Below are 71418 nucleotides of genomic sequence, written 5' to 3'. Positions count from 1 at the left end.
TACCCTAACCCACTCAGGGGAGTTTACATGAAATCTTGTCCATGAGAGTCCTGGTTCTGCTGAAGAAGAAAAGGTGGAGAATAAATGTGGTTATAGCAAATATTGACAGCTCATTAGAAATGTCCAAATGCTGTTTTTGTCATTGATACTGTATTTCCATTTTGGTCTGTTTGTTTCAGTAAATCTCTGCATGTATTTCTTGTTTTCCTACCAAAAATATAAATAAATAGAGGTGGCTCAAGACCTTTACAGAGTACTGCACTGAGACATTACAGAGAAAGCAAAGCAAAGTTTTTACCTCTGATGAAAAGTTTCCCACTCGGTAGGAAATGTATACAAATGAGGCTGCTGCATAAGAGATGGACACCACAGTCAGGTGGGCAGAACATGTTCTGAGCGCCTTCAGCCTCTGAGCAACAACCATCCTGGATATGGAAAAACCAATCAAGATGTAGGAGGAGAGTATGAAGACACCTGTGGTCACCAGCGACACCATTGCAAATAAGAGAGACACAATGTTATCCAAAGAGGTGTCACTGCACACAAGCCGCCTTACAGAAGATGGGTCGCACCAGGCATGTTTCACCACATTTGGGCCACAGTAAGGCCTCTCAAAGGCAATCACAGTAACAGGAAGAGTGCAAATTGCACCGAATCCCCAGGCTCCTGCAACAAGTAGCAGTCGGACAGGCCTGGTCATGATGCTGTTGTATTGCAGAGGGTTGCAGATCGCCACGTAGCGATCGTATGCCATGACTGTGAGAATGGCACGGCCTGTAACAGATAACTGAATGAAGAAGTACATCTGGAGTAAGCAGCCCAGGACAGAGATGGTTAAGATATCTGTCAGTAAGCCAGATAGCATGTTGGGGATGGTGGTTGTGGTGTAGACCATGTCCACAAAGGAGAGGTTGCAGAGGAAGAAGTACAGTGGAGAGTTGAGCTTTGGATCCGTCAGTGCCTGCAGCAGGAAAGACATAGATGGTAATCGTCACATCCTCACCTCATCCTCAACTCTTTATTAGACTACGACAATATTGATTAAACTGTTCTCTGTACCACATAGATGATGATGCTGTTTCCTCCCAGGACCATGATGTAAATCAGCAACAGGATGGAAAAAAGTATTATCTTTTTCTCATCGAGGCTTGTGAGGCCCTGGATGATAAAGAACGTGACACCACCGAGTCCCAAGGTCTCATTAACAGAACTAGATCTGTGATTGGTTGACAAAGTTGGGAAATCTGAAGGAAAAAAAGAGCTCATCAGTGTTCATCAGAGGGGTCCAAGTCCAAAAAGGTGCATTGTTTGTGCTGCTGATATGATGTATATATGATGCCAGCTGTGATGCACCTACTGGCCAGTAAAGTTCCACTAAGCATTTTTTCTATTGTCCTCAAGTTTTTTGAAAGACGTGCCATGCTTATATGATAGCAACATGCCAATTATAAAGTAACAATGCCCCAAATCACACTGTGTTTTATTCTGTTTTTCTGTGGGACCATTAACAGGGTGATCATCATGTTGAATTTATAAGACTTAAAACTATGGTGTAAGACCAAATCTCATCAAGTATGTATAAAGCTCATAAAATAACTTAATGTTAAGGTTGTTTCCTACAGACTTCAAAACTAGATTTTTCATCCAGAGGAGTGGTCTTCTGCTGACGTGGTAAAAAAAAAAAATGAAAGTGTCAGGCACTTCTGCTTTGGCTTTCCTTTTCAGAATCAGAAACTATGACCATCTTTTACACGGATATTTATATATTAAATTTATATTTAGGCAGACAATATGTTAAAAAGCCACTTTTTTTTCTCTTGGCATAACATTAAATCTAGAAGATGGACCCACCACAGTATAGTTTGTACTACTAGTATGTCTGTGACAGACATGAGAGATTGCCATTCCCACATTACATAAATTTTTAGTCCCACTAACCTCTGGCAGGAAGCTGCAGTCCATCAGTACCAGTTTTTTCCCCATGCAGCTGGACTATTTCACAAACTTAATAAAGCATAAAAGCCCCGAACCTCAAAATCTCTCTTTTTCTTAGTGGAGAGAGTGATATGTTATGTGTGATATTGGTATAAATATTAGGTTTTTCATAGCTAAATATTCATATTTTTTTTTATTTTTAAGCGACTGTTTGTAACATGATAGCAAGACAAATTTCTTTTTTATGCAAAAAGAAACAATAATTGTAATTCTGATTCTGTTTACTGCTGAGATGCTTTAAAATCATTCACAGTGAAGTTTTTCAGACTGGCCAAAATGTTCAAAATTCATCTACTCATATAAAAAACATGTTTCCAAAAATAAAGAAACAAGGTTCAAGCCATTTTCAGCGATGATCCCAATACTTGCCCAAGGAATTTGTCCTTGCCTTCTTCAGAGGCAAACAAAAAGTACTTTTTAGTCCTTCGATCTGGATTACCAAGATTTCTTATCTTATGAATACAGCTATGGTTAGATGATGACTTAAACCTAGGAGAGTTTGAGCCATGTTTAGCAAAAGCATTATCATTGTGGTCTTAATTACATTTTACACAGTACTTCAAAATCAGTATACTCACAGACATTATATTATTCAGTACACAACTGCACCAGGACATTAGGCGAAGGGGCCCTCTGCGTTTCTTGGTGTTTCTCTGTGTCATCCCCACCTCTCATGCCATGTGTTCCCGTGCCTTTTGTCTCCTCGTGGTTTCAGGTATCACAGTGTTTAGCGTTTTGTTTTTCAGTTTGAGTTTGCATGACGTTGGTTTTCCCATTCTAGGTTTTGGTAGCTCCCCAATCATTATTTCCTGTTTTTGTCACTGTGCAGACACTGTAAATAAAACGCTCACTCGAATCACAGCCTTCGCCTGCATTTAGGTCCTTCCTTCACAAACACCACACGACTGTTGTAGCAGCCGTGACGAGTAGGAAATAGTCAAAAATGAATTATCATAAATTTGTAAGTAATGCATTTTGGCAGGGAATGCATTTTGTGTCAAAAGCACATATTTTTGCAGAAAAAGCAGGGAGGTTTTACCACCAGCTGTGACAAGGTTTATAATTTTACTGAGATCACTTTTTCAAAACCTAACCAAGAGGTTTCAAATGACGAACCTTAATCAAATGACATACATGCAATTTAATGGATAAAAAAAATCATACAAGTGATTTGTGGAAAACTGACATGTAACTCAAAGTTCAACATCTGCCATGAAAACAAATACACTCTTTGTTAATTGTTAATCTAGAATTTATCTAACTTTTTTAATAAACAAATAGAGTGGACTGAAGAAAAATTGTGCTCAAGGACACAACATACTGTTGTGAAATGTGGGCCAGCAACGGGAATCAGTAGATTAGTAGTCATGAGTATATCATGAACTGCTATGAGATCAGGCTGGGTTTTTTGTGAGAACGTCAAGATTTGTGGTATTTTGAGCTGTATTAAAATGATTCCTGTAAAAATAAGTTACTTGTGATCACAATGACAAGCATACCTAAACAATCACTTAACCTCCTTGAAAGTAACCACCATTTCTATTGTAAAAATCTAATTTAATCTAAAATCTAATGGTATCAGAATTATTAAATAACTTAAGCTAACAACTTACTCAAAATTGAGTCACATGAACTCCTTATAGCAAAGTAAATGAGTACCACCTATTTTAAAGTTAAATTTACTTTAAGAACCCTAAATTTTAAAATAAATGAACCCAAATAAACATCAGTGTGACTGGACTAAAACTTCAGTATGACTGTACCAAAAACCAAATTGTACTTTTGCTGTATTACTGTACCCCATAAGCAGGTACTATAACTTCAAATAATACTGTAGGTTTGGTTAAAACAATAGATTTAATCAAATAATGACATTAGTTAAAAGAAACACCACAAACACTAATAATGCAGTTGTTATATATATTTTTGAGTTGTCTGTTATTTGATCTCTTGGATTCCAACTATGGTTGTTATTTAAAGAAAAAGAAAATGTGTTATTAACATTGTGGTTAGGGTCCAGAACTGTAAAAGCACCAACAGCAATAACAGAATCAGTTTTAAATAATTTTTACCAAAAAAACCCCCAAAAACACTTCATCACCTTTAACAAGTGTTTCTGTTTTATATAAATGGCAGATTATGAAGTTTTGACTGGACATCAGTAGTTAGTTGGTGGAAAAGTAAAGACAGTAAAGTAAAGGTACAGACCTCTGGGACTTTGGAGTGGAATATCGAATGTCCACAGCTCCATCTCTTCTCACCAGACAGACGGATGAACCTCCCAACAGGTGACCAGGTAAGAAAAAATTAGCTCGATAAACGACAATGACAAGTGAAGAAAAATTTGATGTGTGCATGAAAACATTAAAAGGCTGCAGAACACAAATGAAACCCCTCCAGATTTAAAGGTTGCTTTACAAAATATGTGAGAAGGTATCACTGGCTTGTCTAAGCAGGACTGAAGTCCTCTGCTCCACATTCTGCCTTTTCTAGAAAAAACAACTATCTAATGAGTGACCAGAAAACTTTAATTAGGCTGAGTTACATCAGAGCATCAGAATTAAAAATGTAACACACAAGAACACAAAGAATACCAAAGGGACTTGTTTTAGGTACCTTTGTGGGTTTAAATGCAAAAAGCACAGAAACATAATTATCCCTGTAGCCATGGTAACAAAAACCTGCTTCAAAACACTTGCTTAACCTTCTCATTATACAAACTGTTGCTTTAAGTGTGTGTGTGTTTATTCTCAATTTGTAGGGCAATGACTTTTTACATTTTTTCTTCACCTCAGCTCAAGGCTGAAATGGCCCCCTGTACTAGATTGCCAGAGCAATCAAAGCTGACCAAAAGTCTAATTCCATGGGTTCAACGACCTCCAGAGCTGCTCTAGTTGGCCTGCCAGTGTCTGTCCCACAGGCTAAACAAGGCTGTTAAGACTCCCCACCTGAGATTACCAACATGACAGGCATTAACAACCTTACAGCCACAGCTCTGTCCACACTAACACCCCACCCCCCACCCCAAAAAAAACAAACAACAAAAACAAAACAAACAAACAAAAAAACAAATATTTAAATGAACAAAAAAGGGAACAACTCCCTTTTAACATGAAGAAACCTCTGGCAGAACCAGGCTCAGGGAGGGAACCCATCCGTCCATTCTTCTCTGCTTATCTCGGAGGCTAGAGGGGCTCGAGCCTTTCCCAGCTGTCATAGGGTGAGAGGACTATGGCAGAGGTGGGACAGACAGCTATATGCACTAACATTCACAGTTCATACTTATTGGCAATTTAGAATCATCAAGTAACCTCACATGTCTTTGGACTGTGGGAGGAAGTCAGAGTACCTGGAGAGAACCCACGCAAACACAATTATGCTAACACCACACAGAAAGGCCCTGGCCAGTTAGTGGATCTTAGGACTTAGGACATTCTTGCAGCGAGGAAACAGTGCTTGCCACCGAGCTGTCGTTCTATACTTAAAAAAAAAAAGTAGGAAAGCTATGGTTACAAGGTTTGATTTAAAAAATTTCTTTACACTTTTGTTAACAACAACAATGTTGATATTTGTAAATTAAAATATTTACATTTATTTATTTATTTGAGTCCAAGCAACTAACCATTTTTGCTGGATTATTTCACATCATTTTAACAGGAATTAATTTAGCAACTGTTAAGTTGTTGAATTTCATACAAATCGTAAATGATTTGATTACATATACCATAGAAACATCAAATTATTTTGTTCAAATTATAAGTAAGACTCATGTAAATGCAATAACCAGCCAATTTCACTTTTTTGAGTGCAGTAGCTTCAAAAAGTTACAAATGCCGCCTCTGCCAAATGCTTTCAGTCACCCTGACGATACGTTATGCTAGACCTGTAAATCTAGGCTATGCTAGGCTGGCATCTTATCTTAATGACCTTGTAGTACCATATCACTTCACTCTCACACTGCAGGCCAACTTGTTGTAAAGAGTATTTAAAAGTAGAATGGGAGGCACAGCCTTCAGTTTTCAGGCCCCTCTTCTGTGGAACCAGCTTCCAGTTTGGATTCGGGAGACAGACACAATCTCTACTTTCAAGATTAGGCTTAGAGGTTTGGGGTCTTCACAAACCCCTGTTCTCTGCTGGCCATCGGGGCGGGGGGGCTGGGAGGTGTTGGCCGTCCGATTGGGATCTGGGATGTGGGGCCTCCCTGCTGCTGCGGAGCCTGGGGCGGTCCGCTTGCCTCTACCCCGTGGGAAAGGGTAACATCTCCTCGGCCTAGTTGCCGCTTCCCCCTCCAGGGGTGAGGGTACCTGGACCCGGGGTATAGAGTTTGTTTGGGGAGTGTGATTGTGTGTACAGTGTCCATGTATGTCTATCCCTACGTTGAGTGAGTGCTGAGTGTAAAGTGTAAAGTGTAAAAGTAAGTGTAAAGTGAGCTTGTTAGTCCCCATAGGGAAATAGTTCCTCTGCATTTAACCCATTCACCCAGTGAAGCAGTGGGCAGCCACCAGTGCAGCGCCCGGGGAGCAGTGTGAAGGGACGGTACCTTGCTCAGGGGTACCTCAGGGTAGCCGTTCAGTGGAGTCGAACCCCCGACCTTCCGATCATGGGGCCACCACTCTACCTACTGAGCTATCCCTGCCCCCAGTGTTTGCATATGTGTGCATGAGGGTGGGAATGCATGTGTGTGTCTGTGTGTGCCTGTTTGTCTGTGTCTATATGTCAGGTCGGGTCTTAGACTCCACCTCTCTGGGAACTCCCAGGCCCTCCAAGGCCTATCTCCCCTCACCACACTCCCTGCCGGTGACTGATGCCCTCAGGGGTCGGTGCATTGGTGGTTCTTGGTGTCCGGGGCTGGGCGCTCAGGTATGTACCGGCTCACTCCCGGTGGCTACTTGGCGCCTGTTGCTCGGTCAGGCCTCCTCCGGGGTGCAGGGGGCCCTCGGGCCTCCGGCCTCTGGGCCTGCGGCTCGGTTCACTCTGGCACAGCTGGCTGCCGGCAGAGCCGGCGGGCACGCCAGTGCAGCCCCCTCTGGCTTCTGCTCGGTGGCTACTGGGTGACGCCTCGTCTGGGGATCCTCAGCCAGGAGGGTGGCCAGGAGGGTGGCACGGATGCCCCTCCGGTGGTCCTCCTTGGGCTCTTGCACTCTGGGGCCTCTGGATGTCTGGGGCCTGGATCTCCTCCATGCCTGCTTCATGCCCTGGGGGACGGGGCTATGGCTCGCTACATCCTCTTGCAGATCATTACATGTGGAAACCATTTGAATACAAGCGTGCTGATCCACACAGGTGTGCACACGGGTGTTCACTGCTCGTAGACTTAAATTACACCTTTCTTGGCTGCTACTTCAAAGCACATTGTGCGCTGTCTGTCCTGCGTGCTGCACAACAACATTGAATATTTAGTATTTACTGCTGTTTACACTTAGCTAGATTAATGCGATGGTGTTGTGTTTAGTATGTTGCTTTGTTTTTTTTTTGCTTGTTTTCTCTTCTTCTTCTCTCAACAGGTGATCCAGGAGATTTTTTTTTCCTTTCTCACTGTCCCTCTCCCCTTCTGTTTTTCTTTTCCTTCCTCTTTCTTTCTCCCTTTCCTATCCCTCACTCATGTCTGTCCCGTCTGTAACATCTGAAAATAAAATATAATAAATAATAAAAACAAAGGTCGATCAAATGGACCAATACGGCAACGCCACGATGATCCATTTGGCAAAATAAATCCATTGGGTCTCCTTGTTGGTCTTCAGACAACAATTCTGATGGCTAAAGAACCAAATGTATGGAAGCCCGTTTCCGCCACTAAATAAAAACAAAACAGCTAGTATCCATAACTCGAAATTTCGAGTTATTTTCTCAAAATTTCGACTTAATAACTCAAAATTTAAAGTTACTTTTCTCAGTTAGCTCTGCCAATCAAAAATATATGTGAATGAGGTCGCTTTCTTGTTACCCGGAAGCATATGGTGCAGAGGAACGCGCACTCAAAAACGGATCGCAACAAATTGGCGCTTTCGTGAGTACGTTTGCTGATAGTAACACCGTGTGATTCAGCTAATAACACAGGGATTTCATCATTTGTGAAGCCAGGCTGAAAACACTCAGCAATCTGTGCATTCACGACTGGATGTAATACCGGTAGCTTAGCTGTAGCATTTGTAGCTGAGGGCTTCCGGGTAACGAGGAAATGACGTCATTCATGTAGATTACTGATTGGCAGCGCTAACTCGAAATTTTGAGTTACTTTTCTCAAAATTTTGAGTTAATAAATCGAAATTTCGAGAAAATAACTCGGAATTTTGAGTTATGGATCCTTTTTTTTTTTTTAGTGGCGGAAACGGGCTTCCATACAAATGGGACAGGCCAAAAAGACTGAACCCTTTGGCTACTAAATTTGGGTTATTGATGTCTGGATTAAGAAATCTGGGTTAATTGGTTGTAAGTGGGTCATTGTTGGGAAATGCTAAATGTTAAAGTGGGAAAAGCAAAATGAAAATAAAAAGAAAACGGGGTTTCAAATGGGAAGTTCATAATAATTAAAAGTTTTTGTCTGGGTGATGTGGAAGAAAGCTCGAGGAGTTGAAGAGATTTAACATGATAACTAAAATTATTTCATTTCTTAACACAGGTTTGCAAGCCCGGAGCAAGTTTACTTGAGAGGAGAATTGCTGAGGTTTTCTGAGAAATAATATGACTAACCTTTTTCTTTTAATTTCCTAGATGTGGTGAAGCAATTTCATTCTGTTTGACACATAAAATGTGTCAAAGGGGGAATTTTAGGTTTAATTTGAAAGAATGGATTGCATGATCAGGGTATGACTTTTTAGTGTGCTTGATAACTTAGCTACGGTAAAACTTACGCATAAATCATTGTTTTCATGTTTAAGCTTAAATGATTAAAAATAAAATGAATCCCATTTAGAAGATAAAATGCTTGTGTTCATGAGAAGCTGAGTACCACACTGAAGGGGAAACTGTGGGACAGCAAGCTGAATGAAACATGCTTCTGTGAAAGAAGGGAAGATGCTTAAGATTGAAAATGTTTGATTTCTTTTTGATTTCTTCTACTAAAATAAGCGGTTATAATTATTTTCATACACACATGACAATAATGAAGGACTTAGAGTGCAGAGCGGTAAATGCAAACACGCTTACACACATTATAATAATTAGACTAATCCTGTAGATCAGAGAGTCTCAAACATGATATTCTGAGCCAACTTTAAATAGCTAAAAGAACAAGGAATGAATAAATTAGCTTATTGAGGCTTCGCAGAGCAGTGTTTGCCTTTTCTGTCCTTTACAGAAGGAGCAGATTCCAGAACCACAGCAAAAGCACGAAGGGGTTGGCGAGAATCCAGGAAGCACCAGACCGAACGGATCTGGCTAACAAAGGGGGACACAGTGATCTAAAAGAAGCATAGATCCCAGAGAATCGCCCGTCCCAGAAGATTAGTTGTTTAAATTGTAAAGAAGGTCGAAAGCTCGTTAGACAGAGGTTATGGTGTGAGCACAAAAGTAATCAAAAGTTATGGGAGGATTAGCTTTAGTAATAGTTTGCATGATTTTTATGTTATGTCAATTGACCAAACACAGTGCTCATGCCTGATATAGTCTAGCCGTTAAAGGGGGAGTTTAGAGAACTAAAAGTTGTGTGCTGAGAAACTAGGAGTGCTTTGTAAAGAGGAAACGGGTTAACTCTAAAGAGACTGTTCCCATAGATTTACAAAAGTAATCTAGGACCTTTTACTAGGAAAAAGCTAATTATATCTGTTTGGATTTTACAGTGAGCAGTGAGGGAAGTCAGAAGCGGGATTAAACTATGATGCGGGGTGAAAATGGGGACAGCTCACAGCCAGGCGTAGACACGAGGTGCTGTCTTAGTGCTTGACTTATTTGTTAGATTTTTTGTTGTGGATAGAAGTAATTATGCCACAATATTACATGAACATTGAAGAACACAATTGGAAGAATGCATGACATTTATGTTGGGGTAATGGAAAGGGTTTATTTTGTCTATTATGGTTTCTCTCGCTACAGTTTAGCAATTATTGTAAGTTGTTGTTGCTGTGTGCCGTGTATTAGCGTGTTGGCAGTGCGTCTCATCAACAAGGCAGCGGACCCAGGGTCAGAAGGCCAGGGGCCATGATCCCGCTGAGGCAAAATGAGGAGGAAGATACCCTGGACAGGTTAATGAGGGAGTCAGTTAATTAGGTTAACTCATAAACTTATATGAGTTAAGTCTCTCTCTGTACTCAGAGACCAGTTTATACCATCAAAAATCAGTTTTCTGTATTATTTGCTTGCTTATTATGCACCAGTCTACCGGTGTATAAAAATGACCTCCGACAAGAAAGCCTAATTTCCGCTGTTCAATACTGAAGAAGTTTCAGCTTTTACAAATTCTGCCAAAATGCAAAATGCTTATCTCTGTCTCTAAAAATAAGTTTGTAACTCTGCTTTACTTTAGCAGCATCAGGTAATGTTTATCTGTTGATTCATGGTTTTCTTCTGTTTTTGTTCTACTGCAGAATATTTTTAAGGTGGTTATCTGCTATAAAAGAACAGGGCAGAAAAATCTCCTTCATGTTTTATCCTCAGTTAATTTGACACAAAGGCATCTGCTGTTATGCTTTCACCTCTGATGAAGTCTCACAAGTGTCAGCTTTGTTTTCATAGATAGATATAAAAATATGGATTTGTACTGATAAATGAAGATAATTATAATCTTTCTGACTGTCTGAGTCAAAATGGGATCAAATCGAATCAAATCACCAGGTTGGGGCCTTGATAACCCTCTTGTCATGTTTACGCTGTGTTGCATAAAAACACAGTAGTCCAAATCCAAGAAGTTCAGGGGACTGACCTGGAGGTCAGCAGCACTGGTGTTCAACACACAGTTCAGGAGGCAAACCAAGGAGCCAACGGCTGTGACAGAGATGGAGCAGTTCTGGGGACTGACCTCATGAAAAGCGGCAGCGGCAACACAATTCAGGAGGCCGCTCATGGAAGCGAAGATCCTTGGTCAACAGATCTAGAGGGCAATGGTGGTGATGAAGGCTTTGGAACCAGAAGAGGGAGATGAAGGAATCAAAGGGCTTTGGTAGGCTTGGATGGTAACTGTCGTCGGTGCGGCTTGGTGGATGGATGTAGACGTGCAGGTTGCGCTGGAAGTGGATGTAACTGAACGCTCTTGGGTGGCTTGGCAGATGGCCGGTGTGCAGTACCAGACAAGGCAGGACAAGATGAGGCAGGCCAGATGCCGTGTAGCAGTTGCAGGTGGTTGAGCAGGTAGTTGCGGGATGGACTCTGCAGAGCGTCTGACGGGAACAGGTGGCTGAGCCTCCAGCAGGAACAGACGGTTGTGTGGGAGCTCTCCCGAGTCTCCAGCAGAGACAGACAGCCTGGAGTGACCCTGACCTCAGTTCTGACAACATCCAAAATGGAATTATCATCTTCCACAATGCAGGGAGACTTACATCTTTATATCTTTATTCTTTTTCTGGCAGTCTGTTGCAGATTTTCTGCGGTGCTTGGGATCACTACTGTGTTTGGGACCCAGTTTGATCCAAGCTTGAGCTGTGGTAAAGATCGCCTCACATTTGACTCTAGAAATGTTTGGTATACAGAAAAGTTCATGATGAACTCGCCAATCACAAGGTGCCCGGGTCCTGTTGTTAGGAGGTGGTGGGTAGGTGTATAGTTGTTTTTGGGTTTTGTTTCCCTTTTTGCCATAGGTAGGCGAGGCGGGGCTTGATGGCATTCCGGCACACCTGCGGCGCATTGGACGTCATCAGTGAGCGCTTTTATGGAGCTGAGTCACGGACGTCTGGTGTTGGAGTATTGTCGCTGTCACAAGTGGTAATGTGTTGGTGCCAGCTGAATCTGTTGATCCCACGCTATTGAGCTGCATGTTTTTTAGGATCCATCTTCTGCCTGCTTCTCCTTTGTTCTAGCCTGTCCCGCTGCCTGCTCGCCTGCCTAGTTTTCTTTGTGTTGGCTTCTTTGGATCCGTGACGGAGAGTTACTTCATACCAGTCTGTGACCACCGCTACAGCTGTAGTTCTGTGTTTCAAGTAAGCTCTCCAACTCTCCCCGTCCACTTTAGTTTAACTCTCGGCTATTGACGTTACTCGGTAAACTTTGTTTGTCCCTCGTTTTCAGGTAGCTCCGGTGCATCATCTGCCCACCCGCATACCTCGGCTCCGTCTCATCTCTTCAGCTCTGCTCTCCTTGCACATTTTTACCTGTCACTGTATATAGCCCCTTCCCTTGTAAATATTTCCCCATCATTGTATATAAATCTGCATCACTACTATCTTGTGCCCGTATGTGTTTCTGCCACTAAATCCATCCGTGTAAGTTCTAACACCTGTGGCTGCAAAGCAAGTGCAAACGATTGATCATCCCTCCACTACCATGCTGACAGTTGGTGTGAGGCATTTGTGCTGATATGTAGGATTTGGTTTTACTTAAACAAGGCAAATAAATCCAATTCGCTATGTGTACTAAATACAAAAAATATTTATACTATGTGAAAAAGTATTCACAGTAAATTGTAAAGAAACGACTTTTCCCCCCTAGATAATTTTATACACTTACACTGTATTCCCAGTAAAAAAATATGTGAAATACAAGGAAGGAAAAAAGCCGCAACTACAGGATGGGCCATTTATATGGATACACCGTAATAACATGGGAATGGTTGGTGATATTAGTTACGTTGAAACCAAGCACACCATTGTTTTTCTTGTGACATTACCAATAAGTTTGATGTGTCACATGGCCCTCTTCCCATTTAAAAATCAAAAGTTGTATCCAAGATGGCCGACTTCTAAATGGCCACCATGGTCACCGCCCATCTTGAGGAGTTTGCCCCCTCACATATACTAATGTGCCACAAACAGGACTTTAATATCACCAACCATTCCCATGTTATTACGCTGTATCCATATAAATGGCCCACCCTTTACTGTTGTGTTTGGTAAGAAAACATACTATCACCAGGCTCAAAACTCTATTATAAATTGCATTGAAAATGTGGACTGTCATGGCTTTAATTGGAGAAGCAGATTTTTGTATGTCAGCCACTCATATAACAGAAGCCTTCATTATTAACAAACAGTGCTAAAAGGCTATCATTGAAAATGATAAAGACAACAGGAAACATGTAAAAGCAGGTGGAGGCTGTAGCTTAGGTCAAATTTTTACAAGTCATCTTATTCTCATCTGTACTTTTAATATCAGTAATGTATTGTAATAACACCATGTCAGTGACACTGGGTTTTTGTTACACACTTTAATACTCTCTAGGTCTAGGTTTGCTCAATGTTACTTTCTTTTTTTTTTCCAATAAATTAACTAAATATTTGACAAAAATCATGTTGAAAAAAAAGGAACCACAAGGGTTTGCCTTTGAAAATAGTGTTGCATTTCTACAGTGCTGGTAATAAATTATTCTTAATTATCTTGTGTCATCCTGCACGATTAATAATGCATGTGCAAATAAAACTTATTTTAATGGCCCAGTTTTCTTCTGTAGTAACTTTGCAAATAATTTTTGCATCTCTTTGGACTGTACACCATAAATAATGGGGTTGAGGCTTCCAGGGATGATGTGAAACAAAATGGAACAAAGTTTTCTGTAATCTGAGTACTGTGGAAAGCGATGCAACATAATGACAATCATTCCGCTCAACAGCATAATCAAGTAAACAACCAGGTGGGTGCTGCAGGTCTTCAATGCTTTACTGTTCAAAGACTTGTTCTTACTGGTTAGACAGACAATTGTTATACTAGCATATGTGAGAACAATGCTGCCTATAGAACCTGTAAACAGGACCACAGTGAAGGTGAGCCCATAGACATTATTAATGAACACATTTTCACAGGAAAGCTTAAAAAGAGAGGCATTGTCACAGTAAGGGTTTGTAATCAAAGTCCTGCATCGACTCAGTCGTACAGTCAGTCCAAGCAGAATCCCGACCAAAACAAAGGCCACTCCCCAGGCAAAAACCGTCAGCTTGATCACCATTTTGTTGGTCATTATGGAAGCATATCGCAGAGGATTACAAATGGCCACATATCTGTCAAAGGCCATAATCATGAGCACAGTGTGACTCGTGGTACCAAACATATGTGTGGTAAAAGCTTGCACCACACATTCATAATAACTGATAAAGCGTTCAAATGGAGGCTTCAATATGTCTATCAACAATCGAGGTACCATGATAGAGTTTCCAAGAATATCATTAAAAGGCAGGTTGCAAAAAAGCATATACATAGGCTGGTGAAGGTTCTTGTCCATGAAAACTAAAACAACAATCCCTCCATTTGCTACTATTATAAACAGGTAGAAGAACAGCAGGAGAAGAAACAAAGCATATGTGGACTCTACTGAAATATTCAACCCTTCCAGCTGGAGTGTGAGGATGTTGTAGGTGTAGTTCTCCATCATCATGAAAGAACAAAATGGTAAGTAAGCCAATCAAGTTTGTGGTAGGAAAAACGTGTTTTGATTTCAGTTTTAAATGAGAGGTATCTACTCTGTCTTTTGTCTATTGTCTGCGCTTTCTTGTTCCTGGTAGTTCACAACTGGCAATGCCTACACAGAATGCGCTCTGCTGCAGTGTTATATGGGCATCATCTCAACCATGCAAACACTTAGCTTAAGCAATGTATGATGTCATACAATGAAGACAACAACAACTGTCAACAATCTGGGGAATAAAATTTGTGGGCAATGAAGTAATGTTTGTCTGCTCAAGCTTCACTTCCCACTGGTAGCACTTAGGCTACGTTCACACTGCAGGCAAAAGCGCATCAAATCCATTTTTTTTACCCTCTGTGACACATATCCCATCATGGTGTGACAGTGTGAACGGCACAAATCCGATATTTTCAAATCTGACCTGGGTCACTTTCGTATGTGGTGCTGAATCGATACATATCTGTTTTAGAAAGCGACTGCTGTTTGATGGTCACATCGCATTAAATCCGTCTTTTACGTCACTGACAGAAGACAGACGCCAATTATCAGCGCCGGAGAAGACATCGCGAACGCTTCCTGTCCATCCAGTGTAGATGTCAGTGAAACTGTTGGGAAGACAACGTTGGAGAAACGTGAACATTTTATTTGTTCTGTATAATCTGCAGATTCTGACATATGATATATAATATGTCACTTTAAACTGTTCAAATAACCCTGAAAATTGTCTTTAATATAATGGCAAAACCTTCTTTAACTTAACTTTTGATACAATTTTTTTTTATCTCTTTGGATTGCATACCATAAATGATGGGATTGAGGCTTCCAGGGATGATGTGATACAGGACAGCCACAATTTTTCTGCTCCCTGAGTACTCAGGAAAGCGATGCAGAGTGATTATGGACATACCACTGAACAAAAAAATCAGATATACAACCAGGTGAGTGCTGCAGGTCTTCAAGGCTTTATTGTTCAAGGACTTGTTCTTAGTGGTTAGACACACCACAGTAATCTTAGTATAGGTAAGAACCATGCTACCGATAGAACCTGTGAACAAAAGCACAGTGAAAGTGAGGCCATAGACATTGTTAATGAACACATCCTCACAGGACAGGTTAAACAGTGCAGCATTGTCACAATAGGGGCTTTTGATCAGAGTTCTGCATCGGCCCGGTCTCAAGGTCAGACCGAGCAGAATCCCAACCAAAACAAAGGCCACCCCCCAGGCAGAAACTGTCAGCTTCATCAACATCTTATTTGTCATTACTGCAGCATAACGCAGAGGATTACAGATGGCTACATATCTGTCAAAGGCCATTATCATAAGCACTGTGTGAGCTGTGGTACTAAACATTTGTGTGGTGAAAGCTTGGACCACACATTCATAATAACTGATGAGGCGCTCAGACGGAGGCCTCAACATGTCTACAAGCAAACGAGGGATCATGATAGAGTTTCCAAATAAATCATTAATGGACAGATTACAAAAAAGGATATACATGGGCTGGTGAAGACTCTTGTCAACAAAAACCAAAACAGCAATGCCCACATTTGCAACAATTAGAAACAAGTAGGAGAAAAAAGAAAAAGAAACATAGCATATGTGGCTTCCTGTGGGACATTTAAACCCTCCAGCTGTATTGTGAAGATGTTGTTTGTATTTTGCATGGACCTGAAAGAACAAGACAATTTCAAAGGCATTTCAAAAGCAATCCAGTCACTATCTAAAACATTAAATAAAGCTTTCACGCATGACATTCCCACATCTGTAAACAAGAGCTTATATCACAAAAAAAGACAGAGATCAGATACTTGTTAGTCCTGACAATCCTCAACTCCTGAAGTTGAAGTGTTGGACTGATGTACATATAGTTCTCCATCTTGTCTGAAGTAAAAGCAGAAGGAGGGAAAAAGATTAACTAAAATTGAAATGTAATAAATTAAACATCAAATATTAGCAGTGAGGCAAACTTTTTTCAAAAGTCACACATTGTAAAATATTAATCTAGTATCCACCAGCAAAAGGAGGACAAACACTATGATAAATATTTGTTCAAGGGAGAAAAATAAACTGAAAAGGACCCACAGAATAATGTTTTCTGAATGATCATACAAGATAATTTGTTATCATCTGAAGGCAAGAAGCAAACTGTTAATGATCACCTGAAATGCATCAGTTCATGTGCTTCTTGTTTCTCTGCACAGCTTTATCTTGTGCAGTGGTTGGACATGGGTGTCCACTGGGAAACTTTAATCCACCTCAGGATTAATGGTAAATAGTCATCAACACTCTATAAAAAAAATTAGGGGGAGAAAGCATATTTCATATACTTTGTATTGAAAAAACAAGATGGTGCCAGTGTGCACAGCAGGCCGTCCTCGTCTCTGTTTCCGATCTTTCTTTTTTGATTGTTGTGTATTATTCATCCTTCTTTTGGTAATATTCCTCTCTGATGTCAATGCCCATGCTGGAATTTAAGAGATGCTACTTTGCTTCATATATACCCGTCCACTGGTGCACTGCCTCTACCTTCCCTGCCTAAGAGGCACTATAGAAAGCGAAGCAAACTGTTAGGATGCCTGGGTCGTTGACCCAGGACTTTTGAGTTTATTATATTATTTGATTTATTAATACTTTATTTATCCAGGTAAAAAAAAATCTCATTGAGATTAAAAATCTTATTTCCAAGAGAGACCTGGCATCATGGCAACAAAAGTCACATACCACATAGGTATATAACATTTAAAACAAATACAATATCCCATACCAACATGTGTAAAATATACAATAACAGATCAAATTAAGAGTACATTAAAAACAATCACACTGAGTAAAAGAGCTGTTCTCTTGTTCCTTTAAGACAGACTTAAACTCTCCCAAGGTAACCAATTCTGATAATTTCAGTTCCTTCTGCAGATTATTCCAGGAAGCAGGGGCAGCGTATTTAAAAGCCCTTTTCCCCAATTCTGTTCTGATTTTTGGGACAATCAATTGTATGATTTTGTTCGAATGAAGGCTGTATTGGTTGTGGTTTTTACACATATAAACACATAAATAAGATGGAATCAGCCCAAGGAGAGATTTATAGATAAAGATCAACCAATGGGAGAGTCTGCGAATATGCAAAGATGGACATTTAGCAGCAGCATACAAAGAACAATGATGTACATGATTTCCATAGCCAGTAATAAAATGTAAAGCACAATGGTACACAGTATCCAACCTCTTTAGGTAGTGGGCAGGTGCATTCATAAAAAGCAGGTCACCATAATCCAATAAAATAAAACAATTCCCCAACAGCTCGTATCAGAACAAATGACCAGACCAGACATCCTCCAGCTTCTGTCACCTGAGGGGCACCAGACAGGGATGCCCACTCTCCCCTTCACTTTTTGCAATTTTTATCGAACCTCTAGCAGCAGCATTTAGACAGGCTACAACAATTAAGGGCATAAAATGTAAGAGCATAGAACATAAAATCAGTCTCTATGCGGATGATGTGTTGCTTTTTCTGCAAAACACACAAACCAACCTCTCTGAGGTAATTACTCTAATAAACTGGTTTTCAAGAGTTTCAGATTATTCAATTAACTGGCCAAAATCTACAGTTCTCCCCATTAACTGCTCCTTCCATAATTCTTCCTCTGCCCCACTGCAATCCGGAAATATTAAATATTTAGGTATTAATGTTTCTCCTAAGCTTTCAGACTTAACTAAATTAAATCACATCCCACTTCTAAAGAAAGTAGAAGGCGATCTGACTAGATGGAAATCTTTACCCATATCACTCATGGGAAGGGTCGCCACTATAAAAAGGATGATCTTGCCAAAAATAAATTACTTATTTTTGATGATCCCTAACAAACCATCACAAGATTGGTTCAGATCTCTGGATTCATATATTTCCAAATTCCTTTGGAAAGATAAACCCCCGCGTATCAGCTTAAAAACGCTACAAAGAACCAAGGATAGAGGAGGATTAGATCTGCCTAATTTTCACCAATACTTATTAGCCAACAGGCTTCAGATCATCTCAGAATGGTCAAAACATACCTTCTTAGATGAGCCCTGGCTAGATGTTGAACAGGCACTATGCAAGGATCTAGAGATTTCAGACCTACCATCTTTTAGCTCAAACATCAAAAGACATGAATGCTTTAAAAGTATCAACATCAGCTTCTCTCTGACAGCATGGTGGGAGTTTCTAAAAATAACGGAGTCTTCATTAATCCCATGCAAACGTACACCTATCTGGAATAACCCTGACATATTACAAAACAATAATATGATTAATTTCCCAGAATGGAGTTGTAAAGGAATTAAATACTTAGAACATATATTAGAGGGAACAGAATTTATTCCATTTGACAGACTAGTTGCACAATATGGGATCAACAAGAAAAGATTTTTAGAATATCAACAAATTAAATCCATAGTAAAAAAGAAATTTAACCTCAGTCAAGTTGAATTACAAACACCACCAAGTACGGCACATTTCCTTACTCTTAAATCCCCCAAATTATTATCTAAAATATACAGAACACTTTCTAAATTAGATGAATCAATATCCCTTCCTATTGCAAAGTGGGAAGCAGATTTATCAGTCAGCTTAGACCAAAACTTCTGGTCTCAGGTATGCTTAAAAACCTTTAAATTGATTAAAAATCCCAGTCTGCAATTAATACAATACAAAATACTACATAGAGTGCACTATACAGGTCATCGGATGTTCAAGATGGGCTTTACATCTTCCAACAACTGCTCACACTGTCAAGGCAATACACCAGACAATTACATCCACGCTCTTTGGTTCTGTCCACCAGTGCAAAAGTTTTGGCGCGAGATATGTGAAGACTTATCAAAGTGTCTGAAATGTAACATTCCAACTTCCCCCTTAGTGTGTTTACTGGGCAGCTTAGATAATGTCACTTCAGAAAAGAAAATAGCCCATATGGTTTTCACTGCCCTATGCATAGCCAAGAAAACAGTCCTCATGAACTGGAAAAATAAAAATAATCTTAATTCTAACCAATATAGAAATTATCTATTAGATTACATTAGTCTTGATACAGCCTCTGCCACCACATCAGATCAATTGCTCTGGGCTCCTTTGATCAGCTCCATCACCTAGTGGGGGTGGGGGGTCATAGTTTGGTCCCGCCTTCACTGTTGTGACTGGTGTGGGGGTAGGGACAGGCTTAGGGCGTCGGGGGGTTCCCCGGAGGCATCTTCCTTGGGGGCTCAACCCGGGGTAGCGGTCATGTCCGGTTGGGGGCTCTTTTGGCTCTCGGGTGACTGTTTCCTCGTGGCTGCGTGCAGCGGGGCTAGGGGAGGGTCTGTGCTGACGGACGTGGGTTACTGACCTGGTAGCCTGTCTGCCCCTGGGTGGGTCCGGGATGGGCGTGAGGTTCTGGGGGTGCTCCGTCTCTGGGCTGGGGCCCTGGCCGGGCCTCGGGGGCTTGGGTCCTGGTTTGTGTGTTGCCGGGGTTGTGGGCGGGTGGGTGCATGGGGGCCCATCCCTGGCGCAGGGTGCCGCAGGTGCGTCGAGCCGCCTGGGGGGCTCTTCAACTGGTGGGGGAGATTGTCACATCTTGCAGGAGCTTTCCTCTCTTCAGGAACTCTCTCTGCAGGAGGGGGAGATACAGGAGAGGTGGAGGAAGATCTCAGCCTGGGCGTCTATTGTCTCATGTAGTCTGGAAGATGAATGGATGGTGGGGTGGGTGCAGTTTTCTCTGTGGTGGGGTTGGGTGGACTGTCCCGGGCTCTGTGGGGCCGGGGGGCACTGCTGCACTGGTCCCCGGTCTGGATGGGCCTGGGCCCCCTTTCCCTGGCGGGTCGCGGAGTATGGGAGTGCCTACTGCGGTCAGCGGGGGAGCTGGCCCCAGGGAGGGGTCACCTGCCCCTCCCTTCCTTCCCTCCCCATCTCCAGCTGCCTCCCTCTTCCCGCTCCACCACAACCACCCACACATGCAGGGCCTTGGAGTAGGGGTATGTCACCAGGGTGCAGAGGAGGCTAACCCCCCCCCCCCCCCCCCTCTGTCCCCTTCTGGCTGCCTCTGCCTCAATTTTATCCCACAACTTAGACATTCACATTACTCACACTCTCATTACACATACATATAGGATCTTGGGGGTGGGCACGATACACGGAGTCCAAATTACCATCAGGGTGTACACTTCACCCCTGGCGTCGTTGCCCACCTCTCAATTTTGAATACACGTGGACATTGAGGGCTAACAGGAGGGACTATGCGCTTACCTGCTGCTCTCTGGCAGGTAGCTCCATGCCCTCCTGGGTTTTAATTGCACCTTAGAACACACATGCATCAACACTACAATGAGCGGGTGGAGGGAGGTTTGGAGTCTTCTCTCACCCCCGTTCTCTGTGGCCTGCTGGAGCGGGGGGGCTAGGAGGAGTTGGCCGTCCGACTGCGGTCTGGAGTGTGGGGCCTCCCTGCTGCTGCGGAGTCGGGGCGGTCTGCCTCTCCCCACCGCAGGGAAAAGGGTAACACCACCTGGGTCTGGGTGCAGTTCCCCCCTCCAGGGGCAAGGGTACCTAGACCCGGTTCGTAGAGTACGCTTGGGGAGTGTGATCGTGTGTATAGCGTCTCTTTATGTCTGTCTCCATGTTGGTTGAGTGTGGAGTAAGTGCATATGAGAGCATGAGGGTGGGAATGGATGTTTGTGTCTGTGTGTGCCTGTATGTCTGTGTCTATATGTCAGGTTGGGTATCAGACGCCACCTCTCTGGGGACATCTCAGGCCCTCCAAGGTTTGGAGGCCTATCTCCACCCACCACTTCCCCTGCCAGTGGCGGACTCCCTCAGGTGTCAGTGCATTGGTGGTTCTTTGTGTCTGGGGGTGGGCGTCCGGGTACACACCGGCTCACTCCTTGGCGGCCGCTTATCGGGGCCTGGAGCCTGGGGCTCGCTCGGGCCACTTCGGAGGTGGGGTGCCCCCGGCCTCTCGGCCTGGGGCTCGGTCACTCAGGCACAGCTGGCTGCCGGCGGAGCTCACGGGCGCGTCACTGCAACTCCCCCTGGCTTCTGCTCCGCGGCTGCTGAGTGAGCGCTCATCTGGGACTCTCCTCAGCTCTTACTGCCCCTCTGTTGGTCTTCCTTGGTCTCTTGTGTTCTGGGGACCTCTGGATGTCTGGAGTTTTGATCTCCTCCATACCTGCTTCATACCCTGGAGGACGGGGCTGTGGCTCCCCACACTCCCTAGCAGATCGTTACATGGAGAAACCTTTGGAATGCAAGCATGCTGATCCACACAGGTATGCACACAGGTGTACACACGGGTATTCACAGACGCGGACTACACCTTTCTTGGCTGCTGCCTCAAAAAACATTGTGTGCTGTCTATCTTGCGTGCTGCACAATATCGTTTATTATTTAGTATCTACTGATATCTACTGCTAGCTATTTTATTGTGATGGTGCCGTTTTTTTTATTATGTTGCTCTTTGTTATTTGCTTTCTCTTCTGTTTTTTTTCTCCATACAGGTGACCCAGGTGTTTTTTGTTTTTTTTTCCTTTCTTCCCCCCCTTCTCACCGTCTCTTCTCCCCTTTGGTTTTCTTTCTCTCCCTCTCTTTCTTTCATTCTTTCTCCCTGTCCTATCCCCCAGTCATGTCTGTCCCGTTTGTAGCAACTGAAAATAAAATAAATTCATAATTATAATAAAGGTCAATCAAATGGACCAATATGGCAAGGCCATGATGATCCACTTGGTAAAATAAATCCGCTTGGCATGTTTCTTGGCCTTAAGACAACAATTCTGATGGCTAAAGATCCAAACGGGACACAAAAAAAAAAAAATCCAATAAAGGTAAAAAGGTTGCACGAATCAAATGTTTTCTCACTTGGAGGGAGAAACAGGATTGGTTTCTAAAAAAGTAACCTAGTTTTAGTTTTAACTTCGACACAAGCCTTTGAATGTGAGTCTTAAATGACAAATTCTGATCTATAATGATCCCTAGATACTTGTAAGATGTGACCATTTCAATTTCAGATCCTTGAATTGTTTTAATCTTAGGAGACATAGCTAACAACTCTTTGCCATTTGAGAATAACATTAACTTGGATTTCTCTGGATTTAGCACCAACTTAAGTTGAGTTAAATGGGACTGAACGACATCAAAGGCAGACTGCAGAAATTGCAGGGTTTGTGCTACTGAAGGGGATGAACAATAGATAATTGTATCATCTGCATAAAGATGAAATGCTGCATTTGACAAATTGTCACAAAGGTTGTTTATGTAAAGAGAAAATAGCAATGGTCCTAATACGGAGCCCTGCGGAACTCCTTTGGATACTGGGAGAAAAGAGGAAGAAGACCCAGCAGCACGGACACACTGTTTTCTTGCTGACAAGTAATTTGAAAACCAACTTACATCATTTACAGATAGACCAATATTGTTTAGTCTATTTAATAAAATAGCATGGTCAACTGTATCAAAAGCCTTTGACAAGTCAAGAAAAAGAGCAGCACAGTCTTTTTTGCAGTCCATTGAATCAACAATGCCATTAACCACTTTAATAGCAGCAGTTATTGTGCTGTGTTGTTTTCTGAATCCTGACTGATGTTGGGAAAGAACTGAATTTTTGTCCAAAAAGTCTTTCAGTTGTTCACTAATGAACTTTTCTAGAACTTTTGCTAGAACACACAATTTAGTTAAACAACTCCTTGGTGGCAGAGCCCCTGATGTTGATGAGGTCCGCCCCGAGTTCCTGAAGGCTCTGGACGTTGTAGGGCTGTCCTGGTTGACACGCCTCTGCAATGTTGCGTGGAGATCAGGGGCAGTACCTGTGGACTGGCAGACCGGGGTGGTGGTCCCCATCTTTAAGAAGGGGGACCGAGGGTGTGTTCCAACTACAGGGGGATCACACTCCTCAGCCTTCCTGGGAAAGTCTATGCCAGGGTGCTGGAAAGGAGGGTTCGTCCGCTAGTCGAACCTCGGATACAGGAGGAACAATGCGGTTTTCGTCCTGGTCGCGGAACACTGGACCAGCGCTTTATCCTCTCGAGGATACTTGAGGGTGCATGGGAGTTTGCCCAACCAGTCTACATGTGTAGACTGGTTGGGCAAACCAGGGCTGCCCTTTGTCTCCGGTTCTGTTCATAATTTTTATGGACAGGATTTCTAGGCGCAGCCAAGTGGGGGAGGGCTTTCGCTTTGGTGGCCTCAGAATCTCATCTCTGATTTTTGCGGATGATGTGGTTCTGTTGGCTTCATCGGGTGAGGGCCTCCAGCTTGCACTGGAACGGTTCGCAGCTGAGTGTGAAGCAGCGGGAATGAGGATCAGCACCTCCAAATCTGAGGCCATGGTTCTCACCCGGAAAAGGGTGGAGTGCCCACTCCGGGTCAGGGATGAGTTCCTGCCCCAAGTGGAGGAGTTCAAGTATCTCGGGGTCTTGTTCGTGAGTGATGGGAGAAGGGAGCCGGAGATCGACAGACGGATTGGGGCTGCAGCTGCAGTAATGCGGACGCTGCACCGGTCCGTCGTGGTGAAGAGGGAGCTGAGTGTAAAAGCGAAGCTCTCAATTTACCGGTCGATCTACGTCCCTACCCTCACCTATGGCCACGAGCTGTGGGTAGTGACCGAAAGAACGAGATCGCGGATACAAGCGGCAGAAATGAGCTTCCTCCGAAGGGTGGCTGGCCTCTCCCTTAGAGATAGGGTGAGAAGTTCGGCCATCTGGGAGGGGCTCAGAGTAGATCAGCTGCTGCTCCACATCGAAAGGAGCCAGCTGAGGTGGTTCAGGCATCTGACAAGGATGCCCCCTGGGCGCCTCCTGGGTGACGTGTTCCAGGCATGTCCCACCGGGAGGAGGCCCCGGGGCAGACCCAGGACACGCTGGAGAGATTATATCTCTCGGCTGGCCTGGGAACGCCTTGGTGTTCCCTTGGATAAGCTGGAGGAGGTTTGATCTTAGTTTTGTTTTTAGTTTCTCTTTCATGCAGTCTAACAAGCAGTACTGTGGCGTGGTTTAAAGCCAGACTGAAATTTGTCAGTAATATTATTTGTGTTTAAGTAGGGCTGTATTTGCAAAAAGACAATTTTCTCTAGTACTTTAGATAAGAACAGGAGTTTGGAGATCAATCTATAGTTTGCATGATCATTCCGGTCAAGGCTGCTTTTCGTCACATGTTTAAAGGCAGTTGGGACACAGCCCACCAGTAATGATAGGTTCATCAAAGATAGAATATAAGGCCCAATTACATCAAAACCATCCAACCAACCGTCAGGAGGCCGGCCGGGCGGGAGGCACCGGCGGCGACGTAGTTCAGGGGACAATAACGTCCAGTCATCGGCCTGGAAAGCGGCTGAACAGGACGTGCAGGATGAGCAGGCCGGACAGGACGTGCAGGCCAGACAGGAGGTGCAGGATGAGCAGGCCGGACAGGACGTGCAGGCCAGACAGGACGTGCAGGATGAGCAGACCAGACAGGACGTGCAGGCCAGACAGGACGTGCAGGCCGGACAGGACGTGCAGGACCAGATGGCATGGGGACCTCAGGCGCAGACGAAGCTAGACGGAGCAAGGGAGGACCATGCGACGCCGAAGGCGAAGACACGGAGGCTGGACCAGGCGACGCAGAGGCTGAAGCTGGACCAGGCGAAGCTGAAGACTCGGAAGCTGGACCAGGCGAAGCTGATGACTCGGAGGCTGGACCAGGCGAAGCTGAAGACTCGGAGGCTGGACCAGACAAGGGCGAAGACTCGGAGGCTGGACCAGACAAGGGTGGCGCTGCAGGCGACGGCGTGGGAGCCGCAGGTGGTGGCGCTGCAGGCGACAGCGTGGGAGCCACAGGTGGCGGCTGGATGGGCCCCTTTGAGGGACACCCAAGGCAGGTGTTCCGCGTCACCGGTGCCCCAGCACCCTCTCCCGATCCAGGAGGGACATACAGCATTCCGGTAAGGACTCGAGGGGGTATATGCCATGCTTTGGTGGACACGGGCTGTACGCAGACCCTCGTGCACCAAAGCTTGGTTCGCCCTAGGGCATTGCTGGAGGCAGAACGGGTGGAGGTGAAGTGTGTCCATGGTGATGTTCACTGGTATCCCATAGTGCCGCTGTTATTAAAGTATAAGGGCAAAACGCATAGAGTAACAGCTGCGGTTAGCCCGCGCCTGTCGCATCCCCTAATTCTGGGCACGAATTGACCGGGGTTTCATCATCTGTTAGGGCAGTATGCGGGGATGCGATCACGACCGTTAGTAGCGTGTAGTGTCTGTGCGGCGCTCAGCGGTGACGTGGGGTCGTCCGACGCTGACTCCGGGGAGGGGGAGACGGCGGGTCCTTCATGGGAGGCCCCGCCGGCTCCGGAAATTTCCCCCATGGGTGATTTCCCACTGGAGCAGTCTCGTGATGACACCCTACGCTCAGCCTTTGACCAGGTGATTGAGATTGATGGTCACGTGGTGCGCCCTGAAGTCGTGCGGACCTACCCGCGCTTCATTTTATTAAAAGATAGGTTATATCGAGTGAGTCATGACACTCCCACGGAGGAGACACACACTCAGTTGTTGGTGCCGCAGGGCCGCCGGGAAATGATTTTCCAGCCGGCTCATTATAACCCCATGGCAGGGCATATGGGATACGAAAAAACTCTGGAGTGAATAACGGCCCGATTTTATTGGCCGGGCATCCGAGCGGATGTGCGCCACTGGTGCGCGTCCTGCCCAGACTGCCAACTTGTTAATCAGCCGGCCATACCAAAAGTGCCTTTGCGCCCACTCCCACTTATAGAGGTCCCATTTGAGCACATTGGCATGGACCTCATCGGGCCATTTCATCGGAGTGCACGCAGCTACTGCTTTGTATTAGTCCTGGTGGATTATGCAACGCGGTACCCGGAAGCAGTCCCGCTGCGCAACATCTCTGCAAAGAGTGTGGCGCAGGCACTGTTTCAGGTCATCTCCCGAGTCGGAATCCCGAAAGAGATACTGACTGACCAGGGCACGTCGTTCATGTCTCGTACACTGCAGGAACTGTACGAATTACTGGGCATTAAATCTATTCAGACCAGCGTCTACCACCCTCAGACAGATGGGCTGGTGGAGCGGTTGAATAAGACTTTAAAATCCATGATTCGTAAGTTCATTACCGAAGATGAACGCAATTGGGATTGCTGGCTAGACCCTCTGTTATTTGCAGTGCGGGAGGTGCCCCAGGCCTCCACGGGATTTTCTCCCTTTGAACTGCTGTTCGGCAGGAAGCCGCGTGGAGTACTCTACCTGATTACAGAAACCTGGGAGGAAGGTCCGAGCCCCGCCAAGAATGAGATTCAGTACGTGTTGGACCTGAGAGCGAAACTCCACACTTTGGGGAGGTTGTCACGGGAGAATTTGCTCCAGGCTCAGCAGCGTCAGCAACGCCTGTATGACAGAGGGGCTAGACTCAGGCAATTTTCACCGGGAGAAAAAGTGCTTGTATTACTCCCTTCTTCTAGCTCAAAGTTGCTCGCCAAGTGGCAAGGACCCTTTGTGGTCACACGGCGAGTTGGGGACGTTGACTATGAGGTCGCTCGGTCGGACAGGGGAGGGGCCAAGCAGATTTATCACCTCAATCTCCTTAAAGAGTGGAGAGAGGCTGAAACCGCTTCTGTGGTAAGCCTGGTTAAGGAGACAGATGAGTTGGGGCCGGAAGTACCAAATTCCATCATCCCCGCCTCCCTCCCTTGTGATGACCATCTCACACAGACCCAGAGAGCGGACGTTGTCGCGTTACAACAGCGTTTTGCTGATGTGTTCTCCCCCCTGCCCAGCTGAACGTCTCTCATTGAGCATCATTTTGAAACGCAGCCTGGCGTGACGGTGCGTTCACGGCCCTACAGGCTTCCTGAGCATAAACGGCAAATTGTTCAGAGGGAATTAGCTGAAATGCTGAAAATGGGAGTGATAGAAGAGTCGCACAGCGCCTGGTGTAGCCCCATCGTTCTTGTGGTGAAGAAGGATGGGTCTATACGGTTCTGTGTCGACTATCGCAAGGTGAATGAAGTGTCACGCTTTGATGCTTATCCCATGCCCCGGGTTGACGAGCTCCTGGATCGGTCACGACACTGGATTTAACCAAGGGCTACTGGCAGATTCCCTTGTCTGCTGAGTCAAAGGAGAAAACGGCCTTCTCCACTCCGTACGGTTTGTACCAATTCGTTACGCTTCCGTTCGGCTTGTTCGGAGCCCCTGCCACCTTTCAGCGCCTCATGGACTGGGTGATGCGTCCGCACGCTGCATATGCTGCTGCCTACCTGGATGACGTGATCATCCACAGCGACATCTTGGCGGAGCATGTGCAGCGGGTGTCCGCGGTCCTGGAGTACCTGAGGAGGGCGGGGCTCACGACCAACCCGAGGAAGTGTGCAGTTGGACGGAGGGAGGTACAGTATCTGGGGTACCACTTGGGGGGCGGGCAGGTGCGTCCACAGGTGGAGAAGACGGCAGGTATCGCATCCTGCCCGCGCCCCAAGACTAAAAAGGAGGTGAGATGGTTTCTGGGGCTGGCAGGTTACTACCACCGTTTCGTGCCGGGGTTTGCGCAGCTGACCAGCCCCTTGACCGATCTCACCCGAAAGAGTGCTCCAGATCTGGTTCAGTGGACGGGGCCGTGCCAGGCGGCATTTGTGCAGGTGAAAAAGGCTCTCTGTGGGGAGCCGCTGCTTCACACTCCTAACTTTTCCCTCCCTTTTGTTCTGCAGACTGACGCCTCGAACAGAGGGCTGGGGGCTGTTTTGTCCCAGCAGGTAAGGGGGGCCGACCGTCCCGTTCTTTACATCAGCCGGAAGCTGGCAGAGCGTGAAAGACGGTACAGCACTGTGGAGAAGGAGTGCTTGGCTATCCGGTGGGCGGTCGACTCCCTTCGCTATTACCTCCTGGGTCACTCATTCACCCTCTGCTCGGACCACGCCCCGCTGCAGTGGCTCCACCGCATGAAGGATGCCAACGCCCGGATCACCCGGTGGTATCTGGCTTTACAGCTCTTTAAGTTCAAGGTGGTCCATAGGCCGGGGGCGAGGCTGCAGGGGAGGAGTGGTGCAGTGAGCTCAACGGGGCGGTGCAGGAGACGCAGGTGAGAACAGCTTAGGGCGTTTGGACTGATGATGGTTTCCTTCCCTTTTATAGTGAGACGGAGAGGAGCGGAGGGGAGGCTGGAAATCAGCTGAGACCGGGTAAGAAGCTTTTCATGCTGATATTAGTGAATTATTCCTAATGAGTCTTTTGTCACTGGATTAATTAAAGCTCTCTCTCTCCTTTGCAGTATTGTTTTAATTCAGCTGTATTTTAAACGGCCTGTTTAAGTTCATATAAACATCTCAATCAGATTTAAGTCCAGAGATTGTCTTTTTTGGTTTTAAATGAAAGCTATGGTATAAGTAAGAATACTAAAAATTACTTCCATGCAAACGTATTCTCTTGGCCTTCAAAATTCATTACATCGGTATAACCGGGTGTTATTGCTGGTTTCATACCATTATTTTCTTTCTTAAATACTAATTATGTATTTAGCTGCAATAAAACTGCACAGTCCTTGTGTCTGTGTTTAACAAAGGCTTACCAGCAGATAGCGAACATTTGCTTTTGTCTTTAACGTCATCTAATGTAAATTAAACTTCATGAATGAGACAAAACCACAGATTGGCTTAAGCTTTTATTTTACACAAACATACACACATTTTGAAATGCTGACTAAAGTTTTATACATTAGTTTCTTACAGCAGCAAAAACATTAACTTCCGTCTAATTATGATTAAAATAGCTGTCAGAGATGATCTCCCTTTAGATGTTGAATTTCTATATGTCACGGCGAGTGAGATGAGCCGTGTGGTAAATAAAGGAGGATCCAAACGCAGGGACTTGTAAAGGGGTGAGGGTGGTTTATTAAATACGAAATAAATATAGACAAACAGCAAATGGAGCGCGAACTAAACTAGACTGGAAACAACTAAACTACAGAGCACAAACCTGAACAAGAATGAGAACGAGCAGAGGAGAATGACAATGGACAGCAGGGAGAACACATGGGTGAGACATGGTGGATACACAGACGGACCAGCGATTACAAACACAAAAGACATGATTAAAATACACTCAGAGAAACACAGGGAGATTACACACAGGTGGGGGACACAGCTGGGAGTCATTAACAAGACGAGAGGTAAAACTGAACACACTCACATGAGACGCAGACCTTCACAATAAAACAGGAACAAGAAACCATCACACTAAGACGCAGACTCGACATTGAGAGACAGACAGAAAATGACACATGGAACTAGACCAATACAAAGCAGACACAACCAAAGAACAAATCCTAAACACAAATAAACAGAAACATGAAACTCTAATAATAAACATCATAATCATTAACACAACAAGGAAACAATCCCTGATGCAAAATTAAACCAAAACATAATAAACTCAAAATACTGGGTCCAACGGATCCAGAACCGTGACACTATAAAAACAAACAGAAACACAGTCTGTTTATGATGCCAAAACCTTCTTGGATACACAAAACTTCAAAAGGGCTTTTTGTAGGTCTTTGGACTGCACACCATAAATAATGGGGTTCAGACTGCCTGGAAATATACCAAACAGAATAGCAAAGATTTTTCTGTACTCTGTGTACTGAGGGAAGCGATGCAGAGTAACACGTGTCATTCCACTAAGTGTCATAATCAGATAAACAACCAGATGAGTGCTGCAGGTCTTCAACGCTTTACTGTTCAAAGACTTGTTCTTACTGGTCAGACAAACCACTGCAATGCTTGTATAGGAAAGAACTATTGCCCCTATAGAGCCCACATAAACAGCCACAGTGAAAGTGATACCATATATGTTGTTAATGACCACACTTTCACAGGAAAGTTTAAACAATGAGGCATTGTCACAGTAGGGGTTTGTGATCAAAGTCCTGCATCGACTCAGTCGTATGGTCAGACCTAGAAGAATCCCGATCAAAACAAAGGCCACTCCCCAGGCACAAACTGTCAGCTTGATCATCATTTTGTTGGTCATTATGGAAACATAGTGAAAAGGATTACAAATGGCCACATATCTGTCATAGGCCATAATCATGAGAACAGTGTGACTTGTGGTTCCAACCAAATGCACAATGTAGGCCTGAATAACACATTGATAATAACTAATGAGGCGCTCAGATGGAGGTCTCATAAGGTCTATAAGCAAACGGGGCACCACGATAGAGGTTGCAAGAATATCATTCAATGGCAAGTTGCAAAAAAGGAGATACATGGGCTGGTGAAGATTCTTGTTCATGAAAATCAAAATAGTAATGCCCACATTTATAATCATTATAAACAGGTAGGAGAAAAACAAGAAAAGAAAGGCGGGGTAGAGAGAATCCTTTGAAGTGTTTAAGCCCTCTAACTGGAGGATGTAGCTGTTGTAGGTGTAGTTCTCCATCATCCTGAAAGAACGTTATTTTACACTTACAGATCTTATGAGATAGTAAGTCCATATGATCTTATCAGAAACAATAAAAGTTACAGGAGGAACTTTATAGTAGTGAAAACAATGAGGCTGAGTTATAGAAAAGCTGATGTAAAGCTGTTGGTAGACTAATACATCAACGCACAGCTTGTTTGCCACTGTTCTCCGCTGTCTTATAGGCACAGACTCCCAGAGGGTGTCCACATTGCCTCAGATTTTGAATGATGTAATTGCAATGATAATAAGATCAAAGGTGCTTTGTTCGTGAAAACTCAAGGCAATTCCTTTGTTATCAGGGCCCTTACCAATAATCCTCCAAGAGAAAGCACACAACACCCACAAATGACCAAAATAGTAGGAACAAGCATTTTACCATTTCAATTCATTCAGATATCTTTTATTTTGACAAGGAATTTCTTTCCATCTTTTCCTTATAATACACGCAGATAGTAGGGCTGCAACGATACACAAAATTCACCGTTCGGTTCGGTTCAATACTTTGGTGTCACGGTTCGATATTTTTTCGATACAAAAAAAATGTTCATGCCTTTTTAATTTGTCATTTACTAAAATTATAAATATATATTTTAACTCAAAAGTACAGTTTTTAAATTTTATGTTGCTGAAACAACAAAGTAACAAAATAATAAATCTATCTGATTGAGGAATCACTCATCTTTGGAAAAGAGAGTTTATTACAGAGAAATGGCTCTTTCCAAAATAAAAGCTATACTATACGCTTCTTCTGGGCTATACTCTCAGCAGAATGTTAAACATATCAGGTCCCCATAAGGAGAATCATGTGCCATGTTGCAACGAGAGCTTAACTTCTGTCTCGCTAGCTTGCCCTGCGCTCAGTGAATCTGCGTTCGACTACTCCGCCTAGGCTGCACTGTCGAGCGCAGATCCACTGAGCGCTCAACACAGACAGCATCGTCAGAAGGAAAGTTGATAAAATAAATTAAAGATTTTGTATTGTTCGATACATATGCGTACCGAACCGAAAGCACTGTATCGAATGGTTCAATATCGATACGAGTATTGTTGCACCCCTAGCAGATAGAGTGCAAAAAGCAGTGCTTCAGAAGTAGTTTCAGCAGTGTTGCATTACTCCCTTTTATTTTAGCAATCTGGTACTGACAGAAATATAATGACTTTAATTCATATTAATAGAATTGGAGAAGTAAATTTGTAATAGTGACAACGGATCGAGTTGGCAAAGATCTCATTTATTAAGCCAGGTTTGTCACGGTGGTGGACGGACTCATGCACAGACTGAGGTAGCATGGTTCAACAACACTTTATTAATCACTCCAGTGCGCTATGTACACATGAAGGGGGGGGAGAAACACCAGGGTCCCGGAGATCAATAGGCCGGGGAAACACACTTCTTCACACTTGCTCCGCTCCTTGTCCAAACACTCCTCACACGAGCAACCCACTCACACTCACGGGGTCCAGGAGTCAAAACGGGCGGGTCCAAATAAACCTATAAACATAGACGAGGGTAAGTCGGCGGCAAGCACGGGAACAACGGATTCACAATGAAGCCAGGCAATACTGATGAGGGTTACTCAATATTCCAGCAACGATTAGCTCAGAGCCCCAGCCTTAAGAAGAGCCAGAGATCAACTGCAATTCACTCGAGATCAGCTGCAGGTGCGTGGGCCAAGGGCAGGAGCCCAATCAGAGCTCCGCCCAGGCAGACAGGTAGGAGAGAGAGAGGGAGAAAGAGAAAAACAACAAAAACTTGTGGCCACACTGGGCTGGCCGGGGAGGCACAGGGACCATGATAGTACCCCCCCCCCCCCCCCCCCCCCCCCCCCCAAACGGGAGCCTCCCGGTGACCCACCAGGCTTACCCGGGTACAGGCGGTGGAAGTCCCGGAGCAGACCCCCACCCACAATAGCCGACCGGGGCACCCAGGAACGTTCCTCTAGCCCGTAGCCCTCCCAGTCAACCAGGCACTGAAATGTCCGACCCCGGCGCTGGAAGTCTATGATGCACGAGACGGTGTAAACCAGCTGGCCATCCACGAGACGGGGGGGGCGGCGGGGGCCTGGAAGGAGGGCACACCGGGCTGGAGACCACTGACTTGACCTGAGAGACATGGAATACATCATGAACATGCATATTGCGTGGCAGTGTCAATCGGACGGATGGAGGGTTGATTATAGCACTGATTTCAAACGGGCCGATGAAGTTGGGGGAGAGTTTTTTAGATTTGGCACGTAAGGGCATGAATCGAGTGGAGAGCCATACCTTCTGCCCCACCACATATTCAGGGGCGGCTGTCCTCCGGTGGCGATCCGCGAGCGCTTTATTGCGTTCCTTCATCCGGAGTAAAGCCGCCTGAGTGGCCCGCCAGGCCCTGCGACACATGCGGAGGTGATGTCGGACAGATGGAACAGTATGCTCACCTTCAACCATGGGAAACAGAGGTAGTTGGTATCCCAGAGACGCCTTGAAGGGTGACACGCCGGTAGCAGAGGATGTGTGACTGTTGTGAGCATACTCCATCCATGGCGGAAGGATGGAAGCCAGAGGAGAGGCTGACCTTGGCTCCTATGGCAGAGCAGAACTCCTTCCACACCCGTGACGCGAACTGAGGGCCCCAGTCCGAGACAATGTCCTCAGGGATGCCATGGAGCCGAAAAACATGTGTGGTGAGGAGTCGAGCAGTCTCCAAGGCTGTAGGGAGCTTAGGAAGCGCAATGAAATGGGCAGCTTTGGAGAAATGGTCAACAATGGTCAATATTGTAGTGTTACCTGCAGATGGTGGCAGACCAGTGACGAAATCCAGAGAGATGTGGGACCAGGGTCGGCTGGGTGTGGAGAGTGGCTGCAGACGTCCAGACGGGTGTTGATTGGAGTGCTTATTTTGAGCACAAGTGGTGCAGGCGGTTATGTACTCCCGTGAGTCTTTAATGAGGGCGGGCCACCAGAAATACCTGCGCAGGAATCCAGTGGTGCAGTTAACTCCTGGATGGCAGGAAAAACGGGCTGTGTGAGCCCACTGGAGCATTTGGGACCGGACAGCCGCCGGAACGAAGAGTTGATCAGGGGGGCTCGTGCCAGGATCAGGGTCGGTTTCTTGTGCCTCCCGGACGAGCTCTTCGATCTCCCACGTAACGGCTCCAATAATACAGGAAGCAGGCAGAACAGATCCAGGGTCAGACTTCTCTTCGACTGGAGCGAATTGCCAGGAAAGAGCGTCTGGTTTAACGTTTCGGGAGCCTGGCCTGTAAGTGATGGTGAAATTAAACCGGGTGAAAAACAAAGCCCACCAGGCCTGCCATGTGTTGAGCCATTTCGCCGAGCGGATGTATTCAGTCCATACAATAAACGGCTGTGCGGCCCCCTCCAGCCAGTGTCTCCACTGCTCCAGAGCCAGCTTCACGGCCAGAAGTTCGCGGTCTCCGATGTCATAATTCTCGGCTAGGGAAAGACGACAAGAGAAAAAGGCACAGGGGTGGAGCTTACCCTCGAGCTGTTGAGAGATCACGGCCCCTACTCCAGTCTCTGATGCATCCACCTCCACGATGAACTGCAGGGAGAGGTCTGGCTGGCGAAGGATTGGGGCGGTGGCGAACTGTTCCTTGAGGCAAGAGAAGACTTCCTGAGCTAGCCGGTCCCATTGGAATGGCACCTTGGGTGACGTTAACCTAGTGAGAGGTAGAGCAACTTTACTAAAATCCCTGATGAAACATCTGTAGAAGTTAGCAAACCCCAGAAAGCTCTGAAGCTGCAGGCGATCGGGTGGTTTGGGCCAGTCCAACACTGCCTGAACTTTTGCCGGGTCAGGTTTCAAATCCCCTCTGGTGATGATGTAGCCCACAAATGCCACTGAATCCATGTGGAAGTCGCATTTCTCTCCTTTAACAAAGAGCCTATTTTCCAGTAGGCGCTGCAGGATCTGCCTTACATGGACCTCATGTTCAGCTTTAGATTTGGAGAAGACGAGAATCTCATCTAAGCAGACAAAAGCACATCGGTCAGGTCGAACGGCATCACAGGGTACTCGAAATGGCCCAGGTGAGTATTGAAGGCCGTTTTCCACTCATCCCCTTCACGGATTCTCACCAGATGGTAGGCGTTGCGCAAGTCCAACTTACTGAAGATCGTGGCGCCCTAGTTACAATCAGGTTAAAATCTCTGCACACTGTCAGTTTAAAAAACATTAATATGTCACTTCAAACTGTTCAAATAACCCTGAAAATTGTCTTTAATATAATGGCAAAACCTTCTTTAACTTAACATTTGATACAAATTTTTTTATCTCTTTGGATTGCATACCATAAATGATGGGATTGAGGCTTCCAGGGATGATGTGATACAGAACAGCAACAATTTTTCTGCTCCCTGAGTACTCAGGAAAGTGATGCAGAGTGATTATGGACATACCACTGAACAAAAAAATCAGATATACAACCAGGTGAGTGCTGCAGGTCTTCAAGGCTTTATTGTTCAAGGACTTGTTCTTAGTGGTTAGACACACCACAGTAATCTTAGTATAGGTAAGAACCATGCTACCGATAGAACCTGTGAACAAAAGCACAGTGAAAGTGAGGCCATAGACATTGTTAATGAACACATCCTCACAGGACAGGTTAAACAGTGCAGCATTGTCACAATAGGGGTGTCACGGTCCCCGTGTCTCTCTGGCTGGCCAACGCTGGCTACAGGTTTTGTTGTTGTTCGTTTTGGTTTTCTCTGTCTCTCCTCCTCCTCTCTGCCTGGGTGGAGCTCGATACGGGCTCTCGCTCTTGGCCCACGCACCCGTGTGATGGTGTCCACCTGCGGCTGATCTGGCTGATTTCCCCAGCTGCTATTTAAGGCAGTGGCACAGAGCAGCTCACCGCTGGAACGTTGAACTACCTGAGTTCGTGCTCGCGGCTTATTCAAAGAAGTTTTGTCTGTTTTTCCTGTTGTGGAACTAACCGTGAACTTCTTGTCTGTAGATTCTGGACTGAATCACCGGACCTGTCCAAGTGGGGCAGTGTGTGGAGCGTTGGAGCGAGTGCGGCTGAGGAGGAGTGCGTGTGTGCGGAGGAGCGGTGGCGGTGACTGAGTGGAAAAGGAAGCGTGTGTGTGGATTGAGCTGAAGTAACAGCCCCCTCTGCTCTGGAGCCAGGCACCGCAGGACTCCGTCTACCTGCCCCTGAGCCCTTCTCTGGTGAGCTGTCAAAATGTGCAGGATTTTTGACGCAATGCTCTTTGGTTTTCCGCCAACAGAGACGTTTGTTTGAAGATGATGGAGCAAGAATCGCATTCTTTGTACAGCTGTTACGTGACCGCGCGCTGCTGTGGGCACAGGCAGCGCTTAAAGCCAATCCAGACATAACCTATGCTGTTTTTCTCTCGAAATTTAAAAACGTTTTTGAGAAGGGATCCGGCGCCGAAGCAGCAGCTCATCGGTTGCTGAACCTGAAGCAGGGGAAGCGGAGTATGGCAGACTACTCCATTGACTTCCAGATTCTGGCTGAGGAGACCGGCTGGGGTGAGGATGCATTATGTTGTACCCTGCTAAATAACCTTTGTGAGGAGTTAAAAGATGAATTAGCCATGCGGGAATTGCCCTCCTCGCTAGATGCTTTAATGAGTTTGTGTGTGAAAGTAGACGGCCGCCTGCGTGCACGACGGAGTTCCCGGCTCCACCCCTTTCATGAGCCTTCGGGGCAGCCCAAGACGGTGCCCGGAGGAGCCCAGGCAGAGCTCCGTGAGCGAAGGGAGGAGTTGGACCAGGAGGAACCCATGCAGTTGGGGCACTCCCGGGTTAGCGCCACTGAGCGCCATCGCCGTTTGGTTTCGGGTGAGTGCTTGTTTTGTGGCAAGACAGGCCATTTCGTGGCAACCTGCCCGTTGCGATCAAAAGGGCGCGCCCGCCAGTAAAGGCAGGAATACTGGTGGGCGGGCTCTCTCAAGATTCTCCTCCACGTCTTCTGCTGCCAGCCAAGATAACTAAGCAAACCATGACACACTCTCTCTCCGCTCTAATAGACTCTGGCGCCGAACAAAACTTCATTGACTCACACCTCGCCAAACGCTTAAACTTGGTCTGTGACTCATTGCCACACCCCCTTCGTGTTTCTGCTTTATCGGGGCAGCGCCTACCGGACATCACTCACGTTACAGAGCCAGTTACCCTCACGTTATCTGGAAATCATTCATCAAACAATCAGCCTTTTCGTGTTTCAGGCTCCACACGCGCCTTTGGTTCTGGGCCACCCCTGGTTGCAGCAACACAATCCGCGCATAAATTGGAAGAGGGGGTGCGTGTCTGGGTGGGGGGAGGAGTGTCATATGAACTGTCTTAGATCAGCCCCTCCCCTCGCTTCTGCTGTCGAACCGCCCCCTGCTTTGGAACCACCGGACCTCTCCTCTGTGCCGCCAGTTTATCATGACTTGGCCGAGGTGTTTTGCAAGGACAGGGCGAGGTCGTTACCCCCCCACCGGCCGTACGACTGCGCGATTGAATTGCTTCCTGGGGCTCCGTTACCTACGAGCCGCTTGTACAGCATCTCGCGGCCTGAGCGGGAAGCAATGGAGACTTACATCTCAGAATCCTTGGCTGCTGGCATAATACGCCCTTCCTCGTCCCCGGTAGGGGCTGGTTTTTTCTTTGTTGAGAAGAAGGACAAATCGCTACGTCCTTGCATTGATTACCGGGGGCTGAACAAAATTACAGTCAGGAATAAATATCCTCTCCCGCTTCTCTCATCTGCATTCGAACTCCTTCACGGGGCCACCATGTTCAGCAAACTGGACCTCCGAAATGCATATCACCTGGTCAGACTCCGAGACGGCGATGAGTGGAAAACCGCTTTTAACACACACCTCGGTCATTTCGAGTACCTGGTGATGCCTTTCGGGCTAACCAACGCCCCAGCCATCTTCCAAGCGTTGGTTAACGACGTGCTCCGTGATTTCCTAGATCGGTTCGTTTTCGTCTATCTGGACGACATCCTGATTTTCTCTAAGACTGAAACCGAACATGTAACCCATGTAAAACAGGTCCTGCAGCGGCTGCTGGAGAACAGACTCTTTGTAAAGGGGGAGAAATGTGAATTCCACGTTCAAACAGTGGCGTTCCTGGGTTACATAATTGACCAGGGTAACCTCAAACCGGATCCGGCCAAGATCAAAGCTGTTGTGGAATGGCCGGAACCAACTGATCGCCGTCAGCTTCAGCAGTTCCTCGGCTTTGCGAACTTTTATCGCCGGTTCATTAGGGATTTCAGTAAAATCGCTCTGCCTTTGACCCGCTTAACCTCTCCTAAGTTCTCTTTTCAGTGGGATCAGGCGGCCCAAAAGGCCTTCGCACAGCTCAAGGACCGATTCACCATCCTGGCCCAGCCCGACTTGCGACTCCAGTTCATTGTGGAGGTGGATGCCTCCGACTCGGGGGTCGGCGCCGTGCTCTCGCAGCAGCGGGAGGGTAAGCTACGGCCCTGTGCCTTCTTCTCTCGCCGCCTCTCCCCAACTGAACGCAACTATGACGTGGGAGACCGGGAGCTCTTGGCTATAAAACTGGCATTGGAGGAATGGCGGCACTGGTTGGAGGGCACGGCTCAGCCATTCATTGTATGGACGGACCACAAAAACCTGGCTTACCTGCAAACAGCAAAACGTCTCAACGCTCGACAGGCCAGGTGGGCTCTTTTTTTCACCCGTTTCAACTTTTCAATCTCTTACAGACCAGGCTCGCGGAATGTGAAGCCGGATGCTCTATCACGGCAGTTCTCGGTGCCTGAGGAGAGGCAGGACCCTGAGCCCATCCTGCCAGCGACTTGTGCCGTTGGTACAATAACATGGGAAATCGAGTCGGCCATTCGTGAGGCTCAGCGGGCTGAACCAGATCCAGGAGGAGGACCAGCGGGGCGGCTCTTTGTTCCATCGGCCACTCGGTCTCAGGTACTGCATTGGGCTCACACTGCCCGCTTCACATGTCACCCTGGAGTACACAGAACTATCACCTTCCTCGATACGGGCTCTCGCTCTTGGCCCACGCACCCGTGTGATGGTGTCCACCTGCGGCTGATCTGGCTGATTTCCCCAGCTGCTATTTAAGGCAGTGGCACAGAGCAGCTCACCGCTGGAACGTTGAACTACCTGAGTTCGTGCTCGCGGCTTATTCAAAGAAGTTTTGTCTGTTTTTCCTGTTGTGGAACTAACCGTGAACTTCTTGTCTGTAGATTCTGGACCGAATCACCGGACCTGTCCAAGTGGGGCAGTGTGTGGAGCGTTGGAGCGAGTGCGGCTGAGGAGGAGTGCGTGTGTGCGGAGGAGCGGTGGCGGTGACTGAGTGGAAAAGGAAGCGTGTGTGTGGATTCCCCCCCCCCCCCCCCCCCCTTCTCTCCTTGGAGCCCTGGACCCCCTCCCAACTCACTGTACATATATTTTGCACTAAGGTGATCCCTATTGTAAATAAATCCCCTTTTTGTTTCCTTGAAAAGAACGGTCTGCGCGTGAGTACGTTCAGTAGCCATGACAAGGGGCTTTTGATCAGAGTTCTGCATCGGCCCAGTCTCAAGGTCAGACCGAGCAGAATCCCAACCAAAACAAAGGCCACCCCCCAGGCAGAAACTGTCAGCTTCATCAACATCTTATTTGTCATTACTGCAGCATAACACAGAGGATTACAGATGGCTACATATCTGTCAAAGGCCATTATCATAAGCACTGTGTGAGCTGTGGTACTAAACATTTGTGTGGTGAAAGCTTGGACCACACATTCATAATAACTGATGAGGCGCTCAGACGGAGGCCTCAACATGTCTACAAGCAAACGAGGGATCATGATAGAGTTTCCAAATAAATCATTAATGGACAGATTACAAAAAAGGATATACATGGGCTGGTGAAGACTCTTGTCAACAAAAACCAAAACAGCAATGCCCACATTTGCAACAATTAGAAACAAGTAGGAGAAAAAAGAAAAAGAAACATAGCATATGTGGCTTCCTGTGGGACATTTAAACCCTCCAGCTGTATTGTGAAGATGTTGTTTGTATTTTGCATGGACCTGAAAGAACAAGACAATTTCAAAGGCATTTCAAAAGCAATCCAGTCACCATCTAAAATCACATTTTGGGTTGTCTAGACCAGAGATGGGCAGTAACGCTTTACTAGTAACGCTTTACTGGTAACGCGTTACTGTAATCTGATTACTTTTTTCAAGTAACTTGACCAACACTGGTCTAGACCAAAATACTAAATTTAGCTCCACAAGGGACTGATATCCACTTACGATAACATTACACTGCCTCTGTTTTATCAAAATTTAAAACAAATTTCTTCATATGTGGCTCTCATTTTTCTTAGAAACAAAAATCGGGTGAAAAAAAAAAACAGTAATTCTTTGTTTTTACATTCATTGGGTTCCAATCAGCCCAAATATCAAAGAGAAATTAAAAATGCATGCCGTGGAAGAGTTCAGGTCTTAGGAAGTTAACCCAGTTAAGAATAAGAAAACATTTCTGAGCTAACAGCAATATTTTATCACATAATTTACGCTGTGAGTAAGTTAATGTTAATTCTTTTGAAGGTAAACCAAGAATAAAATATCCAGGGTTCTTTTGGATCCAATTCTTAAAGATATTACTCAGATCTTGAGATATAGAACTCCAAAATCGTTTAATTAGTTTGCATTGCCAAAAGTAATGGGAAAAGGTACAAGTTTCTTTTTGACATTTGATACAGACACATCAGGTGTAATCTTATGCAGGCATTAGGAGTTAGGCGGTGTCGAATTTTTTTATTGGGTATCTTGCAAACAGTTGCAAGTAAAAGTAGATCTAGCTATGTTTCCACTCCTCCTCCACATATTGATTATTAAGATCTCTCTCCCATTTATGAATAGCACTCAATGTGCTGCTACTATGAGTATAAAGTAAAGAATAAAAGGCAGAAATAAAATGAGTTCTGTCTTTTTGTTTAATAAGAAAAGTCTCCAAATCTTCATATATAGCTGTTTCTGCAGATTGTAAAATTTCAGAATCAACAAAATGACAAACATGGAGAAAGCCCAAAAAAATTGTCTCTAGGAATATTAAAATTTGAATCCAGTTGCTGAAAGTTCATCAGTGTGTTGTTTAAATACAAATCGCCCTTAGCCTGTTGTTATGCCACATATCAAACAGACTGCGAGACATTCCTAGAACAAAGTCTTTGTTTCTCAATAAAGGAGTCAAAAAAATCTCTGCCCAACCTTTTGTGCATTTCCCTCCAAAACCTTATTGTATTATAAATAACTGGGTTATTGTTAATCTCTGTTTGTAATTTCTTTTTGTCACAGACAACTAGGCCCCAAAGTGAAGAAGGTGAAGCAGACCAAGAGTAAAAAAAAAAAGACTGAACTTTATACCCTTTGTGTTCTGAACATGCACGAAAGGTCTGACAGATGGCAGGGTCATTGTATTTTAGCATAAAAATCATACTCTTTAAAAACATTTTCCTTTTAGTTAACATGAGAGAATGAGTAACTATTGATGTACTTTATGCAGTAACTTTATGAATTTAAAGAAAACAATCTTAATGGGGTTTTTTTTACCTCACAAATGAAATGCATTTGGAAATCAACAACTCAAATTTTACTGTACAAGAATCTCACTTAAGATTATCACAATGACATGCCTAATGCCAAATTGCCTTATTATAATGGATTGGTTTTATATAGCACTTTTCAGGGCACCCAAAGCGCTTTACAATTCAACTAATTTCCACTATTCATTCACTCTCGCATTCACACACTTATTATTATTCTTTCAGTTTAGGTTCAGTTTCTTACATATACAATACTGAACCAAAATGGTGATATGTGCTGATTTTGTGAACTGTTCCTAATTCACTGTTCCAGTCTGATTTGCCAACATATGCACAGTAGTAAGAACAAAATTGGCTAGTGTGCATGTGTCATAAATGTGAGGGATTTGGAGTATTGTTTTAATTCAGCTGTATTTTAAGCGGCCTGTTTAAGTTCATATAAACATCTCAATCAGATTTAAGTCCAGAGATTGTCTTTTTTGGTTTTAAATGAAAGCTACGGTATAAGTAAGAATACTAAAAATTACTTCCATGCAAACGTATTCTCTTGGCCTTTAAAATTCATTACATCGGTATAACCGGGTGTTATTGCTGGTTTCATACCATTATGTTCTTCTTAAATACTAATTATGTATTTAGCTCCAATAAAACTGCACAGTCCTTGTGTCTGTGTTTAACAAAGGCTTACCAGCAGATAGCGAACATTTGCTTTTGTCTTTAACGTCATCTAATGTAAATTAAACTTCATGAATGAGACAAAACCACAGATTGGCTTAAGCTTTTATTTTACACAAACATACACACATTTTGAAATGCTGACTAAAGTTTTATACATTAGTTTGTTACAGCAGTAAAAACATTAACTTCCATCTAATTATGATTAAAATAGCTGTCAGAGATGATCTCCCTTTAGATGTTGAATTTCTATAAAAACAAACAGAAACACATTCTGTTTATGATGCCAAAACCTTCTTGGATACACAAAACTTCAAAAGGGCTTTTTGTAGGTCTTTGGACTGCACACCATAAATAATGGGGTTCAGACTGCCTGGAAAAATAGGAAACAAAACAGCAAAGATTTTTCTGTACTCTGTGTACTGAGGGAAGCGATGCAGAGTAATACGTGTCATTCCACTAAGTGTCATAATCAGATAAACAACCAGATGAGTGCTGCAGGTCTTCAACGCTTTACTGTTCAAAGACTTGTTCTTACTGGTCAGACAAACCACTGCAATGCTTGTATAGGAAAGAACTATTGCCCCTATAGAGCCCACATAAACAGCCACAGTGAAAGTGATACCATAGATGTTGTTAATGACCACACTTTCACAGGAAAGTTTAAACAATGAGGCATTGTCACAGTAGGGGTTTGTGATCAAAGTCCTGCATCGACTCAGTCGTGTGGTCAGACCTAGAAGAACCCCGACCAAAACAAAGGCCACTCCCCAGGCACAAACTGTCAGCTTGATCATCATTTTGTTGGTCATTATGGAAACATAGTGAAAAGGATTACAAATGGCCACATATCTGTCATAGGCCATAATCATGAGAACAGTGTGACTTGTGGTTCCAACCAAGTGCGCAATGTAGGCCTGAACAACACACTGATAATAACTAATGAGGCGCTCAGATGGAGGTCTCATAAGGTCTATAAGCAAACGGGGCACCACGATAGAGTTTGCAAGAATATCATTCAATGGCAAGTTGCAAAAAAGGAGATACATGGGCTGGTGAAGATTCTTGTTCATGACAATCAAAATAGTAATGCCCACATTTATAATCATTATAAACAGGTAGGAGAAAAACAAGAAAAGAAAGGCGGGGTAGAGAGAATCCTTTGAAGTGTTTAAGCCCTCTAACTGGAGGATGTAGCTGTTGTAGGTGTAGTTCTCCATCATCCTGAAAGAACGTTATTTTACACTTACAGATCTTATGAGATAGTAAGTCCATATGATCTTATCAGAAACAATAAAAGTTACAGGAGGAACTTTATAGTAGTGAAAACAATGAGGCTGAGTTATAGAAAAGCTGATGTAAAGCTGTTGGTAGACTAATACATCAACGCACAGCTTGTTTGCCACTGTTCTCCGCTGTCTTATAGGCACAGACTCCCAGAGGGTGTCCACATTGCCTCAGATTTTGAATGATGTAATTGCAATGATAATAAGATCAGGGACTTGTTCTTAGTGGTTAGACACACCACAGTAATATTAGTATAGGTAAGAACCATGCTACCAATAGAACCTGTGAACAAAAGCACAGTGAAAGTGAGGCCATAGACATTGTTAATGAACACATCCTCAAAGGACAGGTTAAACAGTGCAGTGTTAGGTTTTGTATTGTTTATTGTCATTTATGCTTAGAAATATCTACTTATATATGCTTAGACTTTTATAATTAGTTGTAGATTGGTAGAGGTTTGATCCTTAATAGTCTGCAAACTTTGTGTGCATTCCAGAGCACTCTGGAATGCACACAAAGTTTGCATTGGAGAGGTCGTACCTTGTCTTATTGTTTTATGGTAGGATAAACGTGTCTATATCTGTTTTAGGCTAAGTGCCTTTTGTTTAGATGAACTGCTGGACTTCCAGACCAATGTAAATAGCTGACCTGACTGGATACCTCCCTGGACTTTTTTAAGGGGGGGGGGGGGGGGGGGGGGGGGCAGGAAACAATGTTTAAAACAATAACAATAATTATATTTATATTTATATTTATAACAAGGTGCAATAATAATTAATGTGCAATAATAACAGTGTGCGATACACATGCACTGATTCTTCTTTTTTATACTAAGTTAATATACTGTGTTGTGTTGTTTGTTGCGTTGTGATGTGTCATATCGTGTCGTGTTGTGTTATATGTAGTGCCGACGTAGGACAGTTTTCCAATTTCATTGTACTACTGTACTATGTATGACTGTGCAATGACAATAAAGAGTTATCTTATCATTGTCACAATAGGGGCTTTTGATCAGAGTTCTGCATCGGCCCGGTCTCAAGGTCAGACCGAGCAGAATCCCAACCAAAACAAAGGCCACCCCCCAGGCAGAAACTGTCAGCTTCATCAACATCTTATTTGTCATTACTGCAGCATAACACAGAGGATTACAGATGGCTACATATCTGTCATAGGCCATTATCATAAGCACTGTGTGAGCTGTGGTACTAAACATATGTGTGGTGAAAGCTTGGACCACACATTCATAATAACTGATGAGGCGCTCAGACGGAGGCCTCAACATGTCTACAAGCAAACGAGGGATCATGATAGAGTTTCCAAATAAATCATTAATGGACAGATTACAAAAAAGGATATACATGGGCTGGTGAAGACTCTTGTCAACAAAAACCAAAACAGCAATGCCCACATTTGCAACAATTAGAAACAAGTAGGAGAAAAAAGAAAAAGAAACATAGCATATGTGGCTTCCTGTGGGACATTTAAACCCTCCAGCTGTATTGTGAAGATGTTGTTTGTATTTTGCATGGACCTGAAAGAACAAGACAATTTCAAAGGCATTTCAAAAGCAATCCAGTAACTATCTAAAATCACATTTTGGGTTGTCTAGACCAGAGATGGGCAGTAACGCTTTACTAGTAACGCTTTACTGGTAACGCGTTACTGTAATCTGATTACTTTTTTCAAGTAACGAGTAAAGTAAGGGATTACTATTGCAAAAACGGTAATTAGATTACTGTTACTTTCCCCTAGGAACGCTGCGTTACTGCGTTACTAAAACCGTGATTTTTTTTGCGAGAATGTCTCACGACAGTGGCGTAAGCGAGTGCGCCGTTCTGACAACACCTGTGTGCAGATCAACAATGGATCACATATCGATTGTGTATGAGCGTGCAGCGTTTAAAGCGTGGAAGTACTGACCTTACTTTGAGTTTAATTCCATAAAAAGTGACAAAAACATTAGCGTCCATCGTGCGTGGGAAGAAAACTTTTTACAGCGAAAAAACCCCTAAACTTCCAAGCAAGCACCGAGTAGCTACGACGTAATGGGAAACTCACAGAGAAACTCGCGGATTCTGGGGGCCTCTGGATGTCTGGAGTTTTGATCTCCTCCATACCCGCTTCACACCCTGGAGGACGGGGCTGAGGCCCCCCCACACTCCCTAGCAGATCATTACATGGAGAAACCTTTGGAATGCAAGCATGCTGATCCACACAGGTATGCACACATGGGTATTCACAGACGCGGACTAAAGCTTTCTTGGCTGCTGCCTCAAAGCACACTGTGCGCTGTCTATCTTGCGTGCTGCACAATATCGTTTATTACTTAGTAAATACTGATATCTATGACTAGCTAGTTTATTGTGATGGTGCTTTGTTTTCTCTATTATTATGTTGCTCTTTGTTGTTTGCTGTCTCCTCTGTTTGTTTGTTTGTTTGTTTGTTTTTTTTTTCTCCATACAGGTGACCCAGGAGTTTTTTGTTTTTTTTTGTTTTTTTTGTTTTTTTTGTTTTTTTTGTCTCTCTTCCCCCCCCTTCTCACCGTCTCTTCTCCCCTTTGGTTTTCTTTCTTTCTCTCCCCCTCTCTCTCTCATTCATTCCCCCTGTCCTATTTATTAAAAAAAAAAAAAAAAAAAAAAAAAAAAAAAATGACAAAGGATGAACTGAAGCTCTGCCATCACGTAATGTCGCATACTGCTGTTTCTGATGTCATTTAGAAAAAAAAAAAAAAAAAAAAAAAAAAAAAAGAAACTCGCGGATTCTTCCACTGACCGCGGCACACCTGCACCAAGGTAAACCTCCGCCTACTGCAGTCCTGCTTTACAGGTGAAAATAGAGCAAAAGGACCGCTTAGTCTTTGACTTTATTTATTTTCTGCTGTGTTTTACTTGCATCTATTTGAAAGACTGAGTGTAAACACAAAACAAATTTTATTTTATGTGCTGGAATGTGCAGAAAATAGGTTTAAATCTTAAACTAATTTATTCAAGTCAGAGAATGATGCATATAATTAAATTTTTGCTTGATGCATAAAGTTAAAAGATTAAAACTAATAAAACAAGTTTTAAAAAGAGACTTTTCCATTTGATTACATTTTGTATGATGGATTATGCAGAAAAAGTAGAATTGGGCTGAAAGATCTATCGCTTTATCACCTCTTCAGGTTGTAAATCGTGTTTTTAAAAAGTAACTAAGTAACTAACTAATTAATTACTTTTGAAAATAAGTAATCAGTAAGGTAACGGGATTACTTTTTTGGGGAAGTAATCAGTAATTCGTTACTGATTACTTTTTTCAAGTAACTTGACCAACACTGGTCTAGACCAAAATACTAAATTTAGCTCCACAAAGGACTGATATCCACTTACGATAACATTACACTGCCTCTGTTTTATCAAAATTTAAAACAAATTTCTTCATATGTGGCTCTCATTTTTCTTAGAAACAAAAATCGGGTAAAAAAAAAAACAGTAATTCTTTGTTTTTACATTCATTGGGTTCCAATCAGCCCAAATATCAAAGAGAAATTAAAAATGCATGCCGTGGAAGAGTTCAGGTCTTAGGAGGTTAACCCAGTTAAGAATAAGAAAACATTTCCGAGCTAACAGCAATATTTTATCACATAATTTACGCTGTGAGTAAGTTAATGTTAATTATTTTGAAGGTAAACCAAGAATAAAATATCCAGGGTCCTTTTGGATCCAAATCTTAAAGATATTACTCAGATCTTGAGATATAGAACTCCAAAATCTTTTAATTAGTTTGCATTGCCAAAAGTAATGGAAAAAGGTACAAGTTTCTTTTTGACATTTGATACAGACACATCAGGTGTAATCTTATGCAGGCATTAGGAGTTAGGCGGTGTCGAATTTTTTTATTGGGTATCTTGCAAACAGTTGCAAGTAAAAGTAGATCTAGCTATGTTTCCACTCCTCCTCCACATATTGATTATTAAGATCTCTCTCCCATTTATGAATAGCACTCAATGTGCTGCTACTATGAGTATATAGTAAAGAATAAAAGTGTCATGGTCCTGCGGCCATGACTCAGTGACTTTGTGTTTGTGTTCCTTATTGTTATTATTCTCTTTATTATTCTTGGGCTGTTTTGGGATGGTTTGTGTTTTGGGATTTTAGATACTGGGTTTTGGGTTTGTGCTCCCTCTATTGGTCCCTGGTGTTAGTGTTCCCCTGTCTCGTCAGGTTAATCAGGTCCAGCTGTGTCTCCCACCTGTGTGTGATTTCCCAGTGTCTCTCTGTGTATTTATAGTGTGTGTTTGCCTCTGTTCCTCGTCGCGTCGTCTGTGTTCATACCCGGTGAATTTCCCTGCGTGCTCTCCCTGCTGTTCTCCCTTCATGTTCAGGTTTGCCACTCCTTTGTGTAGTTTCTCCCAGTTTAGTTCGTCCTTAGTTCTGTTTGCCATCTCCACTTTATGTTCAGTATTGTCAATAAATCACCCTTCACGTCTGAAATAGTGTTGCGTTTGAGTCCTCCTTCCACTCTTCACACGGCTGCTGCCCCGAGCCGTGACAGTACGACGCGACCACAAGATGGACCCAGCAGCGCTTAATCCGTCCAGGGAGCTACGGGAGACGCTCATCGATGCCACACAGGAGCTGATCGACCTGTGGCTGGAAAGCCCGGGTGGCACGTCCCAGCGCGCTATAGAGAGGCGGCTACAGCGTCTGGTGACCGGTCTCCCATGGCTTCTGGACTCACTCTGTTCGTGGGAGCGGGAGTTTCTCCTTTTGGACCTTGGACTTCACCCCCCGTCTGCATTTACTTTCGAGCACCCCGAGGCGGTGAGTGAGCGGGATGCATTGGCTTCCCCAGATTCCGGGACTTTGTTTTCTGGGGCTATTCAGAGCGGGATGGGAGACTGTACGGGTCGCTTACCTACCTTCGTGGTAACAGATCCTTCGCAAGTGGGCGTGTACAAACCCTCTGTGAAACCGAGAGACTGTTTCTCTGCCGCCCCTTCTGAGCCAGGACTTTATCGCCATTCTCCGGCTCAGTTCTGTGTCCAGCCACAAGCCTCCCAGTCTGTAGCTCAACCGCTAGCCTCCCCAAGGACACAATTACCTGTTCTGCCGCCGCTCCAGTTAGCCACTCAGCCACCACCACCGCTTGCATCACCGCAACCCGTAGTTCACTAGCATCCCCAGGCTTCTACCTTTCTACCTATAAAACCCGGAGAGCAGTCAAATGGTGGAAGTGGAAGCTAAATTGGCTAGTCATTCATATGTATATTAAGATAAGATAAGATAAGATAAGATAGAACTTTATTAATCCCTCGGGTGGGTTCCTCTGGGAAATTCGACTTCCAAAAAGCACAGCAACGACCGAAGTTACAGTTACAGAATTGTTATATATATATATATATATATATATATATATATATACACACACACACACACACACACACACACACACACACACACACACACACACACACACACACACACATATATAAATACAGAGACAAATATAAATAAAATATACAAAGGGGATAAATAGAATAAATAGGAATAAAAAATAAAAATACAAGTGAATTGCACATTTCAAGTATTGAGTCTATTGCACTGTTGACTATTTACAAAAAGTATTGCACAAGGTATTGTACAGTGAGGTGAAGAGGCACTACAGCTTAGTTGTTCCCCCCTCCTTTGTTCTCCTGTTTCCCCTCCCTCTCCCCTCCAGAGAGGAGTTAAACAGTTTGATGGCGTGTGGGACAAAGGAGTTTTTAAGTCTGTTAGTTCTTGTCTTGGGGAGAAGCAACCTGTCACTGAACAGACTCTTCTGATTGTTTACCTGGGAATTCTGGAGGGAGGGGAGTGGGGGTGAGTGATTGAGGGGGTGGGGGAGCTGCTAAAAGCTGTGAACTTCCCTTTTGTGTTTCATCTTGATGCATTCTCAATCATCCAGGGAAATAAATCTCCAAAAGTCACCAACTTGGAGTGTTTCAGTTTGCCATCTTAGGGAGAAATCAACACACATGGGTGTATGTCCTTTGTTGCTGAGATTTATTGATGAAAACAGTACAAAAAACCAACCATTTGTACACATATTTACAAATAATAATAAAAAGCGAGTGAGTACATTACAACATTTTCAGCAATCACTCACAATCCTGGCACTGCCATGGTATCTGTAGTCTGCATTTACCACATGTGTATCTGTAGCAGTGAACACATCGCACAGTGGCCTGATTTTTCTTGCATTTGTGTTTGACTGTCAGGTCAAACACAAATGCAAGTCCACCATAGTTGGTGACAAATGATCCCCACACACTGGAAATTGCAGCGAACTTATCAGTTGTGATTATGCTTTTATTATACCAGTGGTCTGATTGATGCCACAATGGACCAGTCACAATGATCAGTCGTCCATTGTGGCATCAATCAGACCCGTCCATTGTGGCAACCCGTCACACCCCGCTTAGCGACACTGCAAGCGATTATGCTTTTATTGTACCAGTGGTCTGATATATGGGTATATATATGATACAATCTCACTGCACTTAGCCTAATCCTTCATTGCCCTGAAGAATTCTGTGGTGTACGGACCTCCTCTCCAAGGAAAGAAAATGCAGAGAAGACTCACCACTCAGCAGGCCTTGGAAATGATCCTGAGGGAAGTCGACCCTTGTGACTCGGATGGAGAAGACCTAGAAGTTCAGCCGGATTCGGACTCAGAGCTGTCTGATCAGTCTTCCGGTTAGTTTCATTTCATGTTATTTCCTTTTTCATTTCAAACAAGTAAGTGGATGTAGTTAGTAAGTAAGATATTTCAGACATTATTCTGATACAGAGGAAGAGATACTGGAATTATAATTAGTATCTATGCATGCATTTGTGATTTTGTTTGACCTTCCCATTGCTCACAATTTGAATTTGTTCACACTGCAGATGAGGAGACTGCTTCTCCACCGAAAAAGAGAGCTTGTTTGGGGACTGAGACAGCGAAAGATGGCACAGTGTGGCGTGAAGAACATGTGGGGACCCGTCTCCCTTTCACCCCAATAGAAGCGTACGCTGCAGATGGAGAGCCAACGGCTAAGGCCAGGAGAAGTATCTCGAGTCGCCTTCAGAGCTTCCTGTGTTTCATCACTCTTGACATGCTTCGTAGCATTCAAGAATGGACTATTCAACATGCACAGCAAACGGAGCATGTTCATTGGTTCATGGACCTCCTTGAACTAATGGCATTTATCGCAATTGTCATCTTGCGGGGGGTTTACAGGGTTCCATCTGTAAATGACTGCTGGTCAGCAAACCTGGGAAACCCACAGATAATTGGAACTATGGCACGAAACCGCTTCCAAGACATCATGCAACACCTACGCTTTGATGACAAGTCCACCCGCTGTGATCGAGCAAAGACTGACAAGTTCGCTGCAATTTCCAGTCTGTGGGGATCATTTGTCACCAACTGCATCACGTGCTACAACCCTGGTCTACATATCACCGTTGATGAACAGCTTTTCCCATCAAAGACTCGGTGCTGTTTCCTGCAGTATATTGCAAGTAAACCTGACAAGTTTGGGATCAAGTTTTGGGTGGCTTGCGACCTAAAATCCAAGTACATTTGCAATGTCTTCCCATATCTTGGCAAGGACCCCAATCGTCCCACTGGGGAGAGACTTTCTGAAAATGTAGTAATGAGGCTGATGGAACCATTCCTAGACAAGGGCAGAAATGTTACCACGGACAATTTTTTCACATCGCTTTCACTTGCGCAAAAACTTCTTAGACGGAAAACCACCATCCTCGGCACAGTCAACAGGATTCGCAGGGAAATTCCTCAATCCACTAGACAGACAGATCGCAATGAGTTCACCACTCAGGTATGTTGCAGGTCTTTTGTGGTTCTATGTTTATGTGTTTCATTGTGTGTAAAAGGGCTATGGAAATAACAATTTATCTTATTTCTTAGGTGTTTTCAACCTCTGCTGCCACGCTGACGGCGTATGCGGCCAAACGGAAGAAGACAGTCTATATTCTTAGCAGCATGCACAGCGTGGTTCAGACTGATAACACTACCAAAAGGAAGCCAAACACTGTCACCCTTTACAACAAAACAAAGTGTGGCGTGGATGTGATGGACCAGATGGTTCGGGAGTACACTGTCCGCAAAGGAACACGGCGCTGGCCAGTCGCCGTGTTTTATAACATGATTGACATGGCAGCACTGAATGCACATGTGCTGTATCAAGCATGCACCGGGACGAAGGAAAGACGGGTGGACTTCCTGGTGGCGCTTGCAACAGAGTTGGCTCGCTCTCATGTAGCTGCGAAGAAGGCAAGAAAAGAACAGTTGCTTCGGGCACAACCCTCCACACCTAGCCCTAGAAAAAGAGCCACGTGTCAGGTCAAACACAAATGCAAGAAAAATCAGGCCACTGTGCGATGTGTTCACTGCTACAGATACACATGTGGTAAATGCAGACTACAGATACCATGGCAGTGCCAGGATTGTGAGTGATTGCTGAAAATGTTGTAATGTACTCACTCGCTTTTTATTATTATTTGTAAATATGTGTACAAATGGTTGGTTTTTTGTACTGTTTTTATCAATAAATCTCAGCAACAAAGGACATACACCCATGTGTGTTGATTTCTCCCTAAGATGGCAAACTGAAACACTCCAAGTTGGTGACTTTTGGAGATTTATTTCCCTGGATGATTGAGAATGCATCAAGATGAAACACAAAAGGGAAGTTCACAGCTTTTAGCAGCTCCCCCACCCCCTCAATCACACCCCCCCCCCCCCCCCCCCACTCCCCTCCCTCCAGAATTCCTAGGTAACAGCCTAATATACATATGAATGACTAGCCAATTTAGCTTCCTCCAGCATTTGACTGCTCTCCGGCTTTTAAAGGTAGAAACGCAAAATGATGGCTCCGCAGGGGTAAAATGATGGCTCCGCGGGGGTTTAAGTGCATCACCACAACCCGTAGTTCAGTTAATGGCTGAGTCACAATATTCACACTGTTTTTCCACCGCTGTTTCTAAGCAGGGAGATGAACTGTTTTACAACGGACCTGTTCCTCAAAAGCTGGCAACAATAGAGACTATTGCTCACTCCGGGGCTTCCCCAGAGGCTGGGTTACTGCCCTCAGCTTACTCTGGACCCCTGGAGGCCAAGATGCCAGCTGTGAACTGCACCGGGCTGTCACTGCCTGAGCAGGGTCAGTGCTCTGCGCAGCTGCAGCCCTCTGTATGTGTGCCAGAGGCCCACGTGCCTACTGGTTTTGTTTCGTGTGTGCCAGAGGCCCACGTGCCTACTGGTTTTTTTTCATGCGTGCCAGAGGCCCACGTGCCTACTGGTTCTTTTTCATGCGTGCCGGAGGCCCGCGTGCCTCCTAGTTTTGTTTCATGTGTGCCAAAGGCCCACGTGCCTCCTAGTTTTGTTTCATGTGTGCCAGAGGCCCACGTGTCTCCTAGTTTTGTTTCATGTGTGCCAGAGGCCCACGTGCCTCCTAGTTTTGTTTTGTGTGTGCCGGGGGCCCCGGTGCCCGCTGGTTCTGCGGCTGTTTTTGCTGGGGGGCCCGAGGAGCCCGTCCAGCCTCCTGTTTCGCCTGCTGGGGGGCCCGAGGAGCCCGTCCAGCCTCCTGCTTCGCTAGCTGGGGGGCCCGAGGAGCCCGTCCGGCCTCATGCCACACCGGCTGCCACGTCGGCTGGGGGGCCCGAGGAGCCCGTCCGGCCTCCTGTGGCTGCTTCTCCACCTGTGGCTGCTTCTCCACCTGTGTTTTGCCAGGTTTTTCAGGTTTGCCACTCCTTTGTGTAGTTTCTCCCAGTTTAGTTCGTCCTTAGTTCTGTTTGCCATCTCCACTTTATGTTCAGTATTGTCAATAAATCACCCTTCACGTCTGAAATAGTGCTGCGTTTGAGTCCTCCTTCCACTCTTCACATGGCTGCTGCCCCGAGCCGTGACAAAAAGGCAGAAATAAAATGAGTTCTGTCTTTTTGTTTAATAAGAAAAGTCTCCAAATCTTCATATATAGCTGTTTCTGCAGATTGTGAAATTTCAGAATCAACAAAATGACAAACATGGAGGAAGCCCAAAAAATTTTTCTCTAGGAATATTAAAATTTGAATCCAGTTGCTGAAAGTTCATCAGTGCGTTGTTTAAATACAAATCGCCCTTAGCCTGTTGTTATGCCACATATCAAACAGACTGCGAGACATTCCTAGAACAAAGTCTTTGTTTCTCAATAAAGGAGTCAAAAAAATCTCTGCCCAACCTTTTGTGCATTTCCCTCCAAAACCTTATTGTATTATAAATAACTGGGTTATTGTTAATCTCTGTTTGTAATTTCTTTTTGTCACAGACAACTAGGCCCCAAAGTGAAGAAGGTGAAGCAGACCAAGAGTAAAAAAAAAAAGACTGAACTTTATACCCTTTGTGTTCTGAACATGCACGAAAGGTCTGACAGATGGCAGGGTCATTGTATTTTAGCATAAAAATCATACTCTTTAAAAACATTTTCCTTTTAGTTAACATGAGAGAATGAGTAACTATTGATGTACTTTATGCAGTAACTTTATGAATTTAAAGAAAACAATCTTAATGGGTTTTTTTTTTACCTCACAAATGAAATGCATTTGGAAATCAACAACTCAAATTTTACTGTACAAGAATCTCACTTAAGATTATCACAATGACATGCCTAATGCCAAATTGCCTTATTATAATGGATTGGTTTTATATAGCACTTTTCAGGGCACCCAAAGCGCTTTACAATTCGACTAATTTCCACTATTCATTCACTCTCGCATTCACACACTTATTATTATTCTTTCAGTTTAGGTTCAGTTTCTTACATATACAATACTGAACCAAAATGGTGATATGTGCTGATTTTGTGAACTGTTCCAAATTCACTGTTCCAGTCTGATTTGCCAACATATGCACAGTAGTAAGAACAAAATTGGCTAGTGTGCATGTGTCATAAATGTGAGGGATTTGGAGTATTGTTTTAATTCAGCTGTATTTTAAACGGCCTGTTTAAGTTCATATAAACATCTCAATCAGATTTAAGTCCAGAGATTGTCTTTTTTGGTTTTAAATGAAAGCTACGGTATAAGTAAGAATACTAAAAATTACTTCCATGCAAAGGTATTCTCTTGGCCATTACTCTGATTCATTACATCGGTATAACCGGGTGTTATTGCTGGTTTCATACCATTATGTTCTTCTTAAATACTAATTATGTATTTAGCTCCAATAAAACTGCACAGTCCTTGTGTCTGTGTTTAACAAAGGCTTACCAGCAGATAGCGAACATTTGCTTTTGTCTTTAACGTCATCTAATGTAAATTAAACTTCATGAATGAGACAAAACCACAGATTGGCTTAAGCTTTTATTTTACACAAACATACACACATTTTGAAATGCTGACTAAAGTTTTATACATTCGTTTCTTACAGCAGTAAAAACATTAACTTCCATCTAATTATGATTAAAATAGCTGTCAGAGATGATCTCCCTTTAGATGTTGAATTTCTATAAAAACAAACAGAAACACATTCTGTTTATGATGCCAAAACCTTCTTGGATACACAAAACTTCAAAAGGGCTTTTTGTAGGTCTTTGGACTGCACACCATAAATAATGGGGTTCAGACTGCCTGGAACCATATAACACAGAAGAGCAGAGATTTTTCTGTACTCTGAGTACTGAGGGAAGCGATGCAGAGTAATAAGTGCCATTCCACTAAGTGTCAAAATCAGATAAACAACCAGATGAGTGCTGCAGGTCTTCAACGCTTTACTGTTCAAAGACTTGTTCTTACTGGTCAGACAAACCACTGCAATGCTTGTATAGGAAAGAACTATTGCCCCTATAGAGCCCACATAAAGAGCCACAGTGAAAGTGATACCATAGATGTTGTTAATGACCACACTTTCACAGGAAAGTTTAAACAATGAGGCATTGTCACAGTAGGGGTGTGTGATCAAAGTCCTGCATCGACTCAGTCGTGTGGTCAGACCTAGAAGAATCCCGACCAAAACAAAGGCCACTCCCCAGGCACAAACTGTCAGCTTGATCATCATTTTGTTGGTCATTATGGAAACATAGTGAAAAGGATTACAAATGGCCACATATCTGTCATAGGCCATAATCATGAGAACAGTGTGACTTGTGGTTCCAACCAAGTGCGCAATGTAGGCCTGAACAACACATTGATAATAACTAATGAGGCGCTCAGATGGAGGTCTCATAAGGTCTATAAGCAAACGGGGCACCACGTTAGAGTTTACAAGAATATCATTCAATGGCAAGTTGCAAAAAAGGAGATACATGGGCTGGTGAAGATTCTTGTTCATGACAATCAAAATAGTAATGCCCACATTTATAATCATTATAAACAGGTAGGAGAAAAACAAGAAAAGAAAGGCGGGGTAGAGAGAATCCTTTGAAGTGTTTAAGCCCTCTAACTGGAGGATGTAGCTGTTGTAGGTGTAGTTCTCCATCATCCTGAAAGAACGTTATTTTACACTTACAGATCTTATGAGATTGTAAGTCCATATGATCTTATCAGAAACAATAAAAGTTACAGGAGGAACTTTATAGTAGTGAAAACAATGAGGCTGAGTTATAGAAAAGCTGATGTAAAGCTGTTGGTAGACTAATACATCAACGCACAGCTTGTTTGCCACTGTTCTCCGCTGTCTTATAGGCACAGACTCCCAGAGGGTGTCCACATTGCCTCAGATTTTGAATGATGTAATTGCAATGATAATAAGATCAAAGGTGCTTTGTTCATGAAAACTCAAGGCAATTCCTTTGTTATCAGGGCCCTTACCAAATAATCCTCCAAGAGAAAGCACACAACACCCACAAATGACCAAATTAGTAGGAACAAGCATTTTACCATTTCAATTCATTCAGGTATCTTTTATTTTGACAAGGAATTTCTTTCCATCTTTTCCTTATAATACACGCAGATAGTAGGGCTGCAACGATACACAAAATTCACGGTTCGGTTCGATTCTTTGGTGTCACGGTTCGATATTTTTTCGATACAAAAAAAATGTTCATGCCTTTTTAATTTGTCATTTATTAAAATTATAAATATATATTTTAACTCAAAAGTACAGTTTTTAAATTTAATGTTGCTGAAACAACAAAGTAACAAAATAATAAATCTATCTGATGGAGGAATCACTCATCTTTGGAAAAGAGAGTTTATTACAGAGAAATGGCTCTTTCCCAAATAAAAGCTATACTATACGCTTCTTCTGGGCTATATTCTCAGCAGCATATTAAACATATCAGGTCCCCATAAGGAGAATCATGTGCTAACGGCTGTCTAAATGACTCGGGTAAAGTTTGTAGCATGCGTGCTTGTTGTTTTTGTCTGCTTCCACTTGTCTTTGCACTAGGATGCTGTCGGAGTAAATGTGCAGTCATATTCGTTGTGTTCCCACTAGTGCTGTCAGCGTTAATCTCGTTGAAATGACGTTAACGCCACAACACAGCAAATCTCCGTTAACGAGCTACCACGGATCGCCCCGTGCATGGGGCTGGACGGCCAACACTGCGCTAACACACTAGTTCCCACCCATGTAATTGAGCATTGCGTGGCACATCCGACATACTGTTTTACTTTTGTCCATGACGCGCTTACCTTCAGGGTCATACGTCACATGAAAACCAAAATAGTTCCAAACGCCAGAATGAGGTTGGGGGAGGTTCAATTTGCCATGTTGCAACGAGAGCTTAACTTCTGTCTCGCTAGCTTGCCCTGCGCTCAGTGAATCTGCGTTCGACTACTCCGCCTAGGCTGCACTGTCGAGCGCAGATCCACTGAGCGCTCAACACAGTGCACACTTTTGTCAAATCACATGCCAAAAATTTGGGGGTTATACTTGACAGCAATTTCACCTTTGAAAAACAAATTAGCTCAGTTGTACAGCGGTCTTTCTTCAAACTGAGGCTTTTATCTAAGGTGAGATCATTTTTATCTTTTAAAAACTTTGAACGAGCGATTCATGCTTTTATTATATCCCAGCTGGACTATTGTAACTCCTTATATGCTGGAGACAGCCAGACCTGCCTGGCAAGGCTGCAGTTGGTCCAGAATTCTGCAGCTCGTCTTCTGACACGTACTAAAAGATGTGAACACATTTCCCCGGTACTTGCCTCCCTTTATTGGCTCCCTGTCCGCTTAAGAATTAATTTTAAAATTTTATTGTTGACTTACAAAGCCCTGAATGGACAGGCTCCCGGGTATTTGTCTGACCTCTTGCAGACTTATACCCCCCTTAGATCTCTTAGATCAAGTGATCTTTTGCTTTTAGCTGTACCAAGGTCGAGGCTGGTTCATAGAGGTGATCGAGCATTTGCAGTCGTAGCGCCTAAGCTGTGGAATAATTTACCCCTACACATCAGACAGGCTCATACTGTCAATCTTTTTAAATCTTATCTTAAAATGCATTTTTATTTACTGGCTTTTAATACAGCATGAGAGTTATTTGTTAATTCATATTTGGTGTTTGCCTTTAATACTCTAAGTTGTTTTTATTATGTATGTTGTATTCTTGTACAGCACTTTGGTCAACGCTCCTGTTGTAATTAAATGTGCTATATAAATAATTAAACTATTAAACTATTAAACACAGACAGCATCATCAGAAGGAAAGTTGATAAAATAAATTAAAAATTTTGTATTGTTCAATACATATGCGTACTGAACCGAAAGCACTGTATCGAATGGTTCAATATCGATACGAGTATTGTTGCACCCCTAGCAGATAGAGTGCAAAAAGCAGTGCTTCAGAAGCAGTTTCAGCAGTGTTGCATTACTCCCTTTTATTTTAGCAATCTGGTACTGACAGAAATGTAATGACTTTAATTCATATTAATAGAATTGGAGAAGTAAATTTGTAATAGTGACAACGGATCGAGTTGGCAAAGATCTCATTTATTAAGCCAGGTTTGTCACGGTGGTGGACGGACTCAGGCACAGACTGAGGTAGCATGGTTCAACAACACTTTATTAATCACTCCAGTGCGCTATGTACACGTGAAGGGGGGGTGGAGAGAAACACCAGGGTCCCGGGGATCAATAGGCCGGGGAAACACACTTCTTCACACTTGCTCCGCTCCTTGTCTAAACACTCCTCACACGAGCAACCCACTCACACTCACGGGGTCAAAACGGGCGGGTCCAAATAAACCTATAAACATAGACGAGGGTAAGTCGGCGGCAAGCACGGGAACAACTGATTCACAATGAAGCCAGGCAATAGTGATGAGGGTTACTCAATATTCGAGCAACGAATAGCTCAGAGCCCCAGCCTTAAGAAGAGCCAGAGATCAACTGCAATTCATTCGAGATCAGCTGCAGGTGCGTGGGCCAAGGGCAGGAGCCCAATCAGAGCTCCACCCAGGCAGACAGGTAGGAGAGAGAGAGGGAGAGAGAGAAAAACAACAAAAACTTGTGGCCACACTGGGCTGGCCGGGGAGGCACAGGGACCATGACAGTACCCTTCCCCCCCCCCCCCCCCCCCCCCCCCCCTCCCCCTCAACGGGAGCCTCCCGGTGACCCACCAGGCTTACCCGGGTGCAGGCAGTGGAAGTCCCGGAGCAGACCTCTATCCACGCTAGCCGACCGGGGCACCCAGGAACGTTCCTCTAGCCCGTAGCCCTCCCAGTCAACCAGGTACTGAAATCCCCGGCGCCGGGAGTCCATGACGCACGAGACGGTGTAAACCAGCTGGCCATCCACGAGCCGGGGGGGCGGCGGGGCCTCGAACGAGGGCACACCGGGGTGGAGACCACTGGCTTGACCTGAGAGACATGGAATACATCATGAACATGCATATTGCGTGGCAGTGCCAATCGGACGGATGCAGGGTTGATTATAGCACTGATTTCAAATGGGCCGATGAAGTTGGGGGAGAGTTTTTTCGATTCGGCACGTAAGGGCACGAATCAAGTGGAGAGCCATACCTTCTGCCCCACCACATATTCAGGGGCGGCTGTCCTCCGGTGGCAATCCGCGAGCGCTTTATTGCGTTCCTTCATCCGGAGTAAAGCCGCCTGAGTGGCCCGCCAGGCCCTGCGACACATGCGGAGGTGATGTCGGACAGATGGAACAGTATGCTCACCTTCAACCATGGGAAACAGAGGTGGTTGGTATCCCAGAGACGCATTGAAGGGTGACACGCCGGTAGCAGAGGATGTGTGACTGTTGTGAGCATACTCCATCCATGGCGGAAGGATGGAAGCCAGAGGAGAGGCTGACCTTGGCTCCTATGGCAGAGCAGAACTCCTTCCACACCCGTGACGTGAACTGAGGGCCCCGTCCGAGACAATGTCCTCAGGGATGCCATGGAGCCGAAAAACATGTGTGGTGAGGAGTCGAGCAGTCTCCAAGGCTGTAGGGAGCTTAGGAAGCGCAATGAAATGGGCAGCTTTGGAGAAACGGTCAACAATGGTCAATATTGTAGTGTTACCTGCAGATGGTGGCAGACCAGTGACGAAATCCAGAGAGATGTGGGACCAGGGTCGGCTGGGTGTGGAGAGTGGCTGCAGACGTCCAGACGGGTGTTGATTGGAGTGCTTATTTTGAGCACAAGTGGTGCAGGCGGTTACGTACTCCCGTGAGTCTTTAATGAGGGCGGGCCACCAGAAATACCTGCGCAGGAATGCAGTGGTGCGGTTAACTCCTGGATGGCAGGAAAAATGGGCTGTGTGAGCCCACTGGAGCATTTGGGACCGGACAGCCGCCGGAACGAAGAGTTGATCAGGGGGGCCCGTGCCAGGATCAGGGTCGGTTTCTTGTGCCTCCCGGACGAGCTCTTCGATCTCCCACGTAACGGCTCCAATAATACAGGAAGCAGGCAGAACAGATCCAGGGTCAGACTTCTCTCCGACTGGAGCGAATTGCCAGGAAAGAGCGTCTGGTTTAACGTTTCGGGAGCCTGGCCTGTAAGTGATGGTGAAATTAAACCGGGTGAAAAACAAAGCCCACCAGGCCTGCCATGTGTTGAGCCATTTCGCCGAGCGGATGTATTCAGTCCATACAATAAACGGCTGTGCGGCCCCCTCCAGCCAGTGTCTCCACTGCTCCAGAGCCAGCTTCACGGCCAGAAGTTCGCGGTCTCCGATGTCATAATTCTTCTCGGCTAGGGAAAGACGACGGGAGAAAAAGGCACAGGGGTGGAGCTTACCTTCGAACTGTTGAGAGAGCACGGCCCCTACTCCAGTCTCTGATGCATCCACCTCCATGATGAACTGCAGGGAGAGGTCTGGCTGGCGAAGGATTGGGGCGGTGGCGAACTGTTCCTTGAGGCAAGAGAAGACTTCCTGAGCCAGCCGGTCCCATTGGAATGGCACCTTGGGTGACGTTAACCTAGTGAGAGGTAGAGCAACTTTACTAAAATCCCTGATGAAACGTCTGTAGAAGTTAGCAAACCCCAGAAGGCGCTGAAGCTGCCGGCGATCGGGTGGTTTGGGCCAGTCCAACACTGCCTGAACGTTTGCCGGGTCAGGTTTCAAATCCCCTCTGGTGATGATGTAGCCCACAAATGCCACTGAATCCATGTGGAAGTCGCATTTCTCTCCTTTAACAAAGAGCCTATTTTCCAGTAGGCGCTGCAGGATCTGCCTTACATGGACCTCATGTTCCGCTTTAGATTTGGAGAAGACGAGAATCTCTTCTAAGTAGACAAAAGCACATCGGTCAGGCCGAACGGCATCACAAGGTACTCGAAATGGCCCAGGTGAGTATTGAAGGCCGTTTTCCACTCATCCCCTTCACGGATTCTCACCAGATGGTAGGCGTTGCGCAAGTCCAACTTACTGAAGATCGTGGCGCCCTGGTTACAATCAGGTTACAATCTCTGCACACTGTCAGTTTAAAAAACATTAATATGTCACTTCAAACTGTTCAAATAACCCTGAAAATTGTCTTTAATATAATGGCAAAACCTTCTTTAACTTAACATTTGATATATCTCTTTGGATTGCATACCATAAATGATGGGATTGAGGCTTCCAGGGATGATGTGATACAGGACAGCAACAATTTTTCTGCTCCCTGAGTACTCAGGAAAGCGATGCAGAGTGATTATGGACATACCACTGAACAAAAAAATCAGATATACAACCAGGTGAGTGCTGCAGGTCTTCAAGGCTTTATTGTTCAAGGACTTGTTCTTAGTGGTTAGACACACCACAGTAATCTTAGTATAGGTAAGAACCATGCTACCAATAGAACCTGTGAACAAAAGCACAGTGAAAGTGAGGCCATAGACATTGTTAATGAACACATCCTCACAGGACAGGTTAAACAGTGCAGCATTGTCACAATAGGGGCTTTTGATCAGAGTTCTGCATCGGCCCAGTCTCAAGGTCAGACCGAGCAGAATCCCAACCAAAACAAAGGCCACCCCCCAGGCAGAAACTGTCAGCTTCATCAACATCTTATTTGTCATTACTGCAGCATAACGCAGAGGATTACAGATCGCTACATATCTGTCATAGGCCATTATCATAAGCACTGTGTGAGCTGTGGTACTAAACATATGTGTGGTGAAAGCTTGGACCACACATTCATAATAACTGATGAGGCGCTCAGACGGAGGCCTCAACATGTCTACAAGCAAACGAGGGATCGTGATAGAGTTTCCAAATAAATCATTAATGGACAGATTACAAAAAAGGATATACATGGGCTGGTGAAGACTCTTGTCAACAAAAACCAAAACAGCAATGCCCACATTTGCAACAATTAGAAACAAGTAGGAGAAAAAAGAAAAAGAAACACAGCATATGTGGCTTCCTGTGGGACATTTAAACCCTCCAGCTGTATTGTGAAGATGTTGTTTTTATTTTGCATGGACCTGAAAGAACAAGACAATTTCAAAGGCATTTCAAAAGCAATCCAGTCACCATCTAAAATCACATTTTGGGTTGTCTAGACCAAAATACTAATTTTAGCTCCACAAGGGACTGATATCCACTTACGAGAACATTACACTGCCTCTGTTTTATCAAAATTTAAAACGAATTTCTTCATATGTGGCTCTCATTTTTCTTAGAAACTAAAATCGGGTAAAAAAACAAAACAGTAATTCTTTGTTTTTACATTCATTGGGTTCCAATCAGCCCAAATATCAAAGAGAAATTAAAAATGCATGCCGTGGAAGAGTTCAGGTCTTAGGAAGTTAACCCAGTTAAGAATAAGAAAACATTTCTGAGCTAACAACAATATTTTATCACATAATTTACGCTGTGAGTAAGTTAATGTTAATTCTTTTGAAGGTAAACCAAGAATAAAATATCCAGGGTCCTTTTGGATCCAATTCTTAAAGATATTACTCAGATCTTGAGATATAGAACTCCAAAATCTTTTAATTAGTTTGCATTGCCAAAAGTAATGGGAAAAGGTACAAGTTTCTTTTTGACATTTAATGGCGCCGGTGAGGTCGGCTGCCGTCACGACTGCTCCGACCACTTTTTCTTTGTCTTTGTTTTTTAAGTTAGTTTTCAGCGTTTCTAAATCGGCAAAATCATCACCATTGGGTACATTAGGTATGACAGTGACACTCTTGTTTCTATTGGTATACAATGTACTCACAATTCGAAGTTTTTAACTCCGGATCCGAGCTGGCCGAGTGAGATCTCGAGGGAGAACAAAGGGAAGCGGCGGCGGCCTAGAGGGAAGCGAGCCGGCGTCAGGAACAGGCTGAGAGCTCGTGCACACCGCACACCTCTGCCTAGCATCCTGCTCGCCAACGTCCAGTCACTGGAGAACAAGCTTGACGACCTCAGGGCCAGGATAAAGTTCCAGAGAGACATTCGGGACTGCAATCTCCTCTGCTTCACCGAGACATGGCTGAACCCAGCGGTGCCGGACCACGCCATCCAGCCGGCCGAGTTCTTCTCGGTTCACCGCATGGACAGGACACGGGACTCGGGGAAGTCAAGGGGAGGCGGCGTGTGTTTAATGGTGAACAACAACTGGTGCAACAGTGCGAACGTTGTTCCTCTCACACGCTCCTGCACACCAAATCTGGAACTACTGTCCATCATGTGTCGTCCTTTTTATCTACCTCGGGAATTTACATCGGTCATTGTAAGTGCCGTTTATATTCCACCACAAGCGGACACGGTCACCGCCTTATGCGAGCTGCATGAGGCACTCACACAGCACCAGACACAACACCGGGACGCTGCGCTTATTGTGACGGGGGACTTTAATAGCGCCAACCTCAAACGCGCAGCGCCGAACTTTTATCAACACATCACCTGCCCCACCAGGGGTGAAAGGACACTGGACCACTGCTACACTACGGTCAAGGACGGCTACAAGGCACAATCCCGCCCCCCGTTTGGCAAATCTGATCACGCCGCCATCTTCCTCATGCCAAAATACAAACAAAGGCTGAAACAGGAAGTTCCGGTTCAGAGGAAGGTCGCGCGCTGGACGGATCAATCGGTGGCCGCGTTACAGGACGCACTCGATGACGCAGACTGGGGCATGTTCAGAAACAGCTCCGACGATGACGTCAACGTGTTTACGGAAGCGGTTGTGGGATTCATCGGGAAACTAGCGGATGATACCGTGGAGACAAAGACTATCACAACGTTTCCCAACCGGAAGCCGTGGGTGGATAAAACCATCCGCGACGCTCTGAGATCCCGCACCGCTGCCTACAACACGGGACTCATGACGGGGGACATGGACCCGTACAAAGCCGCGTCATATAACGTGCGGAGGGCGGTGAAAGAGGCGAAGCAGCGCTACGGGAGGAAACTAGAGTCACAACTCCAACAGAGTGACTCTAGGAGCCTGTGGCGGGGACTAAGGACAATAACGGACTATAAAGCACCAACAACCGGTATGACGAACGCGGCCGTGACTCTGGCAGACGAGCTGAACACTTTCTATGCTCGCTTCGAGGCTGCAGCTAAGGTCTCCAACAATGCTAGTGTTAGCGGCGCTAACGGCTGCAGACAGGAAGATACTGCCAGCACCGGAAACGTGCTCGTCATCTCCGAGCATGAAGTAAGGAGAGCCTTCAAGAGAGTGAACACCAGGAAAGCAGCAGGACCAGACGGCATCCCAGGTCGTATCCTAAGAGACTGCGCATACCAGCTAGCTCCTGTGTTCACTGAGATATTCAACATCTCTTTATCTCAGTCGGTGATCCCCACATGCTTCAAAGAGTCCATCATTGTTCCTGTCCCGAAGAAACCCCACCCTGCTTCTCTCAATGACTATCGCCCTGTAGCCCTCACCTCAGTAGTGATGAAGTGCTTTGAACGCCTGGTCAGAGACTTCATCATTTCTTCACTACCAGACACACTGGACCCACTACAGTTCGCTTACCATCCAAATCGTTCCACAGACGATGCCATCTCTCATCTCCTCCACACATCACTCACTCACTTGGACACTAGAAGGGGGAATTATGTTAAAATGCTCTTCATAGACTACAGCTCTGCATTTAACACCATAATTCCCTCCACACTCACCACCAAGCTGGAGCATCTGGGACTCAGCTCATCTATGTGTCAGTGGATCTCCAACTTCCTAACTGGCAGACCACAGGCAGTAAGGATGGGCGGACATGTCTCAGCCTCCACCACTCTCAGCACTGGAGCCCCCCAGGGGTGTGTTCTGAGCCCCCTGCTGTACTCTTTGTACACATATGACTGTGTGGCCACTACCAGCTCCACCACCATCATCAAGTTTGCTGACGACACCGTCGTGGTGGGCCTGATCTCTGATAACAACGAGACGGCCTACCTGAAGGAGATTAGGAATCTGGAGAACTGGTGCCAGAGGAACAACCTCCTTCTAAACGTCAGTAAGACAAAGGAGCTGATAGTGGACTTCAGCACTAAGCAGGAGAGGAACTACCAGACCCCCGTCATCAACGAGTGCCCAGTGGAGAGAGTGGACAGCTTCAAATACCTCGGAGTTCACATCACGCAGGACCTGTCATGGTCCTGTCACATCAACACCGTGGTGAAAAAGGCCTGACAGCGTCTCTACCACCTCAGACGCTTGAGAGACTTCCAACTGCCCTCCAAGGTGCTCAGGAACTTTTACTCGTGCACCATAGAGAGCATCCTGGCGGGAAACATCTTAACCTGGTTCGGGAACAGCACCATGCAGGACAGACGAGCTCTACAGAGGGTTGTGCGGTCAGCTGAGCGCACCATCCGCTCCGAGCTCCCTGACCTGCACTCAATCTACAGCAGGCGGTGCTGGACCAAGGCCAGGAAGATCGTGAAGGACCTCAGCCATCCCAACAACAGACTGTTCTCTCTGTTGAGGTCAGGAAAGCGATTCCGCTCCCTGAAGACCAACACAGAGAGACTGAGGAGGAGCTTCTTCCCGCAGGCGATACGGTCTCTCAATCACACCACCACACAGTACTGACCCACACATATGGTTCTTACACACACACTGGACTTTCTGGACTTTGGTTTTGCACAACACTGGTCACTATATTCTTCATTTCCGGTTAATACTTGTACAGCTGCTGTTATTGTGTATATATTTATTTATATTTAGATTTCTTCATACATTCTTATATAGTTCTATATTGTGTATTGTGTATTTTGTTGTACAGTTATTTTATTTTCAACTTTAATTTATATATTTATCTTTATCTTATTCTTCCCAGTTAAATTTACCCTTCATTCTAATTTGTGTTGTACAGTTATTTCATTTTTAACCTTAATTTATATTTTATTCCTTCCTAGTTAAATTTACCCTTTTTAATTTTTCATATTTATTTCCTATCTTATTCATAGCCTTTTCCTTTTTTGTTCTCTTTAGGTCACGAGCAGTTGTCCAAGCATTTCACTACATATCGTACTGTGTATGACTGTGTACGTGACAAATAAAATTTGAATTTGATTTGATACAGACACATCAGGTGTAATCTTATGCAGGCATTAGGAGTTAGGCGGTGTCAAATTTTTTTATTGGGTATCTTGCAAACAGTTGCAAGTAAAAGTAGATCTAGCTATGTTTCCACTCCTCCTCCACATATTGATTATTAAGATCTCTCTCCCATTTATGAATAGCACTCAATGTGCTGCTACTATGAGTATAAAGTAAAGAATAAAAGGCAGAAATAAAATGAGTTCTGTCTTTTTGTTTAATAAGAAAAGTCTCCAAATCTTCATATATAGCTGTTTCTGCAGATTGTGAAATTTCAGAATTAACAAAATGACAAACATGGAGAAAGCCCAAAAAAATTGTCTCTAGGAATATTAAAATTTGAATCCAGTTGCTGAAAGTTCATCAGTGTGTTGTTTAAATACAAATCACCCTTAGCCTGTTGTTATGCCACATATCAAACAGACTGCGAGACATTCCTAGAACAAAGTCTTTGTTTCTCAATAAAGGAGTCAAAAAAATCTTCTCTGCCCAACCTTTTGTGCATTTCCCTCCAAAACCTTATTGTATTATAAATAACTGGGTTATTGTTAATCTCTGTTTGTAATTTCTTTTTGTCACAGACAACTAGGCCCCAAAGTGAAGAAGGTGAAGCAGACCAAGAGTCAAAAAAAAAAGACTGAACTTTATACCCTTTGTGTTCTGAACATGCACGAAAGGTCTGACAGATGGCAGGGTCATTGTATTTTAGCATAAAAATCATACTCTTTAAAAACATTTTCCTTTTAGTTAACATGAGAGAATGAGTAACTATTGATGTACTTTATGCAGTAACTTTATGAATTTAAAGAAAACAATCTTAATGGGGTTTTTTTACCTCACAAATGAAATGCATTTGGAAATCAACAACTCAAATTTTACTGTACAAGAATCTCACTTAAGATTATCACAATGACATGCCTAATGCCAAATTGCCTTATTATAATGGATTGGTTTTATATAACACTTTTCAGGGCACCCAAAGCGCTTTACAATTCGACTAATTTCCACTATTCATTCACTCTCGCATTCACACACTTATTATTATTCTTTCAGTTTAGGTTCAGTTTCTTACATATACAATACTGAACCAAAATGGTGATATGTGCTGATTTTGTGAACTGTTCCTAATTCACTGTTCCAGTCTGATTTGCCAACATATGCACAGTAGTAAGAACAAAATTGGCTAGTGTGCATGTGTCATAAATGTGAGGGATTTGGAGTATTGTTTTAATTCAGCTGTATTTTAAGCGGCCTGTTTAAGTTCATATAAACATCTCTATCAGATATAAGTCCAGAGTAGGGATGGGTATCGTTTAGGTTTTATCCGATACCGGTGCCAAATCGGTACTTTTGAAACGGTGCCGGTGCTTAAACGGTGCTCGAACCGGTGCTTAAAGAATGGAGAACACAAAATTGGTCCAAAAACCTCTCATGTTCAGCTGGTTCACCAGGCCATCAGACTGCTGAACACGTCATAGACACCTCAGCTTCACTACTGGAACTTTAACATTATGCACTCCATACTGTACAGTAATGCCACTGTTTTGCACATGTCTCAACTCTGTATATTTTATATATTTTATTTATTGTTTACTCTATTTAATTTGTAAAATATGTGTACACACACACACACACACACGTAGGAAAATATTTACTATACACATCCAGAAATGCATATACTATTATATATTGTACATATATTTATTAGTTTCAGATGTAGCCATTCTTGTATTTTGCTTGTTTACATTATTGTATTTTGCACAACTCTGTTGCTTGTGAAGCTCGCACACAAGAATTTCACTCACATGTGCTGTACCAATGTACCTGCACATGTGATGTGACAATAAAAGTGATTTGATTTGATTTGGTTTTTGTAAAAAGATAACAATGTTAGCCTTTTCTGCAGCTATAGGGCATATATGGTATCACTCTTGGCTGGAAGCAGTGCTTAATCAATGGAAAAAACACAAACTTTGTCCAAAAACCGCTCATGTTCAGCTGTTTCCCTCTTTTTCTTTGGTCATTTTAGCCTTTTTGGCCAGGGTGAAGGGAGTAGCTGCCATCAAACAAGAAGACAGCCGCATGTAGATATGATGATGTTTGCTAGTTCACCTTACATGCATTAATTTAATAACGTGGTTAGCCTACTCAACGTAAATTACTCACGCAGAGAAGAACGGCTGCTGCTGCTGCTGCATCATCATCCGTCATCATTTCTGCTACACTGGCAGGGCTAGGGCCCAGGACTCTCCTCTTCGTGTTTTTAGGTATGTTGCTAACTCCGGGTCCGATAACAGGCACCACACCGCAGTAGATGCGCTCGGTGTGAGGTCTCGCAGCAAGCTATCAAATACAGCGCATTTCTTGGTTTTTGGAGAGAAAAAAACGCTATGCGTCGCTAGGTGTTTCATCGGATTTGAGGAGTTACCTCCTTTGACAGTATCAGCTTAAAGCACTTGTTGCAGGCTGCTGAGTTTGCATCTTTTGCTGTGAAGTACAGCCAGACTTTTGACCGCTTCGCCTTGGGCATTTTTAATCTGTAGCTCTGCATAAAAGAACGTACGTACCTGGCCCCGCCTACTATCCTCGGAAACGTAAAATGATTGTCTAGAAGTGTATCACAGCTCAGGAAAAAAAAGCACCGAAATAAAGCACCGAAATGTGCGCTGCTTTTCGGTCTGGTTACTACCGTTTATGTCAGAACCGGTGCCATCATGGCACCGGACACCGGTACCCATCCCTAGTCCAGAGATTGTCTTTTTTGGTTTTAAATGAAAGCTATGGTATAAGTAAGAATACTAAAAATTACTCCCATGCAAAGGTATTCTCTTGGCCATTACTCTGATTCATTACATCGGTATAACCGGGTGTTATTGCTGGTTTCATACCATTATGTTCTTCTTAAATACTAATTATGTATTTAGCTCCAATAAAACTGCACAGTCCTTGTGTCTGTGTTTAACAAAGGCTTACCAGCAGATAGCGAACATTTGCTTTTGTCTTTAACGTCATCTAATGTAAATTAAACTTCATGAATGAGACAAAACCACAGATTGGCTTAAGCTTTTATTTTACACAAACATACACACATTTTGAAATGCTGACTAAAGTTTTATACATTAGTTTCTTACAGCAGCAAAAACATTAACTTCCATCTAATTATGATTAAAATAGCTGTCAGAGATGATCTCCCTTTAGATGTTGAATTTCTATAAAAACAAACAGAAACACATTCTGTTTATGATGCCAAAACCTTCTTGGATACACAAAACTTCAAAAGGGCTTTTTGTAGGTCTTTGGACTGCACACCATAAATAATGGGGTTCAGACTGCCTGGAACCATATAACACAGAAGAGCAGAGATTTTTCTGTACTCTGAGTACTGAGGGAAGCGATGCAGAGTAATAAGTGCCATTCCACTAAGTGTCAAAATCAGATAAACAACCAGATGAGTGCTGCAGGTCTTCAACGCTTTACTGTTCAAAGACTTGTTCTTACTGGTCAGACAAACCACTGCAATGCTTGTATAGGAAAGAACTATTGCCCCTATAGAGCCCACATAAACAGCCACAGTGAAAGTGATACCATAGATGTTGTTAATGACCACACTTTCACAGGAAAGTTTAAACAATGAGGCATTGTCACAGTAGGGGTTTGTGATCAAAGTCCTGCATCGACTCAGTCGTGTGGTCAGACCTAGAAGAATCCCGACCAAAACAAAGGCCACTCCCCAGGCACAAACTGTCAGCTTGATCATCATTTTGTTGGTCATTATGGAAACATAGTGAAAAGGATTACAAATGGCCACATATCTGTCATAGGCCATAATCATGAGAACAGTGTGACTTGTGGTTCCAACCAAGTGCGCAATGTAGGCCTGAACAACACATTGATAATAACTAATGAGGCGCTCAGATGGAGGTCTCATAAGGTCTATAAGCAAACGGGGCACCACGATAGAGTTTACAAGAATATCAGTCAATGGCAAGTTGCAAAAAAGGAGATACATGGGCTGGTGAAGATTCTTGTTCATGACAATCAAAATAGTAATGCCCACATTTATAATCATTATAAACAGGTAGGAGAAAAACAAGAAAAGAAAGGCGGGGTAGAGAGAATCCTTTGAAGTGTTTAAGCCCTCTAACTGGAGGATGTAGCTGTTGTAGGTGTAGTTCTCCATCATCCTGAAAGAACGTTATTTTACACTTACAGATCTTATGAGATTGTAAGTCCATATGATCTTATCAGAAACAATAAAAGTTACAGGAGGAACTTTATAGTAGTGAAAACAATGAGGCTGAGTTATAGAAAAGCTGATGTAAAGCTGTTGGTAGACTAATACATCAACGCACAGCTTGTTTGTCACTGTTCTCCGCTGTCTTATAGGCACAGACTCCCAGAGGGTGTCCACATTGCCTCAGATTTTGAATGATGTAATTGCAATGATAATAAGATCAAAGGTGCTTTGTTCATGAAAACTCAAGGCAAATCCTTTGTTATCAGGGCCCTTACCAAATAATCCTCCAAGAGAAAGCACACAACACCCACAAATGACCAAAATAGCTATGATAAGAAAACCCTAATGGACATAATGCAACCTTTCCATTGCCCAGAGAAAGAGGTCATCCCCTCCTCCAGCGGATTGTCAACTCCCAAGAGCTCATACATGAGTTGAGACAAGGTCTTCAGGCCTTCCAGTGCTCTGGTCACAGTTTCATCAGGGGGAGTATTGTTGAGAAGAGAAGTGGGTCCTAATTGCTCTGCTAATCCTTCTACTGCATCACAAGTTAAGTTTGCGTACCTAAGCACATTGTAGTGGATGTAATTAATAAGGTCAACAATCTAATTTGGAGTAATTGGGATAATTGAAATAATCCCCACAACTACTGGCAACGTTTTAAACCCAGCCACAATTTGGTCAGCCAATTTATATTCGTTTGGAACCCCTCTAGGCAGCCCAATAGCCTCTATACACGTTGGTGAACCCACAGAAAGGTCAAATGAGCCTATCGAGCGCTTCCTCAAAACATGGCATCCACGCTTCGCTGTTAATTGGG

General features: G+C 44.3%; 6 protein-coding genes and 3 pseudogenes across 7 annotated transcripts in view; all 9 read right to left on the bottom strand.

Moving 5' to 3' along the window:
• The window catches only part of or6at1 (odorant receptor, family 6, subfamily AT, member 1), a 5429-nt gene extending 4331 nt beyond the window's left edge, over positions 1-1098 (bottom strand). Inside the window, exons 1-2 of the mRNA XM_085364168.1 lie at positions 1060-1098; positions 299-961 (exon numbers count right to left, since the gene is read on the bottom strand). Of these exons, the coding sequence (XP_085220294.1) occupies positions 299-961; positions 1060-1095 (699 nt within the window). The 5' untranslated portion in view covers positions 1096-1098. The remainder of the gene's footprint in view (positions 1-298; positions 962-1059) is intronic.
• Positions 1099-13498: 12400 nt separating this feature from the next.
• On the bottom strand, positions 13499-14443 carry LOC146624824 (olfactory receptor 8G17-like). The gene has a single exon (XM_085364167.1). The coding sequence runs from the start codon at positions 14441-14443 to the stop codon at positions 13499-13501; it is 945 nt and encodes a 314-aa protein (XP_085220293.1).
• A 760-nt stretch (positions 14444-15203) lies between these two features.
• Positions 15204-16142, bottom strand: LOC146624823 (olfactory receptor 8G17-like; annotated as a pseudogene).
• Positions 16143-29963: 13821 nt separating this feature from the next.
• LOC146624822 (olfactory receptor 8G17-like) lies at positions 29964-30908 on the bottom strand. Its single transcript, XM_085364166.1, has one exon. It carries the CDS (start codon positions 30906-30908, stop codon positions 29964-29966), a length of 945 nt encoding a protein of 314 aa, XP_085220292.1.
• Positions 30909-35157: 4249 nt separating this feature from the next.
• Positions 35158-39953, bottom strand: LOC146624821 (olfactory receptor 8G17-like; annotated as a pseudogene).
• Positions 39954-42430: 2477 nt separating this feature from the next.
• LOC146624820 (olfactory receptor 8G17-like) lies at positions 42431-43375 on the bottom strand. Its single transcript, XM_085364164.1, has one exon. The coding sequence runs from the start codon at positions 43373-43375 to the stop codon at positions 42431-42433; it is 945 nt and encodes a 314-aa protein (XP_085220290.1).
• Positions 43376-43572: 197 nt separating this feature from the next.
• On the bottom strand, positions 43573-44894 carry LOC146624819 (olfactory receptor 2J3-like; annotated as a pseudogene).
• Positions 44895-54977: 10083 nt separating this feature from the next.
• On the bottom strand, positions 54978-55922 carry LOC146624818 (olfactory receptor 8G17-like). The gene has a single exon (XM_085364163.1). It carries the CDS (start codon positions 55920-55922, stop codon positions 54978-54980), a length of 945 nt encoding a protein of 314 aa, XP_085220289.1.
• A 13321-nt stretch (positions 55923-69243) lies between these two features.
• Positions 69244-70544, bottom strand: LOC146624817 (olfactory receptor 8G17-like). Of its 2 annotated transcripts, XM_085364162.1 has the most exons (2): positions 69629-70544; positions 69244-69269 (listed from the first exon to the last, which is right to left on the bottom strand). In XM_085364162.1, exons 1-2 carry the CDS (start codon positions 70542-70544, stop codon positions 69244-69246), a joined length of 942 nt encoding a protein of 313 aa, XP_085220288.1. The 2 variants fall into 2 exon arrangements, with proteins under 2 accessions (XP_085220288.1, XP_085220287.1); XM_085364161.1 differs by lacking the exon at positions 69244-69269 and having other exon boundaries at positions 69600-70544.
• Between the last annotated feature and the right edge of the window lie 874 nt (positions 70545-71418).

This window comes from Diplotaxodon limnothrissa, linkage group LG10 (assembly GCF_057381915.1).
Source record: "Diplotaxodon limnothrissa isolate DT_005_m linkage group LG10, D_limnothrissa_male_GT1.1, whole genome shotgun sequence".
Classification (NCBI taxonomy): Eukaryota; Metazoa; Chordata; class Actinopteri; order Cichliformes; family Cichlidae; genus Diplotaxodon; species Diplotaxodon limnothrissa.
Note: the sequence above shows the minus strand (reverse complement) of the source record. Positions and strands in the feature narration are given on the sequence as shown.

Coding starts and splice junctions, on each gene's coding strand:
- LOC146624824 (XM_085364167.1), bottom strand. CDS start 14,443: ATGATGGAGAACTACACCTACAACATCCTCACACTCCAGCTGGAAGGG.
- LOC146624822 (XM_085364166.1), bottom strand. CDS start 30,908: ATGATGGAGAACTACACCTACAACAGCTACATCCTCCAGTTAGAGGGC.
- LOC146624820 (XM_085364164.1), bottom strand. CDS start 43,375: ATGATGGAGAACTACACCTACAACAGCTACATCCTCCAGTTAGAGGGC.
- LOC146624818 (XM_085364163.1), bottom strand. CDS start 55,922: ATGATGGAGAACTACACCTACAACAGCTACATCCTCCAGTTAGAGGGC.
- LOC146624817 (XM_085364161.1), bottom strand. CDS start 70,544: ATGATGGAGAACTACACCTACAACAGCTACATCCTCCAGTTAGAGGGC.